General features: G+C 42.4%; 1 protein-coding gene across 1 annotated transcript; it reads left to right on the forward strand.

The window, feature by feature from the left end:
* Positions 1-18185: 18185 nt before the first annotated feature.
* LOC148037653 (BTB/POZ domain protein, putative (DUF177)) lies at positions 18186-49993 on the forward strand. The gene is made up of 2 exons (XM_087676597.1): positions 18186-18731; positions 49436-49993. Exons 1-2 carry the CDS (start codon positions 18217-18219, stop codon positions 49854-49856), a joined length of 936 nt encoding a protein of 311 aa, XP_087532723.1. The 5' UTR covers positions 18186-18216; the 3' UTR covers positions 49857-49993.
* Positions 49994-72089: the final 22096 nt, after the last annotated feature.

Below are 72089 nucleotides of genomic sequence, written 5' to 3' on the forward strand. Positions count from 1 at the left end.
CTAATAAACATCATGACTAAGATTGTCTCTGCTTCACACAGTGATTGGGATAACAAGTTGATGGCGGCCTTATGGGCCTACCACACGGCTTACAAGATGGCTGTAGGATAGACCCCCTTTAGATTGACATATGGTACAGAGGCAATCCTTACCTTGAAATTCCTCATACCAAGCCTCAGAATCGCACTTCAAGAAAGATGGGATGGGAAGGGGGCATGGACGGGACGCCTGATTGAACTCGAATGCTTAACGAAAATTTGGCTTCTCTCCACCCATGCACTAATATGCAAAAAGGCAAGATGCAAAAGCTGGTTTGACAGGTATATCAAGTAGCACAACTTCGAATAGAATGACTTAGTACTACTATACTCAGTCAAAGGACATAAGAAAAAACTGAAGTTTCAAGGGCTAGGACCTTTTAAGATCCAAACCATCAGTCGGATAGGAAATGTAGAACTTGAAACCCTAAAGGGTGAGGGCATAGGCTTCTTCAATGGAAGCTGCATAAAAAACTAGTTCCCCCCCAACACACCCATCACATGAGCCCCCAATGCCAGCACCCCCAATCCGTGTGCGAGTAGCCACCATCACTGAGATGGACAGTGAGGATGAGGAAGTAGTAGAACTAGCCTACCACAACATGACGGTCACCACTAAGCACACATGCACCATCAACGCATTGATTGATGAGGGAGTTGATTTTAATATCTCAACCCATGACCATTAGACCCAAATTGGCAAACCGTCATTGTAGCCCACTAATGCTGGTCTCAACCCTTATGGAGGCCAACCCTACAAACTTTTGGAAAAGTGCAAGGTTGCAGTTTCTATCGATTCTGAGAGCATGCCAATAATTTTCTATGTGTTGCCCCACACTAAGGATGCAGGCACATAATCGCTATTAGGATGAACTTTCAAGAAGCAAGCTTGTTGCAATGTTGACTACGAGTCGCAATTCATCCACCTAGCTGTGGATAACATCCGCATTGTTACAACTTTCAGCAAGGGCGGTGTGACTTCGTCCACATCCACAAAGTCACCGATAGAGAAACCCACCACCAAGTCTCAGGAGGGGGATCGTGACTTGTCGCAGTCTACCCAGCCTCGAGGCCAGCAAACCACTAGAACCAACATTGAAGCCCATGAATCCCAGTTCAAATGGGTACCTAAACAGGGAGCGCCACCTATGAATAGAAACCCACGGCCTCGCAAGGCTAACCATCCACACCCAAAACCTAGGAAGCCAAGGCCCACGAACCACAAACATCGATGCACAGTCAAGCCACGATGGATCCCTAAGACCTTATTGCAAGCACAAGGCTACTATGCGGGTAACACCTGGATTTGGCTACCAAACATCCAAGGACCCTACTCAAACGCCATCTTTAATCTTGACCACACGAAACGTCCCATTAGAACCACTCAAACCACAAGAGACTCAAGCCGCTAAATTCACGGAACCTCTAAAGCCTAGCTCAGTAGGGCATAAGCCAATATATCGCCCAAAACTGCAACCTGTTACTAACAAACCAACCACATCTTGTCCCGGTAACGCCCCTCCTCAACTCTCAAACTCACCGAGTAGCATGTCAATCGTAGCCACAACTGCGCCCATCGAACATAAGGCAAAGCTACAGCTTTACGAGTAAACCAAGCAACAAACATTAGTTGTTGATCTGTCTAGCACAGTAAACCCCAACCACCCACCGGGCTTAGACCCTCTTATGAGCAGTGCTCAATTCTAATCTTGGCTGCAAAGTTAGTTGAAAATACTGGGGACCACTTGGTTGCTTGCCTCCGATGCTTGGACGCTACTTTCATGACATTGGCTAAAAGCTATGATCGACTAGATCTAGGATTCTTGGAAGAACCTATAGTGACGGAAGTATGAACACTCATTTGCTCTTGGGAGGAGTCAGAATTCGTATTCGTTAAAGCTTCCGAAGCAACTACGGAGTTAATTGCAATTGAGATATCCAAGGAACAAGTAGTCAAACAGTGTCTCATCACGTCATATAGCAAGAACACAACCATGGCCACAAACCAAGAAATTGAGAAGTTGCAATGGCTTGCCGACAACAATTCCCCCTTCTTGCAAAAATGGTACACTCTACAATTGCAATGGGAGCTAGAGGGATGCCAAATAATGACCAACGCTAAACAACAATGCACAATCAAAGCATCTGAACATGACCCAACCTATGTCGCTCCAACTTCATATAGGGTGTTGACTACTCTCTGTGATCAACCCTTGGAAGACCACATTAAAGAACACCCTTATTTAGATCGCATCCTCACTTAAGAGGAGTTACACATTGCTAGCCGAGTGGCCTTCGGTGACTTCTTACTTGATGTCCTCACTTATATTACACATGTGAGCATCCGCCCTTTCGATATGGATGGCTATGATCAGTTAGAATATAATTCAAGTTTCTATGCCTGGCTCATGCAAAAGTAAAACACTAAGATTGTGCGCTAAAAGCCCTTCATCCTCTAACCCTTTCATCCTAGAAAGGATTCTTTTCATTGCAAAGGGGAAAGGGGTAAGGTGAATCAAACCAAACACATAAAGAAAATAATAAAGGAAAAGCACACATTGCAAGGGTAAAATGCAACAACTTGTGATTAAGAAAAATGTCAATAAAAGTTAAAATCAATAAACTACTGGGAGGAAAAAGTCTACTTCTGCACTCGAGCATTTTAGTTCAACAAGCATGGTCGTTTCATGTTGCTTATTCTAAAAACCACTAATGGTGAATATGGCTTCATGATAGGCACCCATCATGGCAAGCCAAGAAAAGGCTAACAAATTGTCTTTTTTAGAGGAAGAACAAGCAAAATATGGACTTTTGGTGGAAACATGAGCCTTCAACCAGTTTAAATTTCAACATATCTTCAACCTAGAAGTCATGGCCATTGAAGAACGGGCGGTGAGGTAGATCATCGAGCAATGCAATCTACAGAAATACGTGGAAGCAGTGATCCGGGGGGTGGACTACTTCCACTGTGCAGAGTTCCTAAGGACTTTCCACAGAAACCGCAACACCATAACTGTGCATGAGGGAGAGGAAACTCGCCAAGTGCAGATTGAATTGACCCCGAAGCTGGTGGAAAAGGCATTGGTCTTGGCAAACAAAGTAGAAAGGAAGTCGAAAAGATACATATATGCCTTACTAGGGATGGACAAGGAAAAAATCCACACCAATGACGGCATCAGCTTGGCAGATATTCCTGATCCCGAAATCCAACTCCAAGCCAAGATGGTGCATGCACTATTTTCTAGCCAAATATACAACTCCATAATGAGTTGCATTAACATCCCCCTACTAGAGAGTGTCGCAGCAAAGTTGCTGGATGAGGTCAACGTCAACGGGTCTGTGAGGAAGACCATTGAGACCTCCTTTCCCACAACAGAGAGGTCGCCCAAAGAATATGATGAGTACATCAAGGAGCTCCTCTCTCAATTAGAGAGAGCCAAGGAGGAGAAGAGAACCGCGGTAGCAGAGCTGAAAGCTGAAAAGGAGGCCATGGCTGCATTTCGGTTGGAGAGAACACGCCAAATGGCCATGGCCCAAAGGGAAGTAAATGAGCTGAAAGAGCAGCTAAAAGCTAAGGAGGAGGCAGAAGATGCATGGCAGGTGCGCTTGAATGAAGAAACCGAGGCCATACGACACCTATGGCAGCACAATGAAGAGATTGTGGCACTCTAGGAAAATCTATAGACTCAAATGGAGAAAATCACTAAAGCCATGAAAGAGCTGGAGGAGTTGAGGGAGGAAAGAGCTCACAGGTATGAAAGAGAGGCGGAGAGACTAACCCAAGAGGCTACCTCGACATAGGAGGAGCAGCAAAAGCTAAGGGCAAAAATGGAAGATCAAGAATGAAGGCTGGCAGTGCTAGCCCAGAGGTAGGGGGAAAGCCTCAAAGACATGAACAAGAGGGCGGAAGAATGGGCCAATCAGAACGAAAAAATGGTCAAAGCCTTAGCACGCCGCCTCACTCAACCCAAAAAAGAAAAGATACTCACCAAAAGCAGAGCGGAGGCCGCCCAAGTGAGCTTCCACACCCAACAACGTGCCTTCCTAGAAACCCTATTGGATGTCACCCATGCAGAGGAGGGAGAGCCCATGGAAGCAATGAAAAAGAAACTGGGAATGGCTCCTAAGGCATTGAAGGCCAAACTCCAGATGCCGCCACAAGCTAGTGGAGTTGGCCCAAGCCTAGATGAAGAACACCATTATCTCCTATTGGCAGGCCTAACCTCACAGGAAGACGACGCACTCGGGTTCCTCGAAGAGGAGCAGCATGAGCCAAGGCGGCAAAGGAAGGTGGACATGAACTTTGAAATGGGACCACATGAAGAAGAGCTTATCCCACCACCTCCTTCCCCGAGGCCTGAAGAGTAACAACACGCAAACACCTCCATAGAAAGAAATGCAGCATTGAGAGAAAGAAGGAAGCAAATGGTGGAGGAGACAAGGAGAAAATGGAATGCTAGGGGAGTGAGGGCACCCTAGGCACCTATCCCACCATGTGAGGATGACACTCCAGCAAGCTTGCACACCGACCTCATAATCTGGGAGAGGTAAGAAATGGCCAGGAGCCCTCAACTTCTAATTCCCCACTACCCTACATAGAGTATTACCCATCAAGGTGGTGGAGGAGGTGATTAACATCGGAAGTAGGCTCGGACAAAGATGGCTGAAGGAGAGAGAGCAGAACCCCACATTATGGGCCACAGAAGACGCCAAATTTTGGCAAAATAAATTTTTTGAAGTACCACGGTTTGTGCCCGACTACGAATGCCAACCTACATGGAGAAGAAGGATCTGCAACACCAATCTGGACACTTGGATGGCCTTTTGCAATACTAAACCCTTCGAGCAGAACGACCCAACCTTTATGCCCTACCCCCAAAGGGTGGGAGTGGATTTTGACTCCAGTGTCCACGACCGTTATGACTTCCCTGTAATCTATAATCCTCGTTGTACTACATATGAAGATGCCCTCATCTGCACGTCAGAGAACTTGTATGATACTCTAATCCAATTCACTAACGAATTCTCTTCATGCCATGACCCCGCCTTTATTACCATTTGTAATTACCTTAGATTACTTAGGATACTCCTTAGGCAAGACCCCACCCCATAGGAGCGTGGCCTCCCAGTGCTCCATTTTGGTCCTAATGCTATAGATAGTTATGCGATGGCTCGGCTAACGATGCGAGCCACTCTATTGCCTTCATTTTGCTTAGCTCCACTGGAGGACATGAATGATAGCCACTTTGCCCGCTCCAATCATCCAACCCTCTCCACCACCGCCTAAACATCAAGGGGTATCTCCAAAGCCGCCAATTCCTTAGTAAATCTATTAAGCCCCCTTCTCCACCTCACTCCGATGACAAGGACTAACTCCTATCACAACTATGTAACTTGTGGTTTAAAAAAGCCCACAAAAAAAAACGCATTGATCATAGCCATTGCACCTAGGGGGCCTTAAGTTAAGAGTGTCCGGTGACTTCAGTCGGCCATCTCCACCCCTAATCCCCTAGCCTTATTTTAATCCTCCACGTCATGCCTAGGGCACATCAAGAGCAGGACGCACCCAGGGAGGTAACACTCGCCTATGGTTAGACCTGTCACCCTAAGCTCCATCTCACTAGCATACGCACAATGCACCACACAACAATTAGAGACTTAAGTGCCAAGATTGGAAAGGTTGATCTTCATGCAAGATGTGGCTATTCCAAGACCTACTCCACAACACCAATTTTGGAATATCTCTTTGTGCATTACTTGGATGGAAAAACATCTAGCACAAAAGTTGTAGATCTCATCGTTTCTGATAACTGACGTGAGCCGTTTTTTTAGATCAGCTTTCTATCATGAGATATTTTAAAAATGGATTCACCATGTCTATTTTAAGAAAATCAAAATTTTAAACTCTATTCTTAACTTATGGTTCATGCAACCACCTTGAGCCATAGATAAGGAGAGTTCATAGATTGCCTTAGGCCTCAACCTTAAGATTGACTTCCACACAAAAGATTATGTCATTTTTAGACCTTAGAAAGAGAAAATCACTTCTCTCCTCACTTCAAGAGGATCACGTCTCTCGTCTTTCTTAGTGAGAGAATTACCTCTCTCGTTTTTCTTAGTGAAAGAATTACTTCTCTCCTTAATCATTAAGAGAGAAAAGACCTTAAACATTGACTTGTAAGGGAGAGGATGATCCAAATGAATGCAATGCTCATTACACACAAGTAAACATTCCCATGCGTCCTCGGATGCACACATAAATACATATACACAATGCTAATGCACTTCCTCTTCTTAGAACTCAATCCATCTTCATTTATGTGTAACTCCTTGGTTCTTGTGTACACTCTTACACTTGGTAGACACTTCCCCTTTTATAACTTGTACTGCCTGTATTAGATATCCCCGTCACAATGCTCTAATCACCTCATTAAGTGGTGCACTAGGAATACTGGTCTCTAAATGGTCTCATGGCCATGCTAGATCATCATCAACACTTAAAGAAAAGTGAGTCATTAATTTGTTGACATAAATTTACTAGATAGAGAATGTGTAATAAGCAATCAATTTAGTAACATCAATTGTCCCTAGTTAGATGAGTAGAAAATAAAGGCCAAGATGGACAAGATCCCTTCTGCATATGTATTGTGGGTAGTTAGATGTATGCCATGATAGCCACTCACCTTGACATAACATTTGTAATAAAAGTTGTAGCACACTATATGGTTACACTTGGCCAATGACATTGGGATGTCATGAAGGGTGTCATGAGGTACCTGAAAGGCACTACAAATATGTGTATTTGCTATGGTGGCTAGGATACTACAATCATGGTTGCATTGACCTCTGACTATGTAGGACATGTAGATATTAGGATGTCCACCTCTAGGTATATTATCACTTTTGTTGGAGGTGCTATTTCTTGGATGTCTAGGATACAAAAATGCATGGCCTTATCTACTATTGGGATAGAGTATGTTGCCACCACTAAGGCTTGCAAGGAGACCCTATGGTTAGGCCATCTAGTGGCAAACCTTGGTATTATTATTACTTCTGCATTGTACTTAGATTCTATAAGTACTATTTAGTTAGCCGAGAATCTGCTCTTCCAAGCGAAGACAAAGCACATTGAGATGCACTATCACTTCATTAGGGAGGTGGACGTAGAGAATAAGTTTGTTGAGCTTTGACTAATGAGAATCCTATAGATCTACTCGTTAAAAGTCTCTCAGCTGAATGCTTTTCCTTCCTTAGGAAGGTATGGGCATGGGATGAGATGTTGTATTTCCTCATCTTGTTATACTTTATGTACATTTGTACTTTGTCACCTTTTTCTTGCTCCCTTCTTATTAGAAACACATTCGCCTTTAAGTGGGAGATTGTTGGGAATAAGGCACATGTGCCTACGCCACCTTGTATTTACTTCACTCACCATGACTGTACACTTGTATACTACAAATGATAGACGCCCATCATTATCACTTTATTCTTTATTCTTTTAGTGACTATTGAATGGCTTCTCCCTTCAAATGCACCTTAGTGTTATAGCTTACATACCTAACATGTTGCATGGTTCAAGTGCAAGGGTGAGATAATGGTATGACATGACATGAATTTACTTAAAACTTAAGATATTGATAAATGAATTTATTTAAAACTTAAGATATTGATAACTAGATATTTCTTTCATGAATCTCGTCCTAAAAGAGTTCAAATGTTGCAAAACATTGTACTACACTAGTAGGTATTAGCATCTAGTTTTCTAGATTAACTACGATGGTACCTATAAACACATTATCTCAAGTACAGTGAAATATACAACGTATTTGCTACCGGTTGCATAAACAACAAATAGAATTTAAATTAATGAACTTGTGAAACAATTTATCTTTTGTATCCCAAGTTTGAAATTTAGCAAATATTAAATCACTCAAAGCATAACAAACTACATGCTGCACACAACAAATCATCATGTTAGAATGGCCATAATTTGATTTATAATAAACAAAATGATGGAGAATTTGAAGAAATTTTCACCTCTCCACTACATGCTGATCCAATAAGCTTATATTAAGCTATAAAGTTATTCAAGGCACACAAAGCTATAAATGCAGTAAATCCCAACAATAATATAAAGAAAAACTAATTTTAGAACCTAAGCTCTAGCCAATAGTCTCATCATGTTTCGCAATATATTTAGTTATTTGCATCACAATTATTGCTTCCTCTACTTTTGACATTCATAACTTATATAAGATGTTGGCCTCTCTAGTTCCATTGCTAAGAAAGATAGCATTGTTGATTGTGCATGTAAGTAAACTTGATTAGCTTTAGAATAGAATGCTACATTTTGAATATGAAAATCACTTGCTCTTTGAGGCTAATTCGACTATTGTTCTCTATTTGGACCAACATTTTAGTGTCTTAAACATCTACATGTGAAACATAGAACAACATAATCATAATTGACAATGCAAATTCAAAATAAGCTTACCTTGCAATGTTTAGAGACAATTATAGGAAATTGACAATGCAAATTTGGAAGAAGCTTACCTTGCAATGTCTTAAAAATTTATAATAAACATAGGGCATCATAAGCATCTTAACAACACAAATTAAAAAGAAGCTTACTTGTCTCAAAATAGTTTGTGAATGCCAAGATGTTGATGTCCCGTGCTTTGTTTTTGGTGGCGTAATAGTAGGCAGTCATCATAGGCAAGTAGACATTAATAGGTAGGCAAAGATGAGGAGTCGTCAAGTGGTGTCAATAGAACAACATGCTAGGAAAATTGAAGATGATGTTAAGGGGGGCCAATGAGAGAGTGCAACCATTAAAAATAGAGAGCAAATGGGGTGGAGAAGGTGATGCACCAAGGCAAATATCCATGACCCTTGAACACATGCTAGGCATGGTGGGCTCTAGAGCATGAAGGCAACAAACCCTAATGTAAATTTCGGCTAGAACATTGCCTCTTCCACGTGTGCAACCTTAATAATGCTTGAGGAATGTTCATAGGGAAACTCACCATGTCGCATGTAGCGGTTTCTAGTTTTCTTGCAAACCGTTGGAAGACTCCCCCTCCTCCTCTCCAAAAGAAACCCCATCGAAACAGTTCCTTTGATATATAGTTGGTAATTATTATATTGTTTTTTGAAAATGTGATATATGCAGGTGATTCAAATTAAGACTAAGCAATCCCTAGGAATCAAACTAGGCCAGAACACACTCTCACACACCGTGCCCTCCATGCAGGCCTCAACAATCTCTCATGGGGTCTCAAAGACTCCAAGCTCTTAAAGACCCCAAAGAGTTGGGATCCATGGTCCAAATTGCACTCAAAAAAAGCAAGTAATTGTGATAACTACTTTTAAAAAAGGTAAACCCAGCCCAACAAGTAAACCTATCCATAAATGTAAACCCAACTTGTTGAAAAGTGATTACTGGGAAATTGTTACCGAAAAATGGCTTGCCAAAAAGTAGTTGCTACAAAATATCTTAAAACTCATAGTATTACACATGTGTATAGTATATAGAGTTATGGTTGAAAGCTTGACTCATATATGAGGGGATATGAGTTCAAAGTGTTTAAACTTTACTCTTTTTACACTTTTCTTTTTGTTATTTCCTTATGTTTCTGATTTCTCCCTAGAATCTTTAATGACAAGAAACAAGCTATTGTATTAAAAATTTTTACTCTATTGGAAGAGATTTAGGCTATGAAAGTTTGGAAGGGGATTTCAAGACAAAAAGGCAAACTTATAAAAGGTAAAGTTTAAAGCTTTAAAATTCTAGGGAGAAATAAAAAACTTAAAAAATAACAATGAGAAACGTTTAAAAGGTTTGAACCCATATATCTCCTCTTATGTAAGGGTCCAAAATTTCACAATTGCTCCATATACTATACACATGTTTGAAATAATGACTTTAAAGGTATTTTGAAGTAGCTACTTTTTGGCAGGCCCTTTTCCAACAACAATTTTTTGGTAATCACTTTTCGTGGGTTGGGTTTACATTTTTTGTTAGGTTTATTTGTTGGGTTGCATTTATTTTTTAAAAAGTAATAATCATGATCACTTGCTTTTTTTGAAAGTGAGTTGGGATCGTAGATCTTAACCCTTCAGGGTCTTTAAGGCCTTGTAGGAGATGATATTTGAGGCCATGTAAGTGGTAATTACTACATTGTCTTGAAATATCATGGAAAACTAGTGCTTTGCGCTAGCACCTTCACAAGCACAAGTCATTAGGTATCCATATAGTAAAGGTGTTTAACCCTGCTTTGTTCCCCCTTTGTCCCTCTCTCTCTCTCTCTCACTCAGTCTTTCTCTCCCCTTCTCTCTCTAAACACCTTCCCCATAATTATACATCAAGCCCTAAACTTACTTATGCTTATGTATACATATGTAGATGCATGGGCGTGTGTGGTTGTATTTATGTACATGCAATTTATATCTTATTGGTTCCATGTGGTAGTCTATGTTTGTGGGTGTGTGATAGCTTTAGCATTTAGAAGTATAAATAGGGTGTGCCAATATGGTTTCAATTAGTGCACATGTGTACAAATATGTAACTTTAGATTTATGAGTATTGGGGCTCCTTAGCTTTTATAGATGTACATGTATGTAAATGGTGTGTATTATTTTGAGTGTTTGAGCACACATAGAGAGGATGATATGTGCAAGTTTACGTGCTTTGTGTGGAGCTATGCGTGTTTGTGTGGGTATTATTTGGGTGGTCAAAGGTCTATATAAGGGTACTTGTTTGAATTTGTTAATATGCAAATGTGAGTTATGTGCGTGTGGAAATAAGGATTATGAATGTGGCCTTTTCGAATATAGAGATATATTTGCATGTTTGGTTTTGTGTGGGAGACACCTGTGTATCTTTCATGTGCACATGAGAAGGCCATATGTGTACGAGGATGGGGATCATAGGTAGAAGATCAAGAGAGTCTAGTGTAATAGATACACATGCACATTTGATTGTTTTGCTTTGTTGTGGGTGTACACTATAGGGCATGTGAGCACCATCAAAGTACATGTATGTTTACGAGTATGGATTGTGTTGGGATTGAGTTTATATGGGGGTATTGGATTGAGTTTTTAGCCATTGTTTGTGTGCATTTGTGTGTGCACATGAAGGAGCTTGACTTTGGTGTAGGTATCACATGTTTAAGGACCATTAGATCAATGATGGGAATGAGTTTGGAGGCATTGGGGTTCTTGGTAGAGGGGGACCGGGGGGTGGGTGAAGGGCTCTCTAAAGGTGTCATGCTGAGGAGTGTGTGGCCATGATGGATTTGCATGTGCAATTTAGTCTGAGATCATGTGTCATGTCCATAGATATATGTATGGCTATTTAGGTTTATGGGTTAGTAAATAATTGATGTATATAGGTGTGGATGGGTGTGATATTGTGTATGAAAGTGTTTGCATACATGGACATTGCGCATGCATGTGTGGGTCTCAAGTATGTAGGTGTGTAGAGGCAAAATCTTGGTTGCATCTATGATGTCCCACACACATCAAACGATCACAACTTGCAAGGCCCCTACCTTGCAAACACTGACTAGTCACAATAGGCTTGCCTTGAGTCCATGTTCTTCTCCCACATTAATGGTTCGGGCAAATGCATATTCAAGAGATAATTATAAATATTACTGCCTTGCCTGTGACCTTGGGCACCCAATTGCCATAATATTGCCTTAGTGGTGATTTTGGGCACCCACTTTGTGACGACGACCTCTCGGTGCCGTCTTTGGGTAGGCAACACCCACCCTATGGAGCCTGCCTCATGAGGGATCACCCTCTAATCGGTAGCCCCACAGCAATGCGGAAGCATTTTTGGAGGTAACACGGAACGCGACACGGAATGCGTCACGGAAAACCGCAGGTAACACGTAACGGGCAAGGTAACACGACACGGAAATGAGGTAACTCGATATGTATATTATGAAGTGCAATGGAGGCACGAGAATAATTACAAGAAGCCAAGAAGGCTAGAGGGACGAGAAATCACAGATAGAGGGTGGACGCTATCAACTTGCATACCACGACGCCATCATGTGGGTGAGGGAGGAGTACTACCCTCATACACACCTCTCCTTAAAAGAACGACGCCCTCGTGTTCAGTGTGCAAATGAATAGACTTGCACGCAGAGCGGTGTGTTGAGACTCAAAAGTTCGGGGGTCTAAACATGTCTCACTATCAAGACAGCCAGTGTCTACCCGCTAGACCTAACCTATGACCACAAACTTGAGGGTCTTTGTCGACTCAATATCAAGCCGACCAGTGTCTTCCCACTAGGTGCCATGCCCACTGACTCAATTACAGGTGTGGAAACATGGTCTTCTTGACTCAAAGATGATCATCCACTGACTCAATTTACAGTTGTGGAATGATCGCAACCTGGCTGACTAGGAAGAGAAATAATATTGGAAACACTTCAATTCAACCATCTGCTGACGAGATTTACAATCACAGAATGGAGAATAACCAAGTTAAGACAAGTTGTGTTCACTTGAAATAACTGAAGGTCCTGACAGTATGAGTGTGCAGAAACTGTCAGTGGACTGAAGAGGCGAGGCGCGTAACTCAGCTGGGAGTGTACCACGCCATGAATGCAAGGGTCCATGAAGAGGCGCCCTTATTTTGATGGCCCCAATTGGCCAAATCTGTCAATCCAGTATGAATGTGGTTGCACGAGGTGCGCTGTGATGGTGCACCTCCCCTTAAAAGAACTTGGGCCAGGTAAGCCCAAACTTTCTGATTATGGCCCCAATTGGCCTGATTTGTCAATCCTTGAATCATCTGGAAAAGAAGGCCCCAATTGGCCTGATCTGTCAATTCTTTCTTCAGATAATAGGTGCGTTGTGATGACGCACCTCCCCTTAAAAATAATTGGGCCATGTAAGCCCAATATTTTCGAGTATGCCGCCGTCTTGCGAAGGTAGCATTTTTGGTGGTGCATAAAGCACCCAATAAAGGGGGGATAGCCGTTCCTTTATACTCGTGGCGACGCGAGTATCCAGCCCTCGTCTTGGCAGCTACAGCGCCAATTAAACGAGCAGCAGCCGTTCTTTTATACTCGTGGCGACGCGAGTTTGCAGCTCTTGTGATGACGCCTCCAGCGCCAAGTGAAATAGGACTTGCCGTTCGTTTATACTCGTGGCGACGCGAGTTTCCAATCCTTATAATGACGCATAAAGCGCCCAGTGAAGAGGAACTAGCCATTCGTTTATACTCATGGCACCGCGAGTGTTGGACTGCTCTCCTAGCAGCTTGTAAATAAGCCATTCTTTTATACTCCTGGCGACGGGAGATCTTTATCCTTCGAAGTTGTACTCTATTCAAGTACCAAATAGTAACTGGATAAATGGCCGTTCGTTTAGGCTCCTGGCGCAGGGAGCTTGGTATCTTTTCAGGCTGAACCTGAGAAGTGCCCGTTTCTTTATTCTCCCGCGGCAAGGAGTCTTCAAGAGAACAAGTGCCCGTTTCTTTATTCTCCCGCAGCAAGGAGTCTTCCAGGTAAGATGTGCCCGTTTCTTTATTCTCCCGCGGCAAGGAGTCTTCAAGGTAAGATGTGCCCGTTTCTTTATTCTCCCGCGGCAAGGAGTCTTCAACTGCACACATGCCCGTTTCTTTATTCTCCCGCGGCAAGGAGTCTTCAACATAATGTGAAGAGAGGTTGTCCGTTTCTTTATCCTCCTGGCACAGGGAGTCTATGAACAGATCATCAATAAGCATAGCCATTCGTTTACCCTCCTGGCAGAAGGAGCCTTCGAAAAGATAATCAATATGCATAGCCATTTCTTTATCCTCCCGGCACCAGGAGTCTTCATTTTGACATGTGGCCATTCGTTTACCCTCCTGGCGCAAGGAGCGTTCGAAAATATGATCAATCTGCATAGCCATTTCTTTATCCTCCCGGCGCAAGGAGTCTTCAACAAACTCTTTGGCCGTTCGTTTATCCTCCTGGCAAAAGGAGTCTTCAACACAAACTGTTACCGTTCGTTTATCCTCCCGGTATAAGGAGTCTTCCACATAACCTGTGGCCGTTCGTTTATCCTCCCGGCTAAAGGAGTCTTCTATATAAACTTTCGCCGTTCGTTTATCCTCCCGGCATAAGGAGTCTTCGACATCCAGGATGGCCGTTTCTTTATTCTCCCGGCTAAAAGAGTCTTCACAATAAGATGTCGCCGTTTCTTTATTCTCCCGGCCAAAGGAGTCGTTTAATTTTTGCTCATGGTGAAGGACCGTATCTTTATCCTCCTGGGTCAAGGAGTGAAGGAATGTGTTCACAATCTCTTGTATGGCCCTTTCTTTATCCTCCTGGGTCAGGGAGTCTTCAATTCTGCCCTTATCTGAATAGAACATTTCGGTTTTGTGCTGATCCTCTTGACACACGACCATGACCTCCAGCAGCCCGACGATACCAAAGGGAGGGTCACCAATCCGCGAACTCGCATCCGGCTCCGTCTGGCCCCTTTTTCCCTTGAGGGCTTCACCCCATCGCGGCATAAACTGGTCCATGTCGGTCTTCTTCAACTGTAGGATTTCATCATCTAAACTTGGGAGCTCGGTTTCTACCTTCACCTCTTCAAACCTGACAATGGCCTCCAGCAGCTTTATGGGATGGTCAGCAGCCCGCGAGTTCAAACTCGACTCCGTCTGAGCGCTTGTTCCCTTCAAGGTGTCACCCCGTCTGAGCATAACCTTTGCCATGTCAATCTGTTGTGAGGAGATACAGACCGCTCTCCCTTGCTGACGATTATCTTCCTGATCTGCTTCTGGCTTGACTTCGTCTGCTGTAAGATTTGCATTCTGCTCTGCTTCGTCTTCTTCTTGTTCTTCTTCTTGTTCTTCAGAAACATCATCGCTTGAGCTCGAACTCAGCTCCTGGCGATATGACTCAAATTCATCCTGACTTCTGGCCGTTCGTTTATTCTCCCGGCTCAAGGAGTCTTCAAAGATGTTATCGTGGAATATGGCCATTCGTTTATCCTCCCGGCTCCAGGAGTCTTCACCTTGTGATCTGGCCATTCGTTTATCCTCCCGGCTCAAGGAGTCTTCATAACTAAATGGATCATGCGAGTTCGAACTCGACTCCATGCCATAGGGGGGGAAAACTGCTTGGGAATGGGCTAAAATTGCCTCATCCACGACATTGCATTGTTCCAGTATCACTCCATCTGATAATAGATGCGACTCTGAGGTGGTCTTTTCTTCAGCACATTCTTCTATCAAGACGTCATGAAACAAATAACTAGGCCCAAAGGCCACTGGTAAGCATACTGGAGCTTGATTGGCCACGGTTTCCTTTATACTCGTCCGTTCCACTATGAGTTCTTCATGCTGCTCTTCTGTATCTGAATCCGACCCAGAGGTCGCTTGCCATTCTTCATATTCTTCTATAAGCACTCCATCTACCATGTAACTGGGCATACTGGCCCCTTGTATGTATCTTGGAGGCTTCTGGGCCACGGTTTCGTTTATACTCGCCCGTGCCGCTACGAGTTCTTCATACTGATTCTGCATATATGACTCACTGCCCACAACTGATTCATCTGGACCCAATGGTTGCTCATAATATTGTTGATCACTTACTTCTGGAGTATGGCTATCCTGTGTGTTTTGATCATCAACTGAGTCGTCACGCCAGCTTTCGGCTCTCCAATAACACTGCTCATAGTCCGCTTCTTCTTGACTGACCCTTTGCTCATCTTCAGCATCGGAATCTGTATATGCTGAATGCATACTACTGAGCTGTACCTGGACAGTATTCTGAGTTTGTTGAATGTGTGCTGCCAGCGCTTGCTTCATCCTTTCTACCATCTGAGGTAGCATTATTTGTTGTTCGGGAGTCAGTTGGCCCTGTGATATCATCTGTTCGGCCATGGCTATGGTGCTTTCTGCTGCAGACAAACAATCTGGATCATTCAATATATGTTCTGCACCGCTAGCACTTTCTGACTCGTATTCACTATCAGAGGAGTAGCCTTCAACATCTTTTGTAACCTGGCATACTGGGATTATATCAATTTGCATTTTCTCATCTGGCATACCTCCCTGTGCAATGATTTCACCATATTTTTCTGTCATGAACATTTTCAATTTTCGCTCCACCATCACGAGGTCGAATGACAGGTTTTTCTTGTGTTCCTCAGACCACTCGATTATGTTATCATTGACTTCTTCAAGCTTGATTTTGAGATGTATCTGCTGTTGCTTAACAAGCTTCAACTGAGTGTCTAAATCTACTTCTTCATGCTTCGAAAAAGGATAGCCACCTTGCAACCACTTCACCTTGGTGGCCCAGAGAACTCTTCTGTCATTTTCAAAATCAAACCATTGGGCCAAAATTTTGTATTTTTCGGCATAAAAATCTTCAATTTGCCGTTTTTCGGCCTCAAAACCAGTTTTTTCGGCTTCTTTCTGCTCAAATCGCCGTTTTTTGGCCTGAAAACCAGTTTTTTCCACTCCTTTTTGCTCGTTTTCCATTTTTTTCGCATAAAAATCATTATTTTGCCGTTTTTCGGCCTCATTTTTGGACCAGTGAGTCAAAATCTTATGTTTTTCAGCATAAAACTGCTCATTTTGCAGTTTTTCGGCCTCTTTTTCAGGCCTATCCACACTTTTGTGCTCATTTTTCACTTTTCCAGCACCTTTCTTCTTTTTACCCATCCTACTTTGCCCAGGCTCACTCACCCGGGGGTCATTACGCACCAGCCGAGGAGTTTGCTCTGATACCAAGTGTGACGACGACCTCTCGGTGCCGTCTTTGGGTAGGCAACACCCACCCTATGGAGCCTGCCTCATGAGGGATCACCCTCTAATCGGTAGCCCCACAGCAATGCGGAAGCGTTTTTGGAGGTAACACGGAACGCGTCACGGAAAACCGCAGGTAACACGTAACGGGCAAGGTAACACGACACGGAAATGAGGTAACTCGATATGTATATTATGAAGTGCAACGGAGGCACGAGAATAATTACAAGAAGCCAAGAAGGCTAGAGGGACGAGAAATCACAGATAGAGGGTGGACGCTATCAACTTGCATACCACGACGCCATCATGTGGGTGAGGGAGGAGTACTACCCTCATACACTTACCTTGACCCACCTAGAGGGCATTGCGAGATGCTCTTTCAACATCTCCATGCCACGTGTTCGCCCCACCTTGTCCCACCTGGATGCGTTGGTGCCAACATCGGCATGACTGCTGGACTTATTCTGCTCAAACTCAATCCTCTCCGAGGTCATCTGGGAAGCCAAACTTCAGGAACGTCAGGCTTAGCACTATGTTGTGAGACATTGTACTTCTTCTTCTTCTTCATGCCCGTCGACTTTCTTGTAGGCCTACTGCTATTATTAATCCTTTTCATCAGTTGCTCTGTCGGCAGTCCCCAACCTATCTCAGACAGCAGCGATGATCTAACCAACAAGGACTATCCCAAGTCCCAATGTGATGAAGGATAAGCAAAGGAGCAGGAGGAGGGTGCATGGGGCGGTTTCTACCAGATCCCCTCGTTGTAAGAGGTCTCTCTACCTTAAGCCATTGAAGAGGATAATGCACAATGCTAGACCGTTTTCTTCTTCCATGCAAGCTGATTTAAGGCAGTGGGAGTGCGCCTTTTGCATGAAATAAGTGCTGACATTTCAATCGAGTGCCTTTGTACAGACTGACACTCCACCCGGGCCCACTCCTCACCTTCCCGGCCACGATCAACGTATCCTTCCTCACGAACTCGCCTTCTCCGAAGAGATAGAGAGAGGGACTCCCATGGCGGCCCTCCTAGGGAGAGAGAGAGAGAGAGAGAGAGAGAGAGAGAATCATTTACATTTCGATGGGGCGACCATCGAGGTGTAGTGGAAGGAAGCCATATATGCTTGTTGGCTTTTGTACGGAAGCAGGAGAGACTCGAGAGAGAGCTCTGTTTACCGCTTGGGAAGGGAGAGAGAAAAAGCAAGTCGTGCAAAGATAGAGAAGAGAAAGAGTGCACCAAATATAGATTACTATATTTTAGAAATGCTTTGGGATGCGGTCCAGGTAAGCTTCTGTAAGGCTTGGTAATTGGCTTGGTGCATGCAAAAATAAGGAGGCTTGGTGGTTGCAAAAATAAGTAGTACAAAATTCAAATATATATTAAAAACATCAAATCTCGGGTGGCATTTCTCGAACATGGAGGCTCTGTGTGTCAGGCACACTCATTTCACTAGCTCCTTCTTCGGCAGCGATGCGACATGGCCGCCGAAGCGTGCAAACAGGCGATTCTTGTTGCGGACTTCCTGGACGAGGAAGAAGGCCTTGGCTGCAAACTCGAGCAGAGTTTTTCGAAATGGCAGGGAGAGCTGGAAGATATTGGCTTGTGCTTCTCCTCCTCAGTCTCCCTCTTGTTCTACTAATGTAGAGAGGGAGGAGGGGATGCCCATCCCAGGCATCATCACCTTCAGGCGAAGCGCAGTACAAACTCACTACGAGTACGTGACAGACCTTGAGTCCCTTGGCCTTGAAGGCCTCTCCTCACAGATGTCTAGTTCCGTTGCCCTCTCGATGGGTTTTCAGGTCAGCAGCAACAGCAATACCAGCAGCAGCGCCACCACTCCCGTCTCTGTCTCAATCGATGTTAGCAAAGAAGGCAGGGACTTGAGACTCGATGGCATCGTACGGACCGCACTGGCAATGTGCTGCAATCGGTAGTTACCCTGTTCTCCATGTAACTGTCATGGCTAACTTCTTCTTTACTCATTTTTTTGTGCTGCTTTGAGATTTTTATTGTAGTTCTCTGTGTTTAAGCCTTGAAAAATAGAACTTCCCCCTGGCTCCATGCCCTCACATTACGAATTTACCCCGCACACCAGCAACATTTCAATGTGAAGAGCACTTCGATAACTGGTTCAGTCTTGCTGCTCAGGGTTTTCAATGAAAGTTGTGATATAATTTTTTTAATGTCTGGCTTGTTGTTTTGGTGATCAGATTGAGCTGAAGTAATTTGTTTGGGCAGTTCCCCATTTGTAGAGTTGGCAAGTTGTAGGATTTCCAATGAATGTCCCATTCACCTCTTCCAAGCTCCAGATAGGATGTTGGATTTTTGACCTTTTGTGAAGCCTATTCTTGTTTCTGTCAGGGATTGAGTGGCAGATATTTAATCAATTACATACAGGACTGAAAAAGAAATTATCTGGATAATAGAGAATCAAGAACAAAACACTAAGGTAGGCAGGGTCCATTCCCTTCACACGGAAAGGGACAACTATGTCTCCTTCAGGTCTCTCAATCAAATGGATGAGCAGTTTTGTGCCAAAGTTTTTGCAACTCATGCAAGAGTAAACAAGAGAATGAGATGTTAATAATTCTTCTCCAGTCAGTTCCGTGCCTAGGATACTAGTGTCCACATCTAAGACACTTCAAAATCTTGCTCCCTAATCTCAAGTGCTTACCTTGGGTTGGAGATCTGTAAACTCCAATTCATGGCTTCACTAGAGCAGTTGATCTGGTATCATAAAGGTCCTGTTTGGATTGTGCATTCAAATTATCAATACATTATCAGATTCAGATTCCTGATACTGATTTGACTAGTATTTGCCAGCTTTTTGTTGTGAGGGGATTTATTAATAGAACTTGCGGTCTCTGCTTTTTCTTTATTCTTATTTGGCTAAAATTTTGGAATCCCCTCTTCATGCCCTATTCAGCCCATTGCCCAGGCTCCCCAATGCTGCTAGTTCTACCTATTCATCATGTTCCACAAGATCTACCTACTCCATCTTCTCCACCTCACCTTTTTGCTATCCTCTCACATCATGCAAACCATTCCCCATTGGCATGAGTAGGCCCTTCAAGATTTTGGCATAAAAATCACATATTGGTATTGGTAGGTACGTCCCTGTTGAGAAATGACAAATGATCTATGCTCCAGGAAGAGATGTCCTGAATCCCATATGCATAGTGAGGAGAGTGGAACAACCCAACTTTTATAAAGCATTGTACTTGACTATCACTTTCATAATGATGAATGCAATATCATGATACTTTCCTCTTTAAGTTAGTGTCATTGTTATTGCCAGTCCAATACATAAGATTGTCTTTATGAGTCCAAGCTTCCATCTTGGAATCTAATTCACTTGTGTAACAGTTGTCTACTCATTATCCATGTCAGCATGAATTTAGTCTTCATCTTCCAACCTCCATAGCTTTTGCCATACTCTAGATTTGACATTTTTTCCAATTCCCTCATTTGCATGTCATTTGCATGAAGTGGATCTTCAAGGTGAAGATCCATACAAATGGTACCTTGGACAAGTACAAAAGCCCTCTTAGTGAGGCCAAGGGCTATGTTTAGCAATAGGGCATTGACCAGATGAAGACTTTACTTCCATGGTTTGTAGGACCACTATTCCAGCTCTTGTATGCCATTATTGGTGGCCCTTTGTAGAGTTGAAGCGGAAGCGCACACACACACACACATACACACACACAGAGCAGAGAGTAGTCACATTAATCGAGGTGCTCAATAATCCAGAACTGAACAGTGTTGAACAATGAGATAGAGTGAGAGTGAGTCGTCGGATAGGTGTATACTAGTGTGGTACACACAAAGAATAAAAGAATGTATTTATACTTTGGGTACTGTATACTTACACTTGCTAGGGTGAGTTCACGTGTGAAGTAATATATACACGAGAGATGCGCAAAGTGTCAGAAGTGGAGAAGCGGTGGAAGCATAAACATGTGCTGAAATAAACTGCTGAAACACAAGACAAAAAGAGAAAAGAAAGAACACGATACAGATGACAACTCAGATGTATGCACGGGAAATGGAATCCATATATCTGAACACGAGACAGTCGCATACAACAGTGAGTCACTGGCTGCGTGGGCACTGGCACTGGCTCCTCTCTCCACAGAGTCTGCAGATGGTGAAGATGAAGTGACTGACTGAGGAGGAGCCACTGAGTATAAATAGACTGAAAAAGTGGGGAGCAATAATGCTGGTCAGACAGCATTAATGCTGGCCGACTGGTGCATAAAAATGCTCCAATGGTATAAAATGCCACACTAGAAAAATACCTAAAATACCTAATAAAAATGCCCAGCCCAGATCAAGCTCAGACTCACACATGAGCTGACAAATACTCTGCTAATACCCTCTCTCAGATCATGAGTGATCTGATACAATAGAATAGTACAATGAAAAGGGATCAGAAACTATACAACAGAGAACCACCAAGTAGAACCATGGATACCCAAGCAGTGGGTGATCAAGCCACCACCAAGGTGCCTTGGAGAGAACCTGATGTCGATGTCGATCATACCAAACACCTGAAAATAGAGAAGATCATAGCATGTCTCTGTGTCCATCACCAATGTCTCGCAGTAGCATACAAGACCATCCTGTCAAAAATGCCTCTGAACATAGGTGACCATGGATTCCCTGCCTTTGGCCAGACCGCAAAAGTGTCCCCTCATGTGAGCTCCAGACGAAAGCCTCCCGCTCTCTGTCAGATAACCAGCTCAGCATGAACCTGGATGTCAATCCCAGCTCTAGGATTTGATTCCGCCAGATTGAAGTCGATGTGTCAGGGACGTCCCTCTCTGGAACCTGTGCACCTGTATAAAAATATAGATGAGGTGCGGTTGCCCCATCTGAACACCCGCTCATACTCCCTCTCTGGCACAAGAGAGTCGTGAGGGATGACCTCATCACCACCACTAGAAAGCAGCCGAGGAAGGGGCCACCAAGCTCTTCTCGCGATCCAAAGAAGAGGATCCCTTCCGCGCCTTGGACTTCACCTTGGTCGGAGGATCGGAGTCGGAGTCTGAGGAAGGAGAGGACTCATCGGTAGAGTCAGCATCCCGCTTCGTCTTCTGCTCCTTCTTCCTGGAAGCCGCTAACTTCTTGCAGTCCTTCCGCAAATGTCCCTTCTTGCCACAGTGGTAACACTGGGCCTTCGACTTCGTCTTTCCGTTACCCCTCTCTGAAGCTACATAAGCCTCACCTCCATAATGTGCTGGAAGCCGCCCCTGTAATCTCAAGGATGTCTCATGGTTGTCCTCATCAAAGTCTTCAGGAAGAGGAAAAGGACGGAGAGGAGGAGGAGTAGCTCCATAGACGATGTACCATGACCGCTTCTGCACAAACCAAGCTTTCATGACAGCACTCCATGTGAGATAATCAGGTCCATGTAACTTATCATCAGTGGAAGTGCACGGAGGAGCCATATGGAGAGGATAAGAAGAGAAGTAGAGAAGAGATGGAATTGAGAGAGAAAACACAGCCAAAACACAAGCACAGACTACAGAAAATGAGAGTTCACATGCAATATAACCCAAAATCTGATCAATAGAAGACAAAATTTGCTGCAGAAAGTTAAAAAATCAGTCAAAAACTGCCAAAAACAGCAAAAACGGCCTGAAATAACAGTCACCCAGCCATGAGAGACGCTGAATCAGCAAAACGCAGGCTGTAAACTGGAGAAAAACAGGTAGAAAACTGTCGCCAGCAGCTACAGATGAAAAACGCAGGCAGCAGAGAGTGCGTAGGCAGCAGAGGGTGCGGAGGCAGCAGGCGATGGCAAAACTGCAAAAAACGCAGGCTGAAAACAGCCCCAAAACAGGTCGCCTGGCTGCGACAGCAGTCGTCTGATCAGCAGGGGTACAAAACAGTCCTGAAATCAGCAAGAAAACACAGCAGAAACACAAATCCTGAAAACTGATACCATGTCAGAAGTGGAGCAGCGGTGGAAGCATAAACATGTGCTGGAATAAATTGCCGAAACACAAGACAAAAAGAGAAAAGAAAGAACACGATACAGATGACAACTCAGATGTATGCACGGGAAATGGAATCCATATATCTGAACACGAGACAGTCGCATACAACAGTGAGTCACTGGCTGCGTGGGCACTGGCACTGGCTCCTCTCTCCACAGAGTCTGCAGATGGTGAAGATGAAGTGAATGACTGAGGAGGAGCCACTGAGTATAAATAGGCTGAAAAAGTGGGGAGCAATAATGCTGGTCAGACAGCATTAATGCTGGCCGACTAGTGCATAAAAATGCTCCAATGGTATAAAATGCCACACCAGAAAAATACCTAAAATACCTAATAAAAATGCCCAGCCCAGATCAAGCTCAGACTCACACATGAGCTGACAAATACTCTGCTAACACAAAGGGCCTTTACACCCAACAACCTCCCACTTAAAGGTCCTAAGCGAACCTTTAATCAATTTCCACAAGTCTAATGCAATGCTCATGTTGAGCCTTTGCAAGGCTTTTAGTAAGAACATCTGCAGGGTTATCCTATGATATGATCTTAGTCAGGGTTACTAGACCATCATCCAGAACCTGTTTGATAAAATGATACCGAACACTAATATATTTGGTATGTGCATGAAACATGGCATTCTTAGCCAGGCATATAGCGCTCTGGCTATCACATCTAAGTACATGTGTTTTGGTGGGCAGCCCAAAATTCTTGACCAAACGACAAAGCCAAACTGCTTCTTTTGAAGCTTTAGTGGCTGAAATATATTCAGCCTCAGTGGTAGAGAGTGCTACTATTTTTTGCAATCTAGAGCACCAAGAAACTGCCCCACCAGTCAAGGTAAAGATGTACCTGCTAGTAGACTTGTGAGTATCCAAGTCACCTGCCATGTCTGCATCACAATATCCCTGCAGATCTAATGTACCCTTGCCATAGCAAATACAGTTTCTTTGTGTGCCCTTAAGGTACCGTAAGATACATTTCACTGCTTTCCAATGTGCTTTGCCAGTATTTGACATGAACCTGCTTACAACTCCCACTGCATAAGCAATGTCAGGTCTAGTGGCAACCATAGCATACATGAGTGAACCATAGGCTGAAGCATAAGGAACACCCTTCATAGTACTGGCTACCTTATCATCTTTTGGGCAATTTGCTTTGCTAAGCTTAAGATAAGGTGGAAAAGGTACACCAAGAGGCTTAGCATCAGCCATAGAAAAACGATCAAGTACTTGGCTGATGTACTTTTCTTGTGAGAGAAATAAGAGCCGTTGCTTTCTATCTCGTGTTACACGCATGCCCAAAATATGTTCAGCTGCACCCAAATCCTTCATGGAAAAGGCTGAATTCAGCTGTCTTTTCAATGCATTAATTTGGCTTTTATGCTTACCAGCAATAAGCATATCATCTACATAAAGCACAAGTATAACAAGGCCTCCATCATCAGCCTTCTTAATATATAAGCAGTGATCCGCACTACTCCTTTTAAATCCATGTGAGAGCTGAAAGGCATCAAACTTTTTATACCATTGTCTAGGAGCCTGTTTCAAACCATACAAGCTTCTCTTAAGCTTACATACCAAATGCTCCTTTCCTTGTATAGCAAAGCCTTCGGGCTGTTTCATGTACAACTCTTCTTCTAGATCACCATGCAGAAATGTAGTTCTAACATCCATCTGATCAAGTTCAAGATCCATAGATGCTACAATGGCAAATAACACTCGAAGAGTAATCATTTTGACAGCAGGAGAAAACACTTCCTGAAAATCAATGCTCTCCTTTTGTGTATAGCCCTTAGCCACAAGTCTGGCTTTGTATTTGGGTTTACCATCCACACATTTGATTTTATAGACCCATTTGTTAGGAATGGCTTTCCTATCCTTGGGCAATGTAACCAAATCCCAAGTATCATTCTGATACAATGACTTCATTTCTTCCTGCATAGCTTTTTCTTTAATTCACATGATAAGGCCTGTTTATACATAAGAGGCTCACCTTCATCTGTGAGCAAAATGCGGTCCAAAGAAGGATCAAATCTTTGTATAGGTCTTTTGACACGTGTAGACCTTCTTACCCAATGATTTGTGTTATCAGGTAATCGATCCACATCCAAGGGAATGTCAATGACCTCATTGTTTGGCTGCTGAATTGCATGTTCAGGTTGCTGTAATATAATTTCAAGTTGTTGTAATTCATTTTTAGCATACTGATTTTGGTGCTCAAGCTGATGTTTAGCATCCCTTTGCTATCCATTTTCATCTGGCTCAATAATGATGCGCTAATTTTCAGTATCATCATCAAAAGAAGCTGAATTTTCAGTGGCTGATGGCTGCTTAAGTAACTGATCATGCTGAAATTTAGCTTTCTTTTTGTCTGAGTCATTAGATGTGACATTTTTCAGCAGCTTTGACTCATTAAATACCACATCTCGGCTGCATAGTACCTTTTGCATGCTTGGAACCCAAATTCTATAGCCCATTTCACCCCCTTTATCTCCATAACCCATGAAGATGCCTCTGAGATTTCATGTCAAGTTTGGTTCTGCTATCAATAGGTACATGTGCATGGCATTTGTAGCCAAAGACCCTTAAGTGGTCATATGAAGTAAGTTTGCCAGACCAAACCTCTTCAGGGATGCCACTTTTAAGTGCACGATACACCGCAGTTTTAAGTGCCTCTCCCCAAAACGATTGCGAGATATTAGCTATGGACAGCATGCATCGAATCTTCTCACATAACATGCGATTCATTCGCTCAGCCACACCATTAGATGATGGATTGTAAGGAGTTGTAAGCTCTCGTTTAATCCCATTGACATCACAAAATTCATTGAATTCTTTAGATACATACTCTCTTCCATTATCTGGTCTTATGCATTTTAACTTTAAGCCCTTTTGAGTATTAACCAATGCATAAAACTTTTTAAAAGCATCCAATGCCTCACTTTTCTGCTTAAGCAAGTAGACCCATAGCTTCCTAGAATGGTCATCAATGAAAGATACAAAATAACGGAAACCACTATGAGTTTTTATTGGCATGGTGCATACATCATAATGGACTAAATCCAAGATACATGCCTTCCTAGAGGCTCCATGAGAGTATGGACTCTTTATATGTTTACCAAGAATACAATTATCACAAAAGTCAAGCTTTGAGTTTTTCACATCAACTTTTCCAAGTGAAGAAAGTGCGTGCAAACCCTTTTGGCTCATGTGTCCAAGACGCTTGTGCCATAACTCCATGTGTGACTGTACTTTAGCAACTACAACAAACTTTCCAGGAAGTGCCTTGTAGTAGAGATAATACAGAGTCCCTATTTTACCACCTCTAGTGACTAGCATAGATCCTTTTTGCATTTTCCACATACCACCACCAAAAGTAGTGAAGTGACCTTCGCTGTCAAGCTGCCCAACAGAAAGCAAGCTCTTCTTGATGCCAGGTATATACCTAACGTCATGAAGAATCAATTCCTAACCATTTTCTAGAGCCAGGTATATGGTGCCTACCTTCCACACAAGTAGAAAAACACTCTAGGGATGGAGTTACGTGAAATGAAGCACCACTGTCAACAATCCACGATTGTGACAAACCATCATGAGCTGACAACAAAACATCTATCACATCTGTTTTAGTGATATACATATCCTTCACTGTCATAGCAAGCGGATCTGAAAATGCAATCAACAAATCAGCATCTTTATTCTATTCTATTTCCTCAATAACAACACTAGATACCACGTTTGCTTTTTCTGTCTCTTTAGGGGTAGAGCTTCTTGCCTTTGTCACCTATAGGCTGTGACGTCTAGAGTCGTTGTTTATACATTTTCTTTGTCTTCGATAAAATGAGCCATCCTTGTCATTCTTTTTGCCTTTTGCATTAGCTTGCTTCTTGCGTTCTTGCTCCCTTTTAAAGTACCTGTAATCAGGCTTTTTATGCCCTTTGCAACCACATTGATAACAAGTTACATCTTGTTGTTTTTCTTTGTTTTTGCTGCTATTTTTGTTTTTATTTGAAGCATTAGAACTTATTAGAACTTTTTTCAATTATTTCTGTTACATTGTAGGCTGATACACTGTTTTTTCCACTTGCCTTGTGTCTAATCTCTCCATTGAGAATAGAACCACGCACACCATCAAATGTCAAGTTGGAGTTATTGCCCAATGACATAACCAATGCTTCCTATGAATCGAGCAAGGTCATGAGCAAGAAGATAGCCCTCAATTTAGGATCAAAAGTTGGCAAACTAGCATCCTGTAACTGACTCAAAATACCAGTGAAAGCATTTAAATGCTTTGAGGCAGGCTTGGACTCATCAAGCTTCAAGTTGACCAACTTCCGCATGAGATGTACCTGATTGACAGGAGTTGTATTCTCATAAGTAGCCTTGAGTTTCTCCCAAACTACATAGGCAGTATCAAGCCCCTTTATATCAACCAAGTTATCATTTGCGACGGCCATTTTAATGTAAGTAATGGCCTTTTTATTCATTTTAGCCAAATCCTTATCTGACAAAGCAACAAGCTTATGTTCTGCTAAAGCATCATCACAATCCTTTAGAAAGGGTATATCCTGTCTACGATCTTTCCAAAGATCAAAACCATTGCCATCAAATTTACGAATCTCAAAGAGATTCTTTGTGTCAGATGTAGATGCACTGCCAGCCATCTTCAGCAATACACAACTGCAACAAAGGGCTGAATGCTTTTAGACGGAGATCCTGTAACAAATCACCTCGGGGAGTCATATGACTCGAAGCACCACTGTCCACTAACCAAGGCTGCACAAAAGACACTGCAGCCACGGAAGAAGGATCCTCCTCCAAAGCATGGATATGAAGGAACACTGACTCATGGGTAATAGCTGGTGTAGAGGTAGAAGAAGGCTCCGATGTAGATCCACCCTTCGCTCCCGGACAAAGGTGAGGGTACTTCTTCCGGCATTTCTCCTCGGGATGTGTCCCTTTTCCACAGTGTGGGCACTTCGGGCTCTCTAAATTTGTGTCAGAGCCTGAAGAACTCTCCTTCTTCTTAGCCTTTGACTTCTTCTTCTTCTGTCCTCCCGAACCTGCAACAAAGGCTCTAGTGGAGCCGGATCCACTAGCACTGACCTCTCTGAGTCGCTCGTCATGCTCCAAGACAAGCGGGGATAGCTCCTCCCATAGAAGCTTCTCACGGGTCCTCGATGTAAGAAGGCTGGTGTAGAAGACATCAAACCGAGGCGATGGCAGCTGAGTCAAAAGAATCATAGCCATGTCTTCAGAAGATATTGTCCGACCGAGGGATGCAAGCTCATCCCTCATATCCTGTAGTCTGTTGATGTGGTCCTTCATGGAAGGACTATCATCAATAGCGAGCATCCGCAACTTCTTTTCGAGAGATATCCGGTGGGCAAATGTCTTCTGTTGATAGAGAGATGCGAGCTTTCTCCACACATCTGCTGCAGTCTTCAACCTGTGAACATGAACAAGGACAGAATCCTGCAAACTCAGAAAGAGGAAAGATCTGGCTCTAGAATTAAGCCGATCCCATAAGGCTGCACGATCCATAGATGTCCCATCTGCGGGATCCACCTTAGGCCGGGGAATAGGAACAGAAACAAGCTCCCAAAGATCGAAGGAGTCCAAGATACACTCCACCTTGCAGGACCATAGAGAAAAGTTGGAGCCATCCAACCGGTCCTCTTTGGGCAGTTGAGGAAGTACGGGTACCTGTACAGGGGGTACCAAAGGCTGCATTGTCGGCCCACTGGAAGGGGATCGCCGAGATACATGAATAGAAGGGGTACGGGAAAGAGGAATAGACTCCGGACGACGGTCTTCGTGATAGAAATCACGCCTCCGTTCAGATGAATGTCGAGACAAAAGCTCGTCATCTGAGTCATCAAAGCCCGTAAACTGATGAGAAGACATCTTCGATATCTGCAAACACCAAAACACAACAAGGGAAGGTTGCCGGTGCCGAAACACAAACACCAAAAGCTCTTGAGCTGGCCGCCTTGCACAGAACGCAAGGATGATGTCAAATGCAAATGCTAATGATGCAATCACCACAGAAAAACAGCCTCCTGCCTCAAAACGCCAGTAAGGAAGATGTCGCCCAGCTGTTGGGAAGGCCGCCTGGCTGAAAACGCAAGCAAGAAGGAGGTCGCCAGCTTGGAGGAGTGCCGCCAGAGGTTGAATGCAGCCACAAAAGCTGAAAACGCAGCTTGGTGGAGTGTCGCCCAGCTAGAGGAGGACCGCCCAGGCTGAAAACGCAGATTTGGGGATGACGCTAGCAGCAAACGCAAATAGGTTGACACCAAAACAGGCCGCCTTGATCAAGGAGATAGTGCAGAAGGTGACACCTCAGCTGTTGGAGACGTCTTGACCAGCAAACGCAAGGTTGTGGGTGTTCTGCCGCATAAAACTCAGCTCCGTGCACTCTCCTTCGGCTCTGATACCATGTGAGAGTGCGCTGCGGAAGAGGGAATACGAACACGGAGGGAGAGAGAGAGAGAAAGCAGAAAATAAGGAAGAGAAATCTGCACTGACTGAAATGAATGCTGAATACAAACGGGAAGGCGGAAGGAGACTGATCAGTCCCTGCACGCAGCCCACAACGTCAGTGAGGGCACCAGATCAGGCTGATGATGATGGCAGCACCACCACGGGGGAGAAGGAGTGTCGGAATCTGCAAGAAGACAAGTGACAAAGTGGGGAGGGGGGCTGCCAATAAATAGGCAAAAGGGCAAACCCTAACCCTAACCCTAAAATGGGTGCAAACCCTAAAATGGGCGCAAACCCTAAAAATGCCCTAAAATGGGCGCCCCACAACAGTGACCAAAAAGTGGCCGGGCAGCTAGTGGCTGCCCACTAAAAGAGGCCAAAAAGAAATACACATCCTAAGACAGCCAGTCAAGAGTGACTAGCCTCCCCCATCATAACACATGACAGACATGTCAGAGCTCCTAATGTCCTCGTCTGACTCAGACTGAGGCTCAGAGGCGTCTGACTCAGACTGAGGCTCAGAGGCAGGAGATGACAAGGCATGACAAACATGACTGCTAACATATGCTCTATATCTATAATTACCGTTGCATCTGAGCTTATAATCAAAAGATCTTCAACATATAGCAAATAATATCTGTTTCCACTTGAAGGGATTTTGACATATAAGTTTGGGTTACAAGGGATAAAACGAAATGGATGAGTTCGAAGGAGCTCCTCATCCTATGGAATCAAGGATGTGGTGCTTACTCCAGTTTGTCAAGAGCTTTTTGCAAGCAAAAGACTTCGTCTTTATATAAAAGAAAAAACCTGGGATGTTGCTCCACATAGACTTCTTGAAATGCCCCCGTAGGATCCAACCTACACATGAAATACGACATGAACCGTATTCATGAACAAAAGGGACCGGATATTAGACTCACCTCCTAGCCATAGAGCCAAACGGGTTCGCCCTTGAGCCTGGGAGCTAGCAACACTCTAGGTCACGAGGACTCATGACCATGTCAAAGGACTGGCATCCCATATCACACCATTCCGATGTATGGATGCGTCAGCCAATAGGCCAGGAGTCCTAGAAGTGGTGATACCAATGATGTGCACAATAGGGCCTTGAGTCCTATAAATAGGACTTTGTTGCCCTAACTTGAAGTGTCCTTAATGCATTTGCACTAAGTTGCTTCATGACCATTGTGACCAATGCTACTAGCACCCATTCTGGATGTCTCTGGATATACCACTTCCTCCTCCAATAAACCATTTAGGAAGTTTTTTTTGATATCCATTAGATTAGTTAGTTGTGGTGAGCAGCCAATGCAACCAATAGACAGAAAGATGTCAGCCATGCAGTTGGCACAAAGGTCTCTTCATAGTCAATGCCTTGCTTCTGTTAAAATGTGCGTATCACAAGGTGAGCCTTATACTTATCCAAAGATCCATTAGCTTTCATTTTTGTGTGAAAGATCCCCCCAACCCCAATGATCTTCTTGTGGCCTAGATAATCCACCAAAGTTTAAGTTCCATTCCAATCAATGCTCTCAAGCTTCTTTTCCAAGGCCTCTCAACATTGGGGATGCAATAGAGTCTCTTGCTAATTGTTTGGCTTAGAATGCACTATTTAAACTACCATAAAGAAAGACATAAATAAAATAGTGAATGCAAGTCTAATAGATCTTCTAGGTCCCTTGGGGACAGAATTTGGTGGAGGGATTCTCGAATCCCAGCTAGTCTGTTGGTATCAATGAGGTAATGGGTCCTTGGAAGCATGGTAACCGTGAAACATGTTTCACTGGCATTGAATCACGAAATGCTTGAAATGTTTCATTGAAACATGAACTGCCTTGAGTGAAATGAACCACTAAAACGTGCTTTTGAAATGAAAAAAATATTTTTTCTTGCTTTTTTGAGGTTTTTGGATACTCTATATGTAGGATACACATCATTTGTTGATGTGAAAGGACTTATATGGTATAAACGTGTAAGGTGTAACTCATTGTTTATAAAGAAAACCATCTCATATGTATTATTCAACTGTTTCACTTGGCGTTTCAATTGGGACTTACCCAAAGGTGAAATGTTTCGAGGGTGAAACATTTCGCAGTTTCCTTTCTTGTGAGGGGGTTGGAAGTTGAAGTCTCTACGGGCAGGTCCAGAGAGGATAGTTGACTAGGCTCAAATGACATTTTCTCAGGTAATGTAGGTTGAGGAATAGGCTTGGAAGCGGTGTAGGGGAGTGCATTATATCTCTCTTGTGAGAGATAACATGTCTTCTAGTAACAACTCGGTTTGTTTAAAGATTAGACAATCAATACACTTTAGTCTCAAAAGATCAGTCTACAAAAATCAAGAGCTTTGCTTGGAGCACAAGTGTTCCTATCTTATCATTAGGAGTATGCATGACTCCCAAAGACTCTAAGGTGGAAGATGATGGGTGGAGAGCCAAAGAATGCCTCATAGGGAGTCTTTTTAGGGACTCTCGCTATCGGGCACTGGTTGAGGATATAAAACATTGAAGTATTAACAACCTCACCACCCGGTTCTTATGCTCTACAACTCCATTTTGTGAGGGAGAGTTGGTAGAGGTGAGCTGGTATTGAACACCATGCTCATGTAAAAATGTAGTGGGAGATGAACTCACCACTATCATTGCTCTAGTTCCTATATAGACGCCTCTTTGATTTTGCACAAGACGCACCCTAGTGGAGAAATATGCAAAGATGTTAAATTCATGCTTTAGAAAGTAGACCCGCATATATCTTGAAAAGTCATCCACAATAAGAAAGAAGCGGGACGCGCCATTAATGGCGATGGCAGATGTTGGGCCACAAAGGTCAATGTCAATCCACCCAAGGGCCCCCTCGGCTCTATGAGTGGACTATTGAAGAAATGATGTGGTGTTGTTTCCCAAGCTAACAAGCTTTATAGATGACCTTGGATAGTTTCAAGTGTAGAAGGCTCTCAACCATTTGATGATGTGATAACTCATAAAAAGAGTCATACCCAAGGTGTCCGAAGTGAAAATACCAAAGGTGCTCGTAGCTCGTGGGCTTCCTAGTAGTGGCTAGGGTATGAAGCTGATGGAACTTAGAACCCTCAAAAGTTGGTTTGGAGAGAAAATGCCTCATCATATAGAGGCTACTAGGCTACATCTCGCTACGAGTAATCACTAAATTGGTTTGGGCATCTAAGTACTGTGATTGTAATTGCTATAAAGAAAATTGCTCTCTTCAATCAACAAAGTTGTTGGATGTATAAAAGATTCGCTCCAAGATGTGGGACCTAATAGACATTGTCCAATGCAGCGAGATCAGGGTTCAATATCAAACTTGACGTGATCAAGACCTTGGATCTTGGTTGAGGAGTTATGCCTACATCGGACATTCCCAGCTGTAGGGGCTAGGGAGATAAGATATTGGTGATGGGGGTCACGTGATGTGTGGCACCATTGTCCACAATCCAAGTAGGGGAAGAGCCACTTGGTCGAGTAGGATGGGTCTCTATCGGTCACCTCGTTAGGAGATAGCTCACATATATAGGCCAAGCTCTCAACCTTGGATGTCTTTGTAGAGACAAGGTGGGCTTGAGGACTAAAGTCCATCAATGGTTGAGTAGACTAGTTAGATATGCCCTTTAGAGTGGAGAATGGTGCCAATTGTAATGGTTGACTGGTGATATTGTGATTCTAAGATCTCCATTGCAATTGATTTTTTTGGTAGCCACCACCTTAGCTCCCTTGTTTGGGGTTTACCTTGTGACTTGGGGTGGGGGGTGGGACATGGAGTCTGATGCTGTTTTTGTTTAGGTTGTGTGCCTTTAGCCTTTGTATTACATCCTTGGACATTTGGATGGGTGCTAGTGGCATTGGTTATAGTGGTCATAAAGTGGCATAGTGTGAATGCACTAAGGGCACTTCGAGGTTAGGGTAGTGGAGTCCTATTAATAGGACTTAAGGCCCTATTGTAGGAGTTTATAGATGGATGTAGAAGAGGTAGAAAAATGATAATAATCTAAAAAATAAAACATAAAATGAACTAAACTATAACTTTTAATTTTAAAGACTTACCTCGATAATAGCTTGTTGTATATGTTTGTATATGAAAGCCCTTCTTCTTTTTCTTCCTCTTTGCCCTACATCCACAGCCTGTATGGAAAATATGCTGAGAGGGAAAGAAACAAGGATGTTGATGATGCCTTGTTTCTTTCTATCTCTCCATGCATCGGAAAGCATGGTGCAATTGTATTTTGCCTATCTAGCATGCATAGGCTCGAGAGATTTATTGATTCTCTCCCTCCTTATCAACCTTTTTGATCCACATGTTATTGTTAGTGACCTTGTACCAGTCCTTGCATGGACTAGACACAACAATAGCATTGACCATCCTTTTCCATCAATCTACTCGAAGCAAAAGGAATGGGAGATTGCACTCAATGATAGTGTGCATAATCTCTATCTTTGCATTCATTTGCCTCTCTTTGAGGAACGACAAAGGACCGAAAATACCTCCCATAGCTTCTTGTAGCAAATTTTGCCTCTTGGGCCTTTTGCTTTCGATGGTGGTGGTGGAGCCTAAGGTTGTTGGGATGGATGGACTAGGAGTTTCGGAAGCATCCACCTCCATGTTGGGGGTGACAATCTCCTCTTGAGTCTTTGCCATGCTTAATGAGACATTACCACTTTGATTGGAGAGGGGAGAGTACTTCTCCATGATCTTATGATCTCATGATCTATGGATCAAGGTATTTTTGGTCCTTTGTCTTTCCTCAAAGACAAAGGACCGAAAATACCTCCCATGGCTTCTTGTAGCAAATTTTGCCTCTTGGGCCTTTTGCTTTTGATAGTGGCAGTGGAGCATGAGGTTGTTGACATTGATGGCTTGGGAGTTTTGGAAGCATCCACTTCCATGTGAGGGGTGACAATCTCCTCTTGAGTCTTTTCGATGCTTTATGAGACATTGCCACTTTGATTGGAGAGGGGAGAGTACTCCTTCACGATCTCATCGACTATGGATCGAGGGATTTGGGCACATGGGTCTCATTGGCCACCCACCTTGGTCAAGTGAATAATAAGCCTTGTCATGCGACTTGTCATGTTCTTCCAATAAAACTCGTAAGTCCATTGGTAGCAATTTGAGTTGCTTGTGGCCTTCTCAAGATTTGTGGTGTGCAGACCAAAAGCTTTGTGAAGAGGCTTAGGCATTGTGGAGGAGAGAGAGAGAGTGTGATTTGGGAAAGCGAGGAGAGGGAGTATGGGTGAAAGCAAGAGATAGGGAGAGGGAGAGGAGGGTGAGAAAGAGGGAGTATGGATGAAAGTGAGAGGGGAAGAGGGAGAGGGATAAGTAGAGTAGAGGAAAAGAAGGTGCGGATGAAAGTGGGAGAGGGAGGGCAGGTTAAAGTAGGAGAGAGAGAGAGAGAGAGAGAGAGAGAGAGAGAGAGAGGGAGGGAGGGAGGGAGGGAGGGAGGGAGGGAGGGAGGGAGCGAGAGTAGGTTAAAGTGTAGATGAAGCTTGAATGGAACGTGGATGGGGATTGAGCTCAAGAGAGGGAGATTGAAGAAGAAAAACACTGATTTGTCGTGATGAGATAAAAGGGAGGGCTACCCTTTTGTAAGGGCTGAGTTGAGGGGGAAGACTAGAAGGTTGAATGAGAAGTGAAACTTGGAAGATGAAGTTTTTGAAGAAGAGTGGGTAGAAGAAACAGAAACAATGGCTATATTAACGATTGGATTACTTTAGCTAACTTTTTAAAACTAGGACGTAACGGTTATTTGATGGTTGACTGGTTGAATGCACAAGAAGTGTACAAAACCATACGAAATGGCATCGTATGGAGCATTCTCTATGCACATGGAAAGCAACCTTGATATTTGCAATAGGTTATGGGTTGTTGCCTTGAAAGATAGACTTTTTATTAGACATTCTTTAGCAAGAAGCCCTCCATCACCCTTTTTTGTATCTTCAGATGTGACACCTATATACACGTCAACAAGAAACATAGGGGGAAACTCTATGTCAAATGCAAGAAGCATTATTTTGCTGGTTATAGTGTATAGGCTTTACAATCTGAAGTTTGGCAAAGTGGTTGTCAACCGATATGTTGTGTTTGATGAGGCCATGCCCTTCAACCCTTCCTCTAATTGTGCTTCTTCTTCAGATGGATCTTCTTTGACTTCACTTCCTTCCCTATGTTCAACACCGTCTTTACCTTTCAAGTTACCTTTTCATACCCTTTTGTCTTTGGCACCTCCCCCTCCCCTTTCCTTGTCTCCCCTAACCTTATTGGCTCCTCCTACTATTATCCTCATGTCTTCAAGGGATGTTTAGCCGTTAGAGGTAGAGCTTTCTTTACTAGAAGAAATGGAGCCGCTTTTCCAAAGAAGTGCACCACAGGTTCTGAATGCCTCTCAACCTCCCTCAAAGTGGATCAGCCTTACATGATTCCATGGTGGTTTCAAAAGTTTACGTAGGATTCAAGAGTGATGTCTTTTTCCGAGACACGAGAGAATCCTTATTGATCAAGTAGGTTGTAGGGGAAGCAAGGGTGTTCAATTTGTGTAAATTATGCCCTCACGACTCGGATCTTAGATAATAGAGAGCCTATTATGAATCTCATAAATGCCCAAAACAGAAATGTTTCAGTCTTGAAATGCATTTTAAGACAACCATTTTAGATAGACACGATTTTTTCACAGTTTTGTGACGAGTGCCTCATTTCGCGGCACTGCATGCAGATTTCGCTTGTTTTCATCTGCTCTTCACCCTCTTTCTCAGCTGATTACTCTCCTTCGTTGCTCTTGCTTCCCCCCTTTCACTTCTATTGTCTAGAGTCTTGAAACGCTACAACCTCATCCTTCCTATCCACACTATTTGCAACTCTTTTCCCTCAGATTTGTAGCTTTTTTCACCATTTCTAGAGAGTAATCCCTCTCCTCTTTTCGTTCTACATTGTCCACATTGGTTCAAGTTGGTTTTTCCCACTTTGGGTTCTAGGTTCATCTATTTCTAGCAAGGTGCAACCATGCTGAAGAATATGTTTTGGAGCCACACGCGCATCATAAGCAACTATGGAGCTAGCGGTGGCTTAAAGCGGCGGGAATGCAACTATTGCCATGTCATATGCACGAGTGTTACACGAGTGAAGGATCATCTTGCTCGTATTAGTGGTAAGGATATTGATAATTGCCTTGATGTGCTTGATGATGTGTCTGCTAGTTTAGAGCATTGGAGGCGTCAAACACCTTGTGGTCAATGTGGCAAATGAGAATGATACTCTGCGACAAAGTACACGTCCTACGGTTCCATCTCCTACTTTAGGTGATAGTGTCCCAAAGAGGAGGAGAGTGTGTATAGATGTTGGTGCTTCTGCTAGTTCTAATATCTCTATGGATGTAGATGCAGAGGTAATTTAGGCAAGTGTAGATACATTTGTTGAGGATCCAGTTGCTTCACGGATCCCTTTGTTGCATCCTAGGGGTGCGCACTGCGCAGGGTGATAGCAGTTTGTCAATAGATGCATGCACCACTAGGGCAGTAAGGAGATTGTTGGAAAGGATTATAGCAGCCCTTCAAAAGCAAGCAAAGGTAAGAGGTTACTTGTGAGAACACAAGATTGTTTATATAATCCTTCATTCCTTTTTATGTTTTATGTACAAAGAGGTGGAAAAGGACTATCATGGCCATCGGTCGGATTGGATGTGAGTGGGAGGGTCCTATCTATGAGGCTTTGTGCATACATGAGCTTGTTAGAGAGAAACAAGTTGAGCTATAGATGTAGCATTTGAAGACTACTTGGATAAAATATGGCAGCACTCTAGGCCTCTTGTATGAGTATATGGATAAGATTGGAGAGATGTTGGACAAAAACATCTTCCTCTCTCAAGATAAGCCTATCAATGACCATTCATTCTAATTTCTCTTTTCTAATTATATCTATGATCTATTATGATTCATAATTGATATCAATATGTGGCTGAACTTCCATAAGTAGCATAAGGTGCAGGACTTTCATGCAGTGTGAAAGAGGAGATGGAATTGGTTTCACAAATCAATCCATTCTGTTGCACATTGCTTGCATCCCCTTTGGCATAGCGAGAATCAATATACAAGTGAGGAGCTTGAAGAGGGTTGCAAAATTACTTTAATAAGTGGATTGATGGAGATGTTTCCATCATTACATGACTTGAGGATGATCTCCTCAAGTTTCGTAATCACACTATTTCATTTGCACGCTCCATTGCAAATCACGTGAGACACAGCTCCAATCCATGTCTTGGTGGGAGAAGTATGGAAATTATGCTCTGACTTTGGTGAGTAAACATTGAACATAAACAAATATGCTAGAGTTTTTCTTGTTCTTTGTTTTAGGGCTTGAATTTAGCTAATACTTCTTGAATCGGAAATTCTAATTCTAATTTCTAATCTTATTGGAATTTGGTAAAAAAGAATGGCTATCCATATGCTCCCACAAGATTGTGTTCGTAGTCATGCTAAGAGAAATTAGAGCACATTTATACCAAAAAGAGAAAAGTTGAAGACTGTTTAGCTTAAAAGATTGATTTTTTGCCATTGTAACTTGCGTTTGATTGAGAATTCAAGTTAGATACTTAAGCCAAAGTAGGTAAATGTAGATAAGATTGATGGAGAGAAGTTGAAGGACATTCCCACCATTGCAGAGGAGGAGATAGACATCTATACCATGCTTTATGAGGAGATGTCTACACATGCACATTGGAGATGGTCTAACCATGTATCATTTAGAGTGAAAGGAGCTCAACTTGGATGTGAGTTGCTTCCATCTCTACAACTCAAGTGGTGGATGATGAGGATAATGATGATGATAGGCTCTTCCTTTAGTAGTAATACTAGTTCTCATGCTAGTAGCCTTGAGGAGATGAGACGCGGATTATGATTTTACTCTTACTGTTTTAAATCTTTGGTAGAATCATGTATAGTTGTCAATATTTTCTAAAGTTACATGTACACTCCATATTGATGAGAAATTTGAGTGTTTTAGCATAGAAGTTTGACATATAAATGGTATTGCGAAACACATTTCTATTTTGCCGTTTCCAAAGCTCTAGCAAATATGACTATGACCAAGGAGGCTCTAGCATAGGATGTTTGTCACCATGCTATGCAGCATGAGCTTCTCTTGAAATTTAGTATCGGTTCCTACAAATGGAGATCCGGCAAGCGCGTGATCCTCCTAACCCTAGATAAGCCCTAAATCCAAGCTTTCTATTGTAGATCCTACCCAATGCCACCCATTACAAGTGCCTTGTGAGCACTCTTATCAAGTTATTTGGCTCATTCATATGAGACTGGATTTCTCTTTTGTAGTAGCTTTATTGTCTTCTTGTATGAAGACTCCATTGTAGGCTCACTAGAGAGCCACATTGTGCATTTTGCATATTTACAAGGGACTAGATCCTACGGGATCATGTACAAAGAGGGAGCCACTCTTGTATCTTGGAGTGACTCTAATTGGGCTAGAGATGTTGATGCTCAACATTTTACTACAAAATTTGCTTCTCCCTTGGATTGGGAGCTCTCTTTTGGAGTAGCAATAAGCAACCTACTATGGCTCTATCATTGACAAAGATTTGAGTATTGTGCAGTTTGTTCTACAACATGAGATGGTATGGCTTTGTTGCATATTGGCAAAGATTGGTTTTCTGTAGAGATAGGTCCCATAGTGTTGTGAATCAACAACCAGAGTGCTCTTGCTCTAGCACATAACTGGGTGTTTTTTGCCCGCACTGCAAGAGCAGATTGTGGAGTCCGAGCTAGTGTTGATTTACTATCCCATGGAAGACAATGTAGAAGATCTCTTCATGAAGCCTTTGTCTTAGGCTTCTATGCTCCATCACATAAGATTGTTAGGCCTTCAACCACTTCTTAGGTGGTAGGATCTAAGACAGGTTGTTAGGATTTCATGTGTTGTATGTTGGTCATCTTCAAGTTGTGAGCCCTGTCATAGTCTAACAGAGACATAGGCATTTCTGTGAGAGTGCGCAACGGAAGAAGAACACGAACACTGAGGAGGAGAGAGAGAGAGCAGAAAATGAAGGAAGAAAATCTGCACTGACTGAAATGAATGCTGAATACACAACTGTGGACTGATCAGCCCCTGCACGCAGCCCGAAGCGTCAATGAGGGCACCAGATCAGGCTGATGATGACGGCAGCACCGAAGACGGAGGAAGATGACGGAGTCGGAGTGTGCACCTGCCAAAGAAGGAGGGAAGATGATAAAACAACTGACTGCCAAGTGGGAAATGGCTATAAATAGCCAAAAAACCCAAAAACTGGCCAACCTGAAATTTGAGGCCATAAATATGTCCGACCAGCATTTAATGCTGGTAAAAATGCTAGGAATGCTCAAAAAAATCCCGGAAAGGGTGGACAATGTCCGGCAGGTGAGGCAAGCTGAAAAATGCAGAAATTGCCCCAGGAAATGCACATAAAATACCGACTGGAGGAGAAAATGCACTGAAATGCAATAAACTGAGTGCTCTAGAATGAGCTACCTCCTCCGTCAAAACAAGTGATAGACAAGTCAGAGCTCCTAAATCTGACTCAGATTGAGGCTCACAGGGAGGAGATGACAAGGCATGACAAACATGATGTGAGAGTGCGCAACGGAAGAAGAACACAAACACAAAGGAGGAGAGAGAGAGAGCAGAAAATGAAGGAAGAAAATCTGCACTGACTGAAATGAATGCTGAATACACAACTGTGGGCTGATCAGCCCCTGCACGCAGCCCGAAGCGTCAGTGAGGGCACCGGATCAGGCTGATGATGACGGCAGCACGGAAGACGGAGGAAGATGACGGAGTCGGAGTGTGCACGTGCCAAAGAAGGAGGGAAGATGATAATACAACTGGCTGCCAAGTGGGAAATGGCTATAAATAGCCAAAAAACCCAAAAACTGGCCAACCTGAAATTTGAGGCCATAAATATGTCCGACCAGCATTTAATGCTGGTAAAAATGCTAGGAATGCTCAGAAAAATCCCGGAAAGGGTGGACAATGTCCGGCAGGTGAGGCAGACTGAAGAATGCAGAAACTGCCCCGGGAAATGCACATAAAATCCCGACTGGAGGAGAAAATGCACTGAAATGCAATAAACTGAGTGCTCTAGAATGAGCTATCTCCTCCGTCAAAACAAGTGATAGACAAGTCAGAGCTCCTAAAGTCCTCGTCTGACCTAGACTGAGGCTCACAGGCAGGAGATGACAAGGCATGACAAATATGACTGCTAACACCCCCTCTCAGATCTTGGATGTGGCGGAAGGCCAAGGGAGAAACGGATCCTGGGGTGGCAAGAGGAATGCCAAGGTCGATGAAGTCCGTCGATGTAGATTGCTGCTGAAGAAACTCCTCGCGATCCTGGGAAGCCCCCCCTAAAACAGTAGGGGCCAGGGAATCCACAGCCGCATCACTAAGATTGTCCCCCTCTGAAAGGGATGGGAGGTATGAGGGAACCACCGGAGGAGAGGGTGGGGGATGGGAAGGAACCTGTGGAATAGAAGGTGCACAAGCGGGAACGGGTGTAGCAAGACTGCCTCGGAGGACCTTGCATCAAAGAAGGGGAATGGAGCCGGTAAAGCCCGCTCTCCTGCCAACCTGTAGATAAGACAGCTCCTGTAAGAGAATCCTCAATAACAACGGCATGCTCGGTGAAGATCATGCGTGTGCCAAGCCTCGTAAGGCCATAAACTGAGAGGAGGGGAAGGCCCAAATCCGGAACATGTAGGGCCTGGGAAAAGGAGCTCGAAGGTCGGTCAGTAAACAAAGGCAATGTGCCAACACCACTAATAGGCACCAATAAAATGTCACCAACAGCGACTGAACCCTTTGATGGACGGAGATCCTGTAACAAATCACCTCGGGGAGTCATATGACTTGAAGCACCACTGTCCACTAACCAAGGCTACGCAGAAGACACTGCAGCCACGGAAGAAGGATCCTCCTCCAAAGCATGGATATGAAGGAACACTGACTCATGGGTAACAGCTGGTGTAGAGGTAGAAGAAGGCTACGATGTAGATCCACCCTTCGCTCCCGGACGAAGGTGAGGGTACTTCTTCCAACATTTCTCCTCTGGATGTGTCTCTTTCCCACAGTGTGGGCACTTCGGTCTCTTTGAATCTGAGTCAGAGCCTGAAGAACTGTCATTCTTGTTAGCCTTTGACTTCGTCTTCTTCTGCTTCTGTCCTGCCGAACCTGCAACAAAGGCTCGAGTGGAGTCGGATCCACTAGCACTGACCTCTCTGAGTCGCTCGTCATGCTCCAAGACAAGCGGGGATAGCTCCTCCCATAGAAGCTTCTCACGGGTCCTCGATGTAAGAAGGCTGGTGTAGAAGACATCAAACCGAGGCGATGGCAACTGGATCAAAAGAATCATAGCCGTGTCTTCAGAAGATATCGTCCGACCGAGGGATGCAAGCTCATCCCTCATATCCTGTAATCTGTTGATGTGGTCCTTCATGGAAGGACTATCATCAATAGCGAGCATCCGCAACTTCTTTTCGAGAGATATCCGGTGGGCAAACGTCTTCTGTTGATAGAGAGACGTGAGCTTTCTCCACACGTTTGCTGCAGTCTTCAACTTGTGAACATGAACAAGGACAGAATCCTGCAAACTCAGAAAGAGGAAAGATCTGGCTCTAGAATTAAGCCGATCCCATAAGGTTGCACGATCCATAGTTGTCCCATCTGCGGGATCCACCTTAGGCGGGGGAATAGGAACAGAAACAAGCTCCCAAAGATCGAAGGAGTCCAAGATACACTCCACCTTGCAGGACCATAGAGAAAAGTTGGAGCCATCCAACCGGTCCTCTTTGGGCAGCTGAGGAAGTACGGGTAACTGTACAGGGGGTACCAAAGGCTGCATCTTCGGCCCACTGGAAGGGGATCGCCGAGATACATGAATAGAAGGGGGACGGGAAAGAGGAATAGACTCCGGACGACGGTCCTCGTGATAGAAATCACGCCTCCGTTCAGATGAGTGTGGAGACAAAAGCTCGTCATCCGAGTCATCAAAGCCCGTAAATTGATGAAAAGACATCTTCCAATCTGCAAAACACCAAACACCAAAGAAAATTGTGCCGAAGCCGAAGTAGGACCAGCAGTATGGTCACCAACCACCAAAACGTAGGCTGTGATAGCCTACAAACACTTGGATCTGCAAAACGCAAAGGTAGCTGATGAAGATCACCAGAACAGAAACCGCCAGCACCAAAACGCAGCCTGGGAGTGGGTTGCCAGCAGGAGATGAGCCGCCAAGAGTGGAAACGACCACGAGATCAGGAAAACGCAGCTTGATGATGTGTCGCCCAGTTGAAGGAGGGGCCGCCTGATGGTAAACGCAAGCAGGAGGGATCGTTTGATGACGTGGCAGCCTCGGGAGTAGTCGTCTGCAGCAAACGCAAGAAGAATGGCCACCTGGAGGGGCCGCCTGGGCAGTTGGAGATGAGTCGACAGCAGCAAAAGAGGGGTGAGGTATCTCTCCACAAGGTTAGGTCCTTCATGCTCTCAGTTAGGCGATGATACCATGTGAGAGTGCGCAACGGAAGAAGAACACGAACACAGAGGAGGAGAGAGAGAGAGAGCAGAAAATGAAGGAAGAAAATCTGCACTGACTGAAATGAATGCTGAATACACAACTGTGGACTGATCAGCCCCTACACGCAGCCCAAAGCGTTAGTGAGGGCACCAGATCAGGCTGATGATGATGGCAGCACCGAAGACAGAGGAAGGTGACGGAGTCGGAGTGTGCACCTGCCAAAGAAGGAGGGAAGATGATAATACAACTGACTGCCAAGTGGGAAATGGCTATAAATAGCCAAAAAACCCAAAAACTGGCCGACCTGAAATTTGAGGCCATAAATATGTCCGACCAGCATTTAATGCTGATCCGACCAGCATTTAATGCTGGTAGAAATGCCAGGAATGCTCAGAAAAATCCCGGGAAGGGTGGACAATGTCCGACAGGTGAGGCAAGCTGAAGAATGCAGAAACTGCCCCGGGAAATGCACATAAAATCCCGACTGGAGGAGAAAATGCACTGAAATGCAATAAACTGAGTGCTCTAGAATGAGCTACCTCCTCCGTCAAAACAAGTGATAGACAAGTTAGAGCTCCTAAAGTCCTCATCTGACTCAGACTGAGGCTCACATGCAGGAGATGACAAGGCATGACAAACATGACTGCTAACAATTTCAACATTCATTGCATTTTGTTTTTCAGCCTGTCAATTTCTTTTTTGTTGTTCACATTGGTTGTAGTGATCCGGTTCCGATGCATTAGTTTTGTGCGAGTTTTGGCTGTGTTCATACTCATTGAAATAGTTTATGCTGGTGGCAGCATTTATTGCAAGTTGCTGCATAAAGCAGCTGATTGCTGTTGGTTGGCCCATTTTTGGACTGGTTGGCTTATTTCAAGGTAGGACAGCGATTTATAGAGCTGCTCCAACTGCTGCCCACTCATTCATTCATAGCTGCCAGCAATCACATATGGCCTAACTGTTGAGAAACCCTTCACCCTTCACCCGTAGTTTGCGTTTTTGCGATTTGCGTTTAGGGTTTGCAGCCCCAAAAAGGGGCGCCATCCTAGACTGACTGTGCCTGTTTATAGGCCACTCTCTTATTCATTCCTTACGGTTAATTCATTCAGTCCGTCACCTCTTCTCCCCAACCTCTCCACTACCCTCACACCCCTTCAGGAGGACATAGTGGTTCCTGGTTCGTGGTTCGTGGCTGTCTTCATCATCTTCCTTGTGCTACGGCACCCTTGTTCCCTTGTATCACATTCACTCCATGATTCAGATCTTCATCATTCCATTCATCAGAGTTTCTTCTTTCTTCTCTTCTCTTCTCCATGTTTGCTGAGTTCACTCCGTGTTCCTCCCCGCCAACTACTATCTCACTGGTACGTCATCTTTTGACACTAACCTTGCAGAGCTGGATCTGCTCACCTTTGCAGTGATGATCCTCCACTCCAGTGAAGGCAAAGACCGGTGGCGGGTTCAGCATCCACTTTTCTTCTTCTTCTGTTGCATCAAAATCTCGTTTTTGTAGATTGTAGGTGTTTCAGCTTGCTACCCACACCCCGTTCGTAGAGGACATCTCAGCCGTAGCTGTCTATTACTGTCTCCATCAGTTGGCGCTTGATTTTCAGCCCTCTTCACGTAGTTTGGAGCTGATTCCAGCCAGGCAATTGCTGTTCCTGTGCAGACCTGCTGCTGTACAGCCTGCCACATCATCACAGTCCTGTTGCCTACGTTTTTAGTCTTTCTCTCTCTTGCAGGCTGTCCTGCCTACGTTTTTAGTCTTTTTCTCACCTGTTGTCTACGTTTTTAGTCTTTCTCTTTCCTGCAGGCTGTCCTGTTTGCGTTTTTAGTCTTTCTCTCTCTTGCAGGCTGTCGTGCCTACGTTTTTAGTCTTTCTCTCTCCTGCAGGCTGTCCTGCTTGCGTTTTTAGTCTTTCTCTCACTTGTTGGGTACGTTTTTAGTCTTTCTCTCTTGCAAGCTGTCCTGCGTGCGTTTTTAGTCTTTCTCTCTCCTCACCTGCGTTTTTCTATCGGTTGCAACCTCTTACTGCTGGTTGCATCCTCCTCCCATTGACAGCTCACTTCTAGCCCTTCCACTATCCTCACACCCCTTGAGGCGGACATGGTGGTTCGTGCTTCACACTGCCCTCACACCCCTTGAGGTGGACATTGCGGTTCGTGGTTCATGGTGACTATAACCTCTTCCTTTTTCAGCAAGGCACACTGATATCCATGGCTTCTTTACCGATAGACGTCCAAACTACTGGGTGCTCCTACTGTGGCATCACTGGACACACTACCGATGCTTGCCGACTTCGACCTTTGCTTCCCACCCCCCCGAAGTATATGCGGCTTCCACTAGGCACTTCTTGTGCCACCTTTCCTTTCTAGGCCACAGAGATCATTCTACATCGGCTATCAAAGTACTATGCTCAAGGCAATAAGACGCATCCGATGCGCACTAAGTCCTTTCGAGCACATGGAGGATCAATTGGCGCTATGACCTCCTAGAGATCGTGGCAATGCCGGCGGCAGTCTTCTCCCACTTATTTTCAGGTACAATGGCTACCACGGCCCGCAGTTCTGCAGTCCACTCCATCGAGAGACAGTGATTTTTTGATACCGTCTCCTTGTCAGTCCGCTCCTTCGAGAGACAATGGTTGCTCGACTCCTTCCTCTTCTTTGGCTACCTAGTGTGCTCCATTGAGAGATAGCGATTGTTGCCCACCTCTTACTCATTTTGAGCCCCACCCTTCCCCACCCTGGACTACTCAGGTTCGGGAGGCTACCTCTGGGAGCTCTTCGGCACCCCAGATACTTTCTTCGGCACGATCGGCAATACTCCGTAATCAGACATTTTGGAGTCCGTGATCCATGAGTTTTTGGATTTCCTATCTACTTTAGAGGGGGATTTAGAGGGGGATGTTATTTCTTTGCCCTCAGAGGGGGCATCTACTTCTTCTTTGACTTCAACGGGGGCCCCTTCACCTCCCACCTTAGAGGGGGAACCTACTCCACATGAAGTTCTTCACCCATCCTCTACTTTCTTGGGGTGGCTGTCTTCGATCAGTCATCTCTTCTACTAATACCCAGGATCTTTAGGTACCACCTAGATCGGGACCTCGGAGGTTTAGCCATGACTTGGTGACAAGGCCTTCGTATTCCTTCCAGCATGGATGCACAGAGCTAGTGGCTTCTCTCCCGAGGTTGTGTTTCGGGTTTTCTAGTTCACTCTGTCTACTGGTCTTTACTGCAGGTTCCCTTTCCGGTGGAAATCTTGGATCTTAGGGATCCTCTACATCTTCTTCCTTCTCTTCTTCTTGCCTTGTTCACTTGGTCAGCATGGAGCCAACTCCCACGATCGAGTACGGGCATATCCTTATGGTTCTCGGCACCACACAAAATCCGACATTCCTCCTATGCATTGCATGTTTTCATCATCTTTGTACTAGGGCACTTGGGCAAGTAAACAATTTCCCCACGAGGGACACTGTCCAAGTGCCACCTGCTGCATGCACATTCTTCAACATATAGCATTGCATCTCCACCTCACTCTTCTCTTGTTCCCCTTTTTGGGCCTGAGAGGGGATGTTGAGAAACCCTTCACCCTTCACCCACAGTTTGCTTTTTTGCGTTTCTGCGGTTTGCGAGTGGATGGGAGAAAATCAACTCTTCTTCCATTTTGAGATCAAGAAGATAGGCATATCAATGTATAGCTGGTTAAGCATGAAGAAGAGCTGAGTTTCAATTTCATCCTACTCTTAGCTTGTAAAGAAATTGATTGTTTTATAACATAGTAAGCATGTGATGCATGTGTGCGCATGTACATCCTTTGCATGATCTTGTGTGAGAGAGGAATACTTATTCTCACTCTTAGGTTGATAATAATTGAGCTTATCCCCAAGGGACTTGGGTTGAGCAAAAAAAAAAAAAAAAAAAAAAAACACCCTTCTAGGGTTTTTTTTTGGGGGGGGGGGGGGGAGGGTTATTTGGAGGAGAGGGGATGCTCAACTTCAACCCTCGTATTCATTTCTTTTGTGTATCCGTGGCCATAATTTTCTATTCAGCTTTAAGTATTTCTTCTTTTTATTTTCTCGAAGTCAAGTCTTAAAAATAAGTGAATATTATAGTTGTAAGCATACTATGTTGTTCAGGGCATTTACATCAAGGATTGGTATGATCATCTTCGATATTAGTGCCTTGTCGATGCACCTTGGTGATAGCTTGATCACCCATTGCTTGGGTATCCATGGCCCTATCTAATTGTCATTGTTGTATATACTATGGTGTATCCTTCATCATTATTTGTTTTGTTATATAACTCACCCATGATATGAGTCCTATGTGTGAGAACTCACTGTCAAGTGCATTTCATTTTGAGGTGGTGCATTTAATGATGGCTGACTTGTATTTATAGCCATAGTTGATATTGGCCAACTTGCTATTTATGATTTATTCTTTTTGTATATTTAAGGCAGCCCCTCTCCTTCACTTTATTAGTATTTGATATGAGTGCATTGCATTCTCTATTGGTTGCCCACAACTTGTGCCTTTTGTATACTCTCTTGATCCTTGGTATATGGATTCCATTTTCCAAGTTCATTCTCTTTGAGTTGTGTGTCCTTGTTCTTCTTTTCAGTTCTTTGTGTTTATGCTCTAAGAGGGCATGTGGTTTTACCAAATGCCAAAGAATTACCAAGATGATTAGTGTGTCTAACCAATTGGATTTACCTTTGGACATCTAAATTTGCCTGATGTTCCATGCGAGTCGTTTGAAGGAAGGACTAGGACAAGGTGAATTGATCATTCCGATCGAAAAAGTCATATGAATAGAAGATAGTGCTTGCTATGTTCCACTTGAACTTGAATTGGTTCTTGACTATAGGAGAGAATGATCTTGTTGGCTCATTTATCATTAATATTTGGTCGTGGAAAATTTGTTGGGAGCTAGAAGCAACTTGGGAAGTGGTATGTTCATTGAAGTCCCTCAGGATATTGTTGAGGATGACAATCATTTGTAAGGGGAGAAGTGTTCCATCCTTAGTCATGTGGATGGGCGTCCACAACATTGAGTACAAGCTTGGGTACAAGGTAACTTCATGTGAATGCAGTAGGGGCACTGTAGGATTGGGACAATGGAGACTGGAGTCCTATCTATAGGACTCAAGGCCCATTGTGCTCACTCATTGTGTGATCAATAGTCTTGGACTTTAGGCCCAATGGTCCTCGTGTCTGTACATTTGGGTAGTGTGGGCTGGTGGCGTGGGATGCCAACTCTTGAGGTGCAAATTTGGCCAGGTATACAGGTATTTGGCTTCATGGCTCAAGTATTTAGTCAAGTGGAAAGAACACCTAGAGATAGAAGCTATTTGGCAATTGATACATTCATCAAAGAGTCACTTTTTGCACTCCGCCCTTAATGATATCGTTGAGGGCAACAATCATTCATAAGGGACGAAGTGTTACATCCTTGGATATTCAGATGGGCGCCTGCAACATTGGTTGCAACTTGGGGTACAAGGTCACTTAGAACAAATACATTAATCACACTCCGAGGGTGGTCTTTAGGTCCAATGGCCATCATGTCCGTATATTGGGATGGTGTGGGCTGGTGGTATAGGATGCCAACTCTTGGGATGTGATTGTGGTCCGGTATGTTGCTGGTCAACTGCAACTCTTGGGATTTGATTGTGGTCTGATACATTGCTGGTCCCAAGTCCAAGGGTGAGCCACAGCCCATGTGGCTCTATGGCTGGGAGGTGTGTCTGATGTCCACTCCCTTATAATTGTTTCTATGGAGACTATTTTCGTTTGTCCCCTGATGCATGCATCCCAGAGCACTTAGCTTGCTTGGATCAAAGTTTTTCCCTTGGTCTCCACAATGTTTTCTGTATAATATACTTTTCTATAGCTTCTTTTTATGTTTTCCCGTCATTGCTCCTAGGGTTTTTCTATTAGTGGTCATGTCATTCTCTGTCACTGTCCATGTCCATCTCCTGTTGTGAGTCTCAATTTGAGTCAGACGAGGACATTTGGAGGTTTGGGACTGGTCATGTCTGCTAGTCTTCTGCTTGTGTCAGCAGTGTTCATGCCTCATCACATTAGATTGAGGCATACCATTTCTTTGGACATCCTGCTACAGCCAAGTTAGGTCAGTCAGGTCTGCATCTCTGTTGTCCAGCATGCCATGTGGCATTCTCAAGAGAATTCTCTCTCTCTCTCTCTCTCTCTCTCTCTCTCTCTCTCTCAAGAGTAACACCGTTTCTTCCACATGCACATAAACCTTTCAATGGTGTTGTAAATTCTCTGGATTATCATTATTGGTTGCTGGTAAAAGCGGTTGTATATATGATTCTGGGTTGAAGCATCAATAAATATTCAATCATCCGTTTGCTTCTTTACTCATTGCTTAGATGTTGCTGAATATGTCCAATCAAAAAGTAATAGTAATGATGCTAACTAGGGATACATGCATGTGCTTTTTTGGGAGGATTTACTCATAACCAAAAGGATTTGTGCTGACTAGGGTTACCTGTATGTATGTTTATTTCAGAAGTTTTTTTATAACCAATGTGCTCAGTGCTTGTTACAATGATTTTTCTGTAGATGTGGAGAGCGTGTTGCGGAGCGAATTTTTGCAGATTTTAGTCTTCTGCTTACTGAGCAGCCTGTGGTGGAGCCTACCAAAAGTTGTATTGGTGTTGTCCTTGGCGATTCTGGACCTAGAATGCCAGATGAAGGTGAAGAAGGGGATGAGCAGCTTGATATAGATTTAGATGATAAGCTTCACTTTCCAAGGAGTGAGAAAAGTATAGACATATCAAAGTACATCAGGGACACTGTACATCTTGATATTCCATTGCAGTGCTTGTGTTCAATACATTGTCGTGGGATATGTATTGAGTGTAGAGTGAATCTCAACAAAGATGAGTGCAGATGCAAAGCAAGCAATGCAGATGAGAAGGTAGAAGAGAAACGTGCAGTATGGGGTCCGTTGGAGCAGCTAAGGCAGCAGCTGAAGAAATAACAATGTTAAATCTGGAAATCCTGCAATGTGCATGATGTGACATTTTCAAATGTAATACAAGCGTGAACATGACATCTTAGCTCAGAAGGAACCTACAGTAAGTATTTGTACCAATAGCCACTCTGTGTGTGTTTTGCCGGGGGCACGGGGGGGGGGGGGGGGGCGGGGGGGAGGGGGGGAGAGGGTACATGTGCATGTGTCTCTGTTTTCCATGTCTCAGTGCAGCTAGGTAGAGATTGAGGTAAGCTAGCCAGTGATGGAAACTAAGCAAGGTGGATGAACAAGTACTGCCAATGCAAAGTCAATGCTTTCATACAAGTGGAGCTTGGTCCAGGCATGTGTTGATTGGACAAGTATCTGTAACAGCATGAACCTTGACTCAAAGAACCTAAAACACTATGGGGAAGCTTGCAGAACAAGGGACTGTTTGACCACAATTTGTGGGTCGCTTGCTTAAATTCGTAAAGGGTGATATTAACATGTCCGTCCACTTTAGGTAGAGTGACTGACTATGCGTGGCTTCAACTCCTGCATTAGGAGGAGTGATGAGCATTGAGACCTATAGATCTACATCTTTTAGGTAGTTCAGATGTCCTATAGATCTACATTTTAGGCAGTTTCGTATCATCCGTCCACTTTAGTTATAGTGACTTTGCGTGGCTTCCACTCCTGCATTAGGAGCAGTGATGAGCATTGAGATCTATAGATCTACATCTTTTAGGTAGTTCAGGTGTCCTATAGATCTACATTTTAGGCAGTTTCGTATCATGCTCGACTTCTGCTTCTACCACCTCAACAATACTGCCACGACAGAAGTGCAGAAACATCGTGTAAAGGTCTGAAGTACAACCTTTAGAAATGATCAGGTGGAACATGTAAGAGGACTAGGGAATTGGACCCTAAACACAAAACACTCACCCCACCGCCAACCCGCTCCCTTGGTGATGTGCTTGCCCTCAACTCGTTCACTCGTACTCACTTGACACGGCACAGAAAGAACACACGAAATGTGAGGATAAGGCATACCCTCGTATTATTTAAAAGAAAGAAAAATGCAATATAGGTACGCCTTAGGATACAATGCCCTCGTGCCGTCGTGCATAGGAGGGTTTGCCCTCGAGTATACAAGCTGCACTTGAGTCACTACTACTTCCTATATGAGTGCATTTGGTTCCAATGCACATAAATTGTGCATAAAAGGACTTTTCAACAGGTCCAATTTGTAGGTGACTTTGTTGTTGACTTTTGTGATTGTATAGTCTATTGTAATGGTGATTGAACTTCGAGCTTATGTTTTTAGGTAATGATATATGCTTGGAATTAACTTGGACCATATCCCCTTGGTGAACATGACTTCCTTCCACTTTTTGTTGGCTTGCTTGACCATGGAAGTTTTGCTCTATCCTAGACACTTTTTGATCACTACATTTTTTTCACACTATTTTCCTTAGGAAATCTTCTACATCTTGATTCTATGTTTGCATGGTCCTTGAGGCTGAGGCTAATGGGGTAATGACTTTTCTTGGTGAGTAACTCAAATGGGGTGTATTTAATAGCCATGTCGATGGATATAGTGTAGTGAAATTCAAGCATGTCTAGGCACAGTGCCCAATTCTTTTGGTCTTCTCCAGCATAGCTCTTGAGATAATCTTCTATGTCTTGGTTGATGTGCTTTATTTGATCGCTTGTTTCTAGGTGAAAGGATAAGGAGAATTTGAGTTGGGTCTCCGATGTCTTGAAGAGTTTCTTCCACATATCACTCATGAATCTATCATCTTGATTTGAGACAAGAGCAAGGTAGCGCATGTAACATGAAGATATAAGTGAAGAAGGGACATGTTTCTTTCGTAATAGTGAGTGGTGGCTTGGTTGGATAAAGTGTGCTTGCTCAGAAAGTAGTATAAAGATGATGGTATACCTATAGGACTTGGGACATTTCACAATGAAGTCCATGCTAATGGTTGCTCCATGGCTTGAGACCTTTTGGCTATGGGTTAAATATGACCTTTGGTGTTTTGCTCTTCTTATTTCTTTTTGTCTTTCTTTTTCTTTTTTTTGTTGCAAGGGGAGCAAGGGAGTGTGCTTGCTCAAAAAGTAATTTGCCACTACAAAGATGATTGTGTATCCATGGGACTTGGGAAGTTCCACAATGAAGTCCATGCTAATGGTTGCTCCGTGGCTTGAGACCTTTTGGCTATGGGTTAAATATAACCTCCGGTGTTTGGCTCTTATTTCTTTTCGTCTTTTTTTTTTTTTGGGCAAGGGGGGCAAGGAAGTGGGTATATCTCTCCCTTTTTCACATTGGAGCTTTGTAGTTATTCCTTGGCATTGGAGCCAAATGCACCTATATAAGTAGTAAAGGTGACTCAAATGCAATTTGTGGTACACTTTGTGTGATTTTGTAGACTCAGTGGGATAAATCCTTCTAAGGCATACCTTGGTGTAGGCCTAAGGTATGTTTGTGTGATACCTTTATTTCTTTTGAGTAATAGAACAGCATACCTTGGTGTAGTCCTAAGGTATGTCTATGTTATACATTTCTTTCTTTTGTGTAATACAAGAGCATACCTTGTTCTCACATTTTATGTGTTCTTTCTATGACGTGTTAAGTGAGTAGGAAAGTGAGTGTGAGTTGAGGGTAGGTATATCACACTTGGTATCAAAGCGACTCTTACTGGGAGCTCATGTGTACTCGTGGAAGCAAGAGAGATCCAATATATTGTAGTCAAAGCATAACTTTAAAGCGAGGCATAGCTTATCACTTTCTTATTGCTTATCATTTCAAGGTGAGGCGTGGCTTATCCATGATATTGTGTCTAGTGCCAAGCCATGATTTTGCCATGACATACCATCCTTAGTTGAGGTGTAGCTCTCCCCTTTAATAGGAAGACATGGGAGACAGCATCCCCATATCCAATATCGTTGGCGAGAAGAAGAAACATGGTTATCATGAATGGAGAGATGCTTAGGAAGAGAAGTTAGTACAATTGGAAAAGTAGATGGCAAAAATATCTGGTTTGTTGCCTACCATATGGGAGAAGATGTAAGGAGAAAGAGAACGAGTTTAAAAGAAAGGTTGATGAACAAGTTTACAACAAATGGGTGAAACAACAAGAGGAGCAAACTCGGCATAGGATAGAAGAAGTAACATCTAGAAAAGAAAAGAGAAGGAGAAGGAGAAAGAGGAATAGTATGAGGTATCCATCAAGTAGGAGAAAGAGGAGTAGTTAGAGTTGATCTTATCAGAAGGACAAGAAGAAGAACTATGAGATGGTGATGGGGAAGACAATGAAAGCTCAAAAGATGAGTATGGGAGATTTAAGATGTCACAACCTACCAAGTACAAGGTAGAAAGAGATGGGTTGGTTTTGAAGAAGTGGATAGTAAGGGTAGATAAGTATCTAAAGTATTCCAAAGTGCCAAAAGAGGAAAGGGAGAAGTAGTTATCTCAAAGAGGATGCAACTACTTGGGTTAAAGTAGAAACAAGGATGGCCCATCTTCTCATAGGAGGAACTATGAGAGGAGTTGAAGAACTACTTCATCCCATAGATGAAGAAGTTCAAAGTTGAGAATAAATAGAGGAATCTCAAGCAGGCGCAAAGCAAGATGGAGGAGTATGTTTACAAGTACCACTAGTTAATGTTACGACTCCCAAACATGGATGTCGACACCAAGCTACATAGTTTCTTGTTCAACATGTAGGAGTGGGCAAGAAGAGATGTGAAGTGGCAAGAACCAAAGAGCCTAGTTGAAGCCATAAGAGTGGTTGAAAGGTTAGTAGACTTGAAAGGAGAATAGCCCAAGGAAGCCAAGCAAGATACAACATCAACCTTACCATGAACCCATGCGGACATGTGACACAAGCTAGAAGTGGAATGTTTGTAGGAGGCACCTCGACTAGATCACAATCCACCTTGGTACCAAGAGAAGTATTTGGAAGGTGGGGGAGTAACCACTATGGGCCAACCTTGAGTATATCCTATGGGTTGGTGGGGTCCAACACATCATGGTGGAGACCTTAAGCCTCGTTCATAGGGGTGAAATGTTTCAAGTGCAGAGGACCACACTACTAGTCTAGATGCCCCATGGAAGAAGACATCCAATAGTGGGTTGAGAGTGGTGTATATAGAGGAGATGAGCCACAATCCCCTTGCATCCAAGAGATTTCAAGAGTGAAGAGAGTTAGGATCATCCAAGAGTTGGTATAATGAGTGCACGCCTCGAGTGTATAATAGCTTGAGTGGTAGCAATGCACCACTTATACTTGAAGGAAAGGTGAGTAGGCAACAACATGCCATTATGGTGGATACAAGAGCAACTCACAAATTAACTACCTTAGAATGTGTAGCGAAGCACAAGTTAAAGCTAACTAAGGCATTAAAGGGTCTAATTGTTACTTTCTGTACAAGGAGAAGCCTACATCTTGGATGATGCCTTCATAGGCTTCACTTGCTATAACAAACCTCTTTGGTGTGATTAACAAGATCATGAATGCATGCCATTCTTATATGCCATATTTCTCGAGGCCTAGCCATCTCATACACTAAAACCAGTGAAAATGTGATTTTGTAAGGTGTCACTATGAGATATCCATCTCAATATCCATGCTTTATTAATGCTTTGGCAAGTGAGATGTCTTGTTGACCTTTTTCTCTTTTTAGCTTGCCTACCTCTATCACCTTTTTATCCACATCCTTGATTCTTTTATCCCCTTGTAGATAAAAGGATTGGAGAACGAATTTACAATGGGCAAAGCACCCTTGTTCAAGTGTTGCTAAATTGATTGCTTATTACGCATTCTCTATTTAGTAATTTATGTCAATAAATTAATGACTCACTTTTCTTTAAGTGTTGATGATGATCTAGCATGACCATGAGACCATTTAGAGACGAGTATTCCTAGTGCATCACTTAATGGGGTGATCAGAGCACTGAAGGGGATATCTAGTACAAGCAGTACAAGTTATGAAGGGAAAATGAAGTGTCTGCCAAGTGTAAGAGTGTGCATAAGAACCAAGGAGTTACACATAAATAGGCACAAGAGATTCACAAGCACACCCCCTCCCCCTCCCCCCATTAGGCACAAGTAGCAAAACCTCAATAAGCTTATCAACCACTTTGCTAACATGTGCAATCACTAGTATAGCAAGTCCCTTAGAATCAATAGCCTTGGGCAAGATATATCAGTAGGTGAAGTATTTGAAGGAGAAAAAACTATCATTTGGTTTCTCTTTGAGAGATCAAGAAGTATCCAAAGAGCATGGATGTATTGATTCATTGGACATCTTTTTCTCATACTATGAAAGTCGAATTATGGACATGACAAATTGATAAAATCTAGAGTCCATCCATCTAAGAAGTAGTCAAAGCTCCTTTAGTTTATTTCTTTGAAGAACACCTATGCAATTCATGCCAAGCATGTGAGAATTATACATAGAAATATGCAACTCATGGGTTGGAATGGGGATGAATGAAACTAAAATCCTTTTTGCTATAAATGTAATCTTGTCAATCGATGCTTATACAATACAACATTCTTTTACAACACACCATGGTTTGGTCATCTTTGTATGGTGGCTTAAATAATTTCTTTATGTTCATTATAAGGATATATGCTAGTATAATTTTATTTAATGAGTTGCTTAAAACCATTGTACATATCAATCTCTTTTTATCAATTACTAGCCAATGGTTATTGAGCATAATTAGTCTATGATGGCTAGGGGTTTGTGCACTTGGGGGGGGGGGGGGGGGGGATAAGAGCTAGAAGACCGAGGATGTGTGATAAAAGTAATTTGTAATTCTTTTTGAAAATTTTGCTAGTATGGGGCTTGAGATTAGCAAAGAGAGAGGAGATACACAATTACAATGGTAATAAAAAAGGGTACCATAACCCTTATGTGGCTTACAACCTATTAGTCTCAAGTATGCTTTCTATGCATCCACTCTACAAGAATTCAACATTATTCTTGGCCTTTTTTTCTATTGCAACATCCCTCTTTCGATGACTAGAGCAAGGATAATCAATTTAGGAAAAACTAGATAGTACATTCAATGCTTTCATTTGATAAAACTGTGCAATGTATAATTTTAGTAAAAAACTTGGTATACAACCATGTAATCTATATCTTTGTGAAGAACTAGGCAAAACGATAGTGCCTTTGCATCTGGAGTGGCTCAAAATTCCTAGGGGAGGTTGGCAAAAGCCAAAAATAGATTTCCAAAGCTCAAGTTATGGTGCGAAAAGAGTACATATGAATTTCACTTGCCATAGCATGCAATTTCGTCCTACCCTCTCATGTGTTGGGTGGGTAAAGTTCCCACACCCCCCTCGGAGGCCATAACTTGAGATTTGGACGTTTGTTTTCCATGTTTCTCGATTCTCAGTGGAGGTTTTGGGACACTCTAGATAGTATGGCACCATTGATTTTTCCTAGCTCTTCAACAAAACTGTAGATCTTGGAGACTAGAGACTAAAAACACTATCCACTAATTTTGCCTATATGTTTTGGGGTGGGGGAGGGAGTGGGGGGATGGTTGAGTGGCAGGTGGGGGGATGATGCATCTTAGGTGATAATTGACTCCCTCACAGCATTTGGTGGCCTCAAACTCATCAACAACCAAAATATTCTACATACTATCAAGGTCTCGACATCATGGAGGAACACAAATTTTGCTGTCTTTCAAAACCTTAGCAAGGTTGGAGACTTGGAAGTCTACACCCATGCTCTCATTTACCACATTGACTTGACTAGGGGGTCACTAACACAGTCTCTACAAAAGTCCCTATGGAAGCTTCCAAGTAAAGAGTCCTCTATGAGGGCAAGGACCATGACAAAACTAGCATCAAACTACAATTGCTCCCTATCTATCTCCTCCAAGTATTGCACTTTTGTAGCTTAAGATCATGCACATCCCTAAAGAAGTGATTAGCCAACCCTTTAACTTTTCATATAGAGATTTAAGGATTGTCCTCAAGCTTGTTAAGTAGAAATGTAATGTGTCCCATCATTCAACATCATGTTTGCCACTAGTTGCATCAACCATTGGTCAAGCTTTGGCCATTTAATAGAGTTAGGGATGATAGACAAGAAAGAAGTTCTAGAGTGACATTTGGATTTAGAGATATATACAATAAAATAGGGGACAAGCCTATAAGTGGTGGGTACAGGTCGGGCTGGCGCAGAGGGGTCTCTATTCTGATTCTGGTTCAGAGCTCCTATTTGAACTGTTGGCTGTTGGCTCTAGTTGGTAGGGTTCCACTGTTGTTGCTGATTTGGCATTGGGGAAATTGGTTGGGACCATTGTTGTGATTGAACCATCATTTGAGGCATGGATTGTGGCCATTGTGGATTTGGTGCACTGTACTGTGATACTGGGGGCATCTGTTGGTAGGGGTAGGGGACTATCCCTGGGACTGCATTTGGTGGGTACATCACTCCTGGCATCAAAGGAGGTAGGACTCCTCTTCCTGGATTCATCGCCAATCTAGCTTCCACTTCATCGTACAGTCTTGCACCTTCTGTTGCAGCTTGCAGTGTGGCTGGTCTTTGCAGCTCCACAAACTTATGGACTTCTGGTTGTAATCCTCTAAGAAACACCCCCTTCTGAATGCCATCATCTAGATTATGGTTAGTCCATCTCTTAAGGATGGATTCCATTTGCGAGACATAATCCTTTCACCTTCCAAGCTTCTTTCTTGTAATTCCATGGCTGCCAACCATCTCTCATTTCCTATCTTTCTCTCTCCATTTCCAATATTTCTCTCTCCTCATCTGGACTTTCTTTCTCCTTTGGACTCTTCTCCTCTCTTTCCTACAATCTCCTCTCTCCTCTTTCTCTCTACTCTCAAGTCCCTTCATGACAAAACCATCCTCTCTCTCATTGGGTCACCTCAAACTTTTACAATGAGAAAAGTCATTAACTCCTAAGCTGAAGGATCCTTTTCGAATTTGTACTTCCCCTAATGATGGCAAGCAATAGAGATATGGAAGGTATCAAATATAAGGGTAAAATGCTGGTGGGATAAAGCTTCAAAGCTATCACACTTGTATGGGAGCGAAAAATTCCAAATTAATAATGAAAAGCCCTCAACAATTAGTTTTAAGAAAAGGATTTGTCCGAGCTAGATTAGAGAGGAAATTCACAAACAAGTGAAAATTTTTCAATTTCTTGGATTTCCTTATTGAAGTTAGGAGAACAAAGAGAACAAGATGAGTTTTGGAAATGATGAGGAAGAAGCTAAGACACTGGAGCTCGACATCTTGGTTGCTTCATGTAGAACAAAAAATATTGAAGCTATTTACCTATTGACTATGTTGTTTTACCTCCCACTAGTTTGTTGGAGTTTAGCCTTGCAAAAAAAGAGGGATTTTTTAATGGGTATGTTCTTATGGGACAAGCTAGATAGAAGCAAATATATTGCTCCGATTTCAATGAAGTCCCTTAAGGAAGATAGGAGCTTGGAGGGCCTCCAACTTTTAAGCATGGAGGACGAAACTAGTGCCCTAAGGACTAAGGTTCTTTAAAGGTGTTGGATGCAAGATGTTTCTTGGCACAAATGTTGATAATGTGGCATAATACAAAATTAGGCAATTGTGCAAGTCCTGGAATCTTGACTCACATGGATGTGGTTATTTAAATAGAAAGACATAATTTCTAGCGTTAGAATCATGGAAGAAAATCTTAAGTAGTGTTAACTAGGACAAAACATTAGAAAGATGAGAATGAAGGAAAAACTATGTACTAGACTTGGCCATTTGGTTCTCCACTCAGTAAGTGGGTAGAAGAAGGATGTTTTTAGCTAGACATAGAATCAATGTGGCGTTTAAATAAGCTAGTGACATGGAGGTTTTGTAAACCTTATAGACTTTTTGGAAGGTAATTGCAAGAAAATGTATCTAAATTTTTTATTTTAGACGATTTGTAAGATAAAGATTTTATATTGCCATATCTTTACATTATTGGAAAGGGTAATGCAAACCCTTAATATCAAAGTAACTAAAGTGGTAAGGAACAAGAGGAATCCACAAATTGAAAGAGTATGCAAGGTTTGGGAGTTAAATATCGCAAGGGGAAATTTGGTAGAATGCTTCAAAAAGAAAAAATCTCTAATGTTGCCATTTAAAGATAGATTTTTATTCTAAAAAGTCATCATAGGCACCATCATGAACATGTGAAAAACTTCAAAACAGGACTTACAAAGGGAATATGTAGTTGTGAAGTGTTGGAGCTCTAAAGCATTGATTACCAGTAGAATGTGACATGAAGTCCTTCATTTTAGTATTCAAGGAAGTAAGCAAGAGACCACGAAATGTTTGCATCTTTGATGCCATGAGGATGCAAAGTAAATACAAGGAGATGGGCCATCAAACTCTTAGAGCCTCACCATATAGTCATTATGGAAGGCTAAGCTAAAGCTAGTGTTTGTGAAGAATAGAGAAAATGTCAATTGGGAACATTTAACTTGACAAGTAAAATGGTTTTAGGATGTTGCTTGTAAATTGGGCAAGCTTAGGAAAAATGATCTAGTGAAGGTATTAACCTCACCTAATCTACCCAACCTCATGTAACTGAAGATATTTAATATAAAATCATTATCTTTTCAAATGATAGGCAACTTTGATATTGAATGTTAGCTATGATGTGAACATATGCATGCATTAACTATTCATTTTTCCGTATATGAAGTATTCTGCCTAAATGATCGTGTGACAATTCCTATGTAATGGATTAATTTATGAAGTTGTTTGTATATATCAAAACAATGTGGTAACATGGATTGCTTAGATAACCAAAGCTTATTGTGTGCAAGAGGGGGCCAAAGATTTATGTATGGGCCAATCCCCCCATTGTGGAGTTATATTATTGACAAGGAGCAAGCTCCTCGGTTACACATAAACCAGTCCTTAACTTGTAGATCTTGGAAACAAGATCGCGGTTCCTTGCACAGTATACAACCGGCTAACACTTACACAACTTGGAAGTTGGCACCTTTTGATCCTTCTTGAGTCTCTCCATCTCTTCTACACAATGTGTAGGGCTCTCTTCTTGGTGCTTAATTTCAACAGAGCTTTCGCAACACTTGCACAACTCAAGGGTTAGCGAGCTTAAACCTACATAGATCCTTGCACGGTATACAACCGGCGAGTACTTGCACAACTCGGAAGTTGTCCCCTTTGATCTTCTTGATTTCTCTTCTTCTATCCTACTACACAATATATGTAGGGCTCTCTTCTTGGTGCTTGATTTCAGTAGAGCTTCCGCAGCACTTTCTGAGACTCGAACCGCCCTCTCTCCTCTTGCATGCAAGCAAAAGTGATGCTTCCTTCACCTCCTCCACACCCAAGGAGAGCCTTCCTTTTATAGGCTCCAAGAGCTTCTCTTCTTAGAGAGAGACTTAAATGCCAAGATTTGAAAGGTTGATCTTCATGCAAGATGTGGTTGTTCAGGACTTACTCTGCAGCACCAATTTTGGAATATCTCTCTATGCATTACTCGGATGGAAAAAAGTCCAACACAAAAGTTGTAGATCTCGTTGTTTCTGATAACTTAGCGAGCCGTTTTTAGAGATCGGCTTTCTATCATCACGAGATATTTTAAAAATGGATTCACCATGTCTATTTTAAGAAAATCGGCTTTTTTAAACTCTATTCTTAACTTATGGTCTATGCAACCACCTTGAGCCATAGATAAGGAGAGTTCATTAGATTGCTTTGGGTCTCAACCTTAAGATTGACTTCCACACAAAAGCTTGTGTTATCTTAGAAATTAGAAAGAAAAAATCACTTCTCTCCTCACTTTCAGAGGATCACATCTCTCATCTTTCTTAGTGAGAGAATTATATCTCTCATCTTTCTTAGTGAAAGAATTATTTCTCTCCTTAATTCATTAAGAGAAAAAAGACCTTAAACCTTGACTTGTAAGGGAGAGGATGACCCCAAATGAATGCAATGCTCATTATACACATGTAAACGTTCCCAGGCGTCCTTGGATGCACACATAAATACATATACACAATGCTAATGCACTTCCTCTTCTTAGAACTCATATATCTTTGGATTACCAGTGTTAATTTGTTTGTTAGACCCCTAATCAAATATCCAATACAATGTGCCATCTTAGAAATGTGTTTCAATGGTTGAGCTTTGTGCATTGTCTCTACTTTGGCATTACATTAACAATGTGTCTTGTTCAAGTTCCAAATACTATCCCTTGTCATATACTCATTTTTTAGCTACATGACTCCCTATAATAATTAATAAATGATTTTGTGAGTGTTGCATTGTCCTCTTCTAATACAGCTTTTGGCACTAGTTCTAATACCTAAGCTAACCCCCCATCTTCATACAAGGATTGAAAATAAGCCCTACAATGTGGCCTAATAATTTTTTGGTTAGTTATCTATTGCAACACCACCAAGCTTTCCTTTAGTCTCTTGTGTTTTAGAAATTCAAGAGAAATGAAATGTAGGTCTACAAGCAATCTTGTATCCACTAAGAGGCTTATTTTTTTAGATTTGCTAACTAGATATGCCTTTCTTAGGATTTTTCTTTGGGTTTTATAGAACTAATTCCGAAGCCTTTAGTGTCCTACCATTGGCATTCTCTACAAGACTCTTGAAGAACTCTTTTGCCCAAAGTATTCTCTCCTTTCCATCTCACAAATCCATACCCCTTCTAAGCTAATGCAACGTTGTAAAGTGAAAATAAATCCTTCCTGGCATAGATTTCTCACCTCCCCTTTTATGTCTTTTATCAGCTATTCTATTGCCTTCTTCAACATATGAATAAATGCAACCCACTTGAAGTGCATAACATTGGCAACAAGCCACTTACGTATCCCTTAAGATTTACATAACTCTAATGAATTCAAAATTAATATACTATAAACAATAGTGCACAAGTGCATGCAAACATTGCCCTTTTAAGATTTTCTTTCCTGAAATTAAGTGTTTGGGAGGGCTACATAAATAATTAACCTCATTGACCTTACAAATCACGAGAGGTTGGCCAACTTTAAAAATGTTCTATTATTGTGATCTCGTTTAAAAATATTGTGTTGAAGTTCTCTCATTCTGCAACTTTGTACATGCATCTCCACATGCTTTATATAGTTATAGCATTTTCAAAAAATAAAAAAATATACAATATGAGGAGAGTCTATGAATGTAGCTTTGATATTCCTACACAATAAGTTGAAGGCTAAGGAGGTAATGGTGGCGATTTACTTGGCTATGATGACTTGGATATTGAAATGACAAATATCACAAAATTGCATTATTTCTTTCTCTATTTTCTGATTGTGACATGATTCAATTAGCATTTTCAAAATCCTGATTTGGCTAATGTCCACAATATAGTTTGCACATTTTAAAACTTCAAGTTTAAGTTTGTGGCACTTGATAGCTTGATCATGCATCAAAAAAGAGTACAAAGTTGCATTGAAAAGCTTAACTTCTTCTTGTCAATTTGTGTGTTCTCATGGAGGAAATTTTAATAGCTCTATTCAAATTGCAAAAATACTAATGTTGAAGTAGTATGCTATTTTTCAAATTATTTGAATAAATTGCACAAGAGTTAGAAATCTTAATCAAGCCAACCTTATACACTCATGTAATATGTTGGCTTCCAAAAAGTGAAATCCAATTGTGTCAAAGATTAAAGGGGCAATAGAGTTTCCTCTAACAATCCTTTATTATAACCATTTTCTCCAAGTGAGTAATTTGGAATGTTTTTTAATAGTTAAACTATTAATGTCATATGGAGCTCAAAGAAAAAAGCATTGGTGTGTTTTGATATTTTTATCAAGTAGCCCTACTTATAAATGAAGGGTTCATAAAAGAGTGACGATGATGAGCCAATAGAGTGACACACAAGGATGCATTATTTCAAGGTTTTACAAAATCCAAAAATTTAAAGAAAAAACATGGCTCAACTGTTTGACTTACATTAACCTTATGTATAATATAAGAAAATTGTATTATAATGTGAAGGTGAAAAAGGTGCACGTTTTTTGCAAAATTGTCACTCAATTGGGATGGGGTGTGTTTTGCTTTTGGGGGAGAGTCACTTTATTGGCCCCTTAACTCTAAACAAAATCAAATAAGAAACAAAATGATTGATTGTCATCCTAAACTCAACCCAAGTTCCTTAAGCCATCACAATTCCTTCGTGTAAAAGCTTGGCATATGTTTGAACCCGACAATGAAAATGCCAAATACTACACAAGAATGTAAATAGCCTCCTGATCTTCGTGACCTTGAACAGATCTATAGACTTGGTTGGTATAATAAAATTAAAATGCCAACAAGTAAGACCAATTTATGAATTTCAGCAACAATTCTAAAATATGGCACTATTTTCTTTATCACATGGCATGCACGTTTAAGAACAATCTCTTCATCCACTATTGATGGGATTTACTTTTTAAGATTCCTACAAACTAGAAAGGTTTCTAATTGGAGTTTGAAATTTTAAAGCTTGCAACTTGGGCTCAAGAGGTTGCACTTATCAATATCTAATCGCAAGATTTACCGAGTTAAAAAAAGTCATGATTCTAAAACTTATGTGGAGCTTTGAAGAGTTGTGGTGTGAAAGTATACACATAACTACACTAAGGAAAGCAACAAAGCTTTTCTTTCTTGGGTCTTATATGCAATTGTGTACACAGGGAATACTTTGCTACAAAATGTGATCGATGGTAAGCTTAAGAACATTTTGGTGTATCCTCATAAAATGAAAAGTGAACATAAGCTTGGGACTTACTAACAAAGCAAAATGGAAATACATTGTATACCAATAACAAAAATCCCAAATACGTGACCTTACATCACTAACTTCAAGTACCTACCTTCAATAAGCTCACACTTGAGATCTATTCAGATTGAAGACATTGAAAATCACCATCTAGACCTCTTGTTTTTATTATTTTAAACATCATCCGTTAAGACCCGCATTCTTCAAACTAACGTCAAAGTCTTAATAGTAAGTAAGGCTCACTCTCAAGATTGTTTAGATTGAGCCCTCAAGTTTCAAAGGCTTTCTTGCGGCTTGCTCTTTTCGGTACCCGTCACGTGCACTGTCAATTTTGAAACTGTACGTTAGTGCGCCGTCAATTTTGAAATTGCCCGTCAGTGCTCCGTCAATTTTGAAAATCTGGTCGCCAATGACGGCAAGAAGGGAGGCGAGCGGGATATGGTGGAGGCCCGAGGGATGGGTGGCAGGTGCCACACATGGACATGCCGAGGAGAAAGCAGGATCCGAAGAAGGTTGCCAAGGTGGGGATCTGGTGAAGCCTCCATCCGGGTTGTGGTCCTCCACAAAGCGGCCTGAGGGTTGGTGCCGTACAACACAGGTGGCCTGTTAGAATCTACAACAGTAAAGCGGGCTATGATCATGCCACCATTGCTTCACAGAAGAGCTTGGCAACACTGGTGTTCAGGCTTGTTCTGATCTCTCTCTCTCTCTCTCTCTCTCTCTCTCTCTCTCTCTCTCGCGGTTCACACAAGAGCTTGGCAACACTGGCAATTACCCGAGGCTAGTGGGCGAGTCTACAATCTCCCAGGCATGCGATGAAGACCACCGGGTTGATAGCCCTGCTAGCTTAGCTGCGTTGTTCACTTGTGGGTCTTGAGAGATCTAATGTTAGTGAAAAATTATCGAGATGCTGCCTGAGACTTTCCCACTAAGAACAGAGCGTTTGTAGATTATAGCAAGGAAGGAGTACCTTATGCGCCCTGCTAGGCATGGGAGGATGCTGTTGCAGGGGTCCTGACAGGATGTCAATATGGGCGACAACACGCACGGAGAGAGGTCAACGCGAGATATGGAGGCAAGTAGTAGGCACAGAGTGCATCGCTCAAGAGACCTCCGGCATTAGGACACTACTAATATAGCTTCTTCACATTCTCAAGCATATTTTCCTGTTGCATCATAACCAGCATCCATAGCTCAAAACTTTGAGCGAGGAATGATCCAATCGACATGGGCAAAAGCATCTCTCAAGTCCTACACGAGGGGGCGTCCGAGTGTTCATTGAAAACTGCCCTTTAGTGTATTTTTTCCAAGCAAGATTTTCAAAAAAATCCCTTGAAATTGAAGCCTCTTAACTTTTTTCTATTACATGGAAAAAAAGGTTTTCCATGAGCCTTGGAGCAGGCTAGACACCTCTCATCATGCTTACTTAAGTACTAGTGTCCCAAGAAAAAAAGGTTTTCCATGAGCCTTGGAGCAGGCTAGACACCTCTCATCATGCTTACTTAAGTACCAGTGTCCCAAGAAAAGAACCCAAAGCTTACCAATGTCCCAAGAAAAGAGCCCAAAGCTTTCTCACCTGTGATCACTCACGAGAGTTTTGAATATCACTAGTTGAGTTTGCAGCAAAAACCAATCTACGAGGATTTAGGTGGACATAATCATCCTTTGCTTTGCTATGCCTTTCTCCATCATCATTTTTCCACTACTCGTGCCTTCAATGGACTTGCTCAAGTTTCAACCTTATTTTTTGAGTCTTGTGACGCTTGATATGAATCCAATCCAAATGGAATGAGGCTCAATTTTAAGATTGAGCCTTATGCAACATTATTGCCTCAGTATTAAAATGGAGCCCCATGTTCATTCCAACGGACTCATGTAAAATAGCAATAATATTGTATGATGCTCAATTCTAAAATTAAGCCTCTACAAGATGGTCATGCATATGCCTTATCTAAATGGCCAAGCTGTAATCCTAAGTTTGATCTTCGTGGCCACAAGTCTCAATCTAAATTCTAAACAAGGCTCAATTTTAAAATTGAGCCTAGTGTAATAAATCGAACACTTGACATGACTTAATAGGATCAGAAATAACATCTATATTATCACAAAATATCTAATTTTGCATATTGAAAATGATTTAAGCTATAAGATCAGAGTCATATTGTCCACCCTTTTTAAATGGAATGATCGTCTTGAACTAATAATTACTACCACAAATTGTAATATGAGTACAAAACATTGGTGCAATTTTTTAAGTATGTTTGAAAAATGGCACTTGAATGATTGTAAAATTTTGTAAATGTGTCTTAAGTGCAAAACTTTGTTATTGATAGATTACCTTTTGAAATAGTTTATGGTACAACTATCATAGTTATTAATGTATCAACAATTGATGCTTAACAATAGACCAAATTAAGATCTTAGAAGAAGGCATAGGATATTAAGTAATCTCAACTTCAATATGTTCCACAAGTTAATAAGAAGCACTAAGCACTAAATTGTGAATTTCAAAGAACATGATTTAGTATGACATAGAATTGACAAAAGCCATAACAATGCTTTAGAACATTGACTTAAATCTAGTGTAAGCTAATCATCTAAGTGCAAGAGAGACATCTAGCTAGTACTTGACATAATGGCTGTAGAGTCTCTATAGAATTTTAGCATAAAATCAACATCAAACCAATCATGAAACTAAGCTAAAATATCCTTGTCAATGGCTGCCCACACTATCAATACATCAAAGAATCATTGTAATGCATAAGGTGCATGATGATCCCCAACTCAAAGCATCAATTGCTTACAAAAGAATGACATAAACAAGGCATGTTCACAATCGGATACGTCAATGGCTAGCTAATGCATTAGAAGCATACAAGCAATATACCAATTTGGGGTATGCCACATGAGCAAGTAGGTTGCCAACTCAATGCATCAGCTATCCATGTCAACATCCAACTCGATACTACAAACAAGTGTGATCTTTTAGTGACTAAAGAAGCAAAAGGTACATGGCTTCTATTGCTAGTAGCTACTCATGAAAAATGGGCTACTATTGTTGCAAAGAAACACATAGGATTTGCATTATTTACTAAAAATGGTAGCAATATTATTGTCGCCCATTAGAAGTGGTATTCACTGCCCAGAGTATGCTACACGCATTCAGAATGATAGCACTGATATTGCTACTGCCTATTGTGATATCAATTAATGCCCATAGCACGGTGCACTTGCTAAAAATGATAGCATTAGTGTTGTTGCTATCTAGTGTTGCAAAGATATGCACCCTAATTACTACTATTGATTGTGCCACTATGATCGAGATGCTAAAAGTGACCGGCTTGCTGACTTGGTGCTTGTTGAGATTTTTAGCTTATTATGGTGGTCATGATGGCCCTCTAACTATCATAATGAATATTGCATGTTGAGATCTTTAGTTACCCACAACCTCTATCTAAAATAGCGATACTACTATCCTGTTATCACTCACGACTATGTATTGTCTCAGTTGTTGAAAAATTCTTGTAACAACTCACCCTTCCTTGTTGCAAAATAATATTGAGAGAAACAATTGCACACACTACAAGTAATTCTCTTTCTAAAATCTTCCATTATTGATGCACCACCAAGAGTTCTCCCTACTTGTGTCAATAGGATCAATGAGAGGCCATAATTTTGATATTAGTTCATGGAACTAAGATAGTAGAGGAGCAAAGAGAGAGGAGATGCCAGACAAGAGCAAATCTACCATGCATTTCCACACATAAAGCTTACACAAGAACAATCATACAATAACCTTTCAAGTAAGGAGCTATATTCTTCAAAATAATATACAATTTAAGTTTCTGGAGGTCCCTCCATCCATAGCACATCGTCAAGTAGAGGTTGGAATATTATGCGCACAGTAACTTCTAGGTCAACAATGACCATGAGCATGCCTACTTCATCTACATAGGTTGTTAAGAATGCATCCTTTTGTTGATTGTTCTATCACCTCACCCATCTTTACTAGAGCAAATGTCTTTGGGATAAGCTTCAGACCATCTCCCTTCTTTTCCATCAAGTAGGGTCATTCCATATCTTTGGGTGAATGAAGTCCAAATTATATGAAATGGAGATTAGGAAATCCCAGGTGATGCCTTCATAGGCTCACGAGTGTCATTGCAAAACCCATTGAAAGAAAAGTTACATTGATGCTCACAAAGACTTTGCTAGGAACATCCTATCTACATTGTGCACAAGAACCACCACCATGGAACCACCACGTCAATCCATGGTTGAACCATAAGAAGGTACTATTCTATGCTATGCCATGGAAAATCTCTATAGCACTTAATAAATGGCCTATGCAATGGTAATATCCCATAGAGTGCCTTCATATCACACCTACCATTAGTATCTTTGATGGTCTTGGGTGCTTGCAATCATGGTACCCTCTACCCTATGAGAATCAAAACTTCGCACATCTAATTCAACTCTCCTCTATGTATGTAATTTGGCAATTCCATTGACTAATGGAACAAAAACTACATATCAAGACTTTCTTCTTCTTTCTATGTTTTCTATGCTTAGGCTATTACTTTTTCTCATAATGTGAATATATGAAGAAAGACTTTGGGGCAAGCCACAAAAACCTACTTACCCTTTAGCTCTTTGTACACAATCTTAAAAACAAGAGCATCTTTCTTAAGATGCATTAAATCATGTGTGGGTAGCAAAGAATACAGTCCTAATGAGTAAAGGGGCCTCGAGTTGAGTCAACTCTATCTTTAGAGCTTCTAAGGCTATTAGATGCTATCTTTGGTGAAGCCATGATGCTCACTTCCTCTTTGAATCTCCATTCTAAGTTTCATATGCCTTAATAAGAGTCTTACACATTCTTTCTACTACAAAACAAACATATACACTAAGTAACACTTAATAAGAGTCTTACACATTAACTTGTACCACTCTATCCTTGATCCAAATAATTCAAACTATGTTAGTTACATTTAGAGAAAATAAGTAATCATTAGTGTCATAATTCTTAAGTTATTATGCATTTAAGTTTAGTTCTTATCAATAATTAAAGGGAGTGTTTAATTAAAATATGCAAGTGAAGAATCCTAAGTCATTGCACAATAATTAAGTTCAATACTTATCAATAATGAAAGGAAGGGTTTAAGTAAAATATGCAAGAGGAGAATCCTCATCCTTCTATTAACAAAAAATTATGAAATCTTTAAATACATTAATGTTTTAAGTGAGCAATCAATACTAACAAAGCCATTGTGTCATTTTTGACAAATTAAAAAAAACAAAATAACATAAAGGCAAATATGCCACCGCATTAGTGAGTGCATTGTAAGTTTCTTTGGAGATCATCAGTTTCACAAATGATTAAGTTTGTAAGAAAATAGATTTATTGGCCCTAAAATTTGTTGTTCACTTGCAAACCTTCTTTAATATTACCAAAAATAGAATATGCCAATAGGTAAAATTATAGGTTGAGGGTACTTTACTCACATAGGAGACACAAAAAGAATGTGGAACGCTTCAACCCAAGCTTTGATGCACCTAACCGACATCCTGTCTAACATCACCATGTCTAACATCTGGGCCATGAGCATCAGGTGATGCTACACGCTGTCTAGATGACCATGGAGCAAGCTGAATGGGAGCAGGCGGCTCCTCCTAAAAGATAACTCTATGTACCTCAACCACTTTCTCAGGCTACATATGCATTTTATCCTCATGAAAGATGACATCATGGCTACAGATCACTTTCCACGCCTACGGATCCCATAAACGGTAACCCATCTCTCCTGCATCTCCATAGCCAATGAAAATGCATTTGACACTCTTAGAATCTAGCTTATTGCGTTTGTCCTTGGGCACATGGCAGAATGCTTCACATCTAAAGACACGCAAATGATCATAAGAGGGAAGCTTGCCTGCCCATGCCTCTTCTACAACCTAAAAGTCAATGCCACTGCTAGGCGACCTGTTAATGAGATGCACTGCAATAGTAACTACCTCAACCCAAAAGTGATGTGGTAAGCCAGTCTAGCTAAGCATGCTACGGACCCTTTCCTGAATGGTCCTATTCATACGTTCAGCCATACCATTCTGGGGAGGAGTGTAAGGGGCGGCCAACTGATGCTTAATACCCCACTCATCACAAAACTGCTCAAAATCACATGATACATACTCACCCCCATTATCTGACCTTAGGCATTTTAGCCTTTTCCTAGACTAGTTCTCTGCCAATGCAAGCCAACACTGAAATGTGTCTAAGACATCGGATTTTCTCTTTATGGGATAAGCCCAAACCTTACGTGAGTAATTATCTATGAAAGTAACAAAGTATTTTGCCCCACCGAGTGACTGATAGGGCATGGGCCCACATACATCTAAGTGCACAAGAGCCAAGGGCTCACCCATGCGTTTCTTACCAAACTTTTATGCATATTTCTAGTCTCCCTACTATACAAACAATGATCACAATAATCAAAATGTGAAGAGTCAAAAGGCGAAAGATACTGCAAAGTACCGAGCATTTTGATTCCTTTAAGGGACATATGCCCCAAACAAACATGCCAGAGGGATACATGGGGGATAGAACCCACAGACAAAACATGATCCAATGTAGCTCTAGATACAAGTAAGGGATAGAGGCTGCCAGACTTGGCACCTCTTGCAAGCACAAGCCTGCCATGAGTAATCTTTCATGCAGAGTCTCCAAAAGACACAAAATACCCTGCATCATCAAGCTATCTAGTTGACATAAGGCTACGAGTCAACACAGGTACATGGCATACATCATGCAAAACAAACAAACTGCTAGAAGGAAACTGTAGCCTAACATCTCCAATGCCCATAATGTCAAGAGACCTGTCATCACCAAGACGCACAGAACCAGAGATGGTACGATAGATATGAAACCAATCTCTACAAGGTGTCACATGAAATGACGCACCCAAATCCAAGAGCCAGCACTGCGCATACATAGAGTGTATCTCATACCCTGTAAGGCATCGCATGAAGCTGCAAGTATGTAATTGTGATCTGAATCAGTGGCATGCATGACATTAACCTCTTCTATCTTCACACTGGACTTAGCAAGTCCAATACTGCGCTCAAAAGAATTTTCCTGCACTTTCTCTTTTTCCTTTTCCTTGCTCTTATCATCACGCATCTTATGGCACTGTGACCTAATATGTCATGCTTTTCCACAATAATGATAGGTAAGATCAAACTTCCATCCACGGGACTTACTGCGACCACGTGACTTGAACCTGGACTTCTGAGAGTCCCTAACCTTATGATCATTATCATACCTACCATGTTTGCCACCTCTAACGGTCAATACATGTGAAGAGCGGGAAGCATCATTATTTCTCCTGTTGATTTCCTCAGTCAATAAAGCACTCTCAACATCTTTGATTTTCAGCCCATAAAGCTTGTTCATGCATATGGCAGTACGAAAGACATCCCATGATTTAGGCAAGGTGCCAAGCAGAAACAACGTGTGCAAGTTGTCTTTGAACTCAATACCCTGTGACAACAGACTCTTCATGATAGCATGAAACTGATTGAAATGAGATGATAGGGAGGTCCCCTCCTTCATGCGAAGGTCCATTAACTACTTCAACCTGTTGGGGGTAAAGGCGCCTCCGCCTAGCCGCCCATGTATTACTACACTGATAGTCATCGCCACTACACATTGCAGGTGACGGGCGCCCGTCACCGTCACTTTATTCTTTATTCTTTTAGTGACAGTCTGAATAAAGGAAGGCCCGGTCACACATTGTGACTGTTGGAGTTCCCATTTCTTGTCTTTGTCTCTTTCTTGCTCTTGCTCTCTCGCCATAGCTCTCGAGTGCAAGCTTCGATCCTTCTCACATTTCAACTGGTATCAGATCTCGGCCTCCCGACTCTTGAGCTTGGTTCGTGGCATTCTCAGCTTCCCATCGACTTCCCACTCGCATTGGGCCTCCTTCCCGGCAGCCATATCCGACTCCTTTGAGCTCCTGTCACTCCCCAGCTTCCTGAGCACCTTCCCGACCCCTTTGGGCATCCTCAAGGCATTCACATAGAGATATTGCTTCACTCTTTATAGGGTTTACCTCAGTTTTCAACCCACTTGAAATAGGGCAGCCATTACACTCCCAGCTCTCATTTCATATGTAAGCTGATCTCTCCTTATTGGAGCTTGTTTGAGGCCTTCCTTGGCTTTAACAGGGCAGCCATTACACTCCCAGCTCTCATTTCATATGTGGGCTGCTCTCCCCTTGTTGGACTTGTTTGAGGCCTTCCTTGGCTTTAACCGGACCCCTCCGAAGCTTGGCCACCATTTTTTGCAGCCCCAAGACAAGCATTTATAGTTGGCCGAATTACGCCGCCCTCCCATATGTGTCTTCAGCATTGATAGTCACAACAGCAGCTCCCCCCTCCATTGGCACTTGGAAAGGCTCCATTTCGGGCATATGAACA

The sequence above is a fragment of the Lygodium microphyllum genome, chromosome 4 (genome assembly GCF_053477565.2).
Source record: "Lygodium microphyllum isolate KBCC chromosome 4, Lygodium_microphyllum_v1.1.10, whole genome shotgun sequence".
In the NCBI taxonomy this organism is placed as follows: Eukaryota; Viridiplantae; Streptophyta; class Polypodiopsida; order Schizaeales; family Lygodiaceae; genus Lygodium; species Lygodium microphyllum.

What these genes read in the sequence shown, in the direction of transcription:
- LOC148037653 (XM_087676597.1), top strand. Translation starts at nt 18,217, where the DNA reads ATGGAGGCTCTGTGTGTCAGGCACACTCATTTCACTAGCTCCTTCTTC. An exon ending in CTGGCAATGTGCTGCAATCG is followed by an intron (nt 18,732 to 49,435) that starts GTAGTTACCCTG and finishes ATTTTTCTGTAG; the next exon opens with ATGTGGAGAGCGTGTTGCGG.